Source organism: Ranitomeya variabilis, chromosome 5 (genome assembly GCF_051348905.1).
Source record: "Ranitomeya variabilis isolate aRanVar5 chromosome 5, aRanVar5.hap1, whole genome shotgun sequence".
NCBI classification, from domain to species: domain Eukaryota; kingdom Metazoa; phylum Chordata; class Amphibia; order Anura; family Dendrobatidae; genus Ranitomeya; species Ranitomeya variabilis.
Window position 1 is genome coordinate 228,136,210 of NC_135236.1, and position 72,089 is coordinate 228,208,298.

General features: G+C 43.6%; 1 protein-coding gene across 2 annotated transcripts; it reads left to right on the forward strand.

Moving 5' to 3' along the window:
- Positions 1-28,571: 28,571 nt before the first annotated feature.
- LOC143773559 (bone morphogenetic protein 7-like) lies at positions 28,572-49,158 on the forward strand. 2 transcript variants are annotated; one of them, XM_077260967.1, is made up of 3 exons: positions 28,820-28,957; positions 29,985-30,047; positions 47,708-49,120. In XM_077260967.1, exon 3 carries the CDS (start codon positions 47,723-47,725, stop codon positions 48,983-48,985), a length of 1,263 nt encoding a protein of 420 aa, XP_077117082.1. In that variant the 5' UTR covers positions 28,820-28,957; positions 29,985-30,047; positions 47,708-47,722; the 3' UTR covers positions 48,986-49,120. The 2 variants fall into 2 exon arrangements, with proteins under 2 accessions (XP_077117080.1, XP_077117082.1); XM_077260965.1 differs by lacking the exon at positions 29,985-30,047 and having other exon boundaries at positions 28,572-28,957; positions 47,708-49,158.
- Positions 49,159-72,089: the final 22,931 nt, after the last annotated feature.

Below are 72,089 nucleotides of genomic sequence, written 5' to 3' on the forward strand. Positions count from 1 at the left end.
AAGTGCCTTGTTTTTGGTTCTCTGTAGCACGCATGCAGTGTGCTTTTATGTGCAGTGCAATCTATTGTGTTTTTGTCCAGCTTGACTTGTTTGGATTTTTCGGTCATGCTGGTTTCTCTGGAGATGCAGATATACATCCTATGTCTTTAGTTAGATGTAGTATATAGTATTTTCTGCTGTGGAATTTTCTAGTGTTTTAATACTGACCGCTTAGAACTCTGTCCTATCCTTTCTATCTAGCTAGAAGGGCCTCTTTTGCTAAACTCTGTTTTTTCTGCCTGTGTACGTATTTCCTCTTAAACTCACAGTCAATATTTGTGGGGGACCGCCTATAGTTTGGGGCTCCGCTCTGAGGCAAGATAGGATTTCCCATTTCCATCTTTAGGGGTATTTCGTTCTCCAGCTGTGTCGAGGTGTCTAGGCCTGGATAGGTACATCCCACGGCTACTTCTAGTCGCGGTGTCAGTATTAGGATTGCGGTCAGTACAGTTACCACCTACTCTAGAGATAGTCTCATGCGGCTCCAGGGTCACCGGATCATAACAGTACAACTGGCCAACAATGAGTTAAATGCATCTCAGAAGAAGGGAAGAAAAGTCCTGAGCCATTTTTTTTTCTGCAGTCTGTTTTGTCTTTCCTTTCCTCTTTTTCTCTGGGTGACTGAGGAGCTGTGTGCTAGCATGGATGTTCAGGGATTAGCTTCTCGTGTAGACCAACTAGCTGCTAGGATTCAGGGTATTTCCGATTATATTGTTCAGACTCCGGTTTTAGAGCCTAGGATTCCTACTCCAGAGTTATTTTTTGGGGACAGGTCTAAATTTTTGAGTTTTAAAAATAACGGTAAACTGTTTTTTGCTCTGAAACCTCGTTCTTCTGGTGATCCCATTCAGCAGGTTAAGATTATCATTTCCCTGCTGCGTGGCGATCCTCAGGATTGGGCATTTTCCCTGGAATCTGGGAATCCTGCCTTGCTTAATGTAGAAGCCTTTTTTTCAAGCTCTAGGGTTATTATCTGATGAACCAAATTCTGTGGATCATGCTGAGAAGATCTTGTTGACCCTGTTTCAGGGTCAAGAAGCGGCAGAATTATATTGTCAGAAATTTAGAAAATGGTCTGTGCTGACTAAATGGAATGAGGATGCTTTGGCGGCAATTTTCAGAAAGGGTCTTTCTGAATCTGTTAAAGATGTTATGGTGGGGTTTCCCACGCCTATTGGTCTGAGCGATTCTATGTCTCTGGCCATTCAGATTGATCGGCGCCTGCGTGAGTGTAGAGCTGTGCGCGCTGTGGCATTGTCCTCAGAACAGATGCCTGAGCCTATGCAGTGCGATAGGATTCTGTCTGGAGCTGAACGACGGGGATTCAGACGTCAGAATGGGTTGTGTTTTTACTGTGGTGATGCTTCTCATGTCATTTCGGTCTGCCCTAAGCGTATTAAGAGAATCGCTAGTTCAGTTACCATTGGTACCGTACAACCTAAATTTCTGTTATCTGTGACATTGATCTGCTCATTGTCGTCATTCTCTGTCATGGCGTTTGTAGATTCTGGCGCCGCTTTGAATTTAATGGACTTTGAATTCGCTAGACATTGTGGTTTCCCCTTGCAGTCTTTGGAGAACCCTATTCCTTTAAGGGGCATTGATGCTACACCTTTGGCTAAAAATAAACCCCAGTTTTGGGCGCAGGTGACCATGTGCATGGCGCCAGCCTATCGGGAGGATTGTCGCTTTTTGGTGTTGCATAATTTGCATGATGTTATTGTGCTGGGTTTTCCATGGTTGCAGGTACATAATCCGGTGTTGGATTGGAAATCTATGTCCGTGACTAGTTGGGGTTGTCAGGGAGTCCATGGTGATGTTCCTTTGATGTCAATCTCCTCTTCTCCCCCTTCTGAAATTCCAGAGTTCTTGTCTGATTTTCAGGATGTGTTCAATGAGCCCAAGTCCAGTTCCCTTCCACCGCATAGGGACTGTGATTGTGCTATTGACTTGATTCCAGGTTGTAAGTTTCCTAAGGGCCGACTTTTCAACCTGTCTGTGCCTGAACATACCGCTATGCGGACTTATATTAAGGAGTCATTGGAGAAAGGGCATATTCGGCCATCGTCTTCACCATTGGGAGCAGGATTTTTTTTTGTTGCCAAGAAGGATGGCTCCTTGAGACCTTGTATTGATTATCGTCTCTTGAATAAGATCACGGTCAAATTTCAATACCCTTTGCCTTTGCTTTCCAATTTGTTTGCTAGGATTAAGGGGGCTAGTTGTTTTACTAAGATTGACCTTCGAGGGGCATATAATCTTATTCGTATTAAGCAGGGTGACGAATGGAAAACTGCGTTTAATACGCCCGAGGGTCATTTTGAATACCTTGTGATGCCCTTCGGCCTCTCTAATGCTCCGTCTGTTTTTCAGTCCTTCATGCATGATATCTTCCGGAATTATCTTGATAAATTCATGATTGTATATTTGGATGACATTTTGATTTTTTCTGATGATTGGGAGTCTCATGTGAAACAGGTCAGGATGGTTTTTCAGATCCTTCGTGACAATGCTTTGTTTGTGAAGGGGTCTAAGTGTCTTTTTGGAGTACAGAAGGTTTCTTTTTTGGGCTTTATTTTTTCTCCCTCATCTATAGAGATGGATCCGGTTAAGGTTCAGGCCATTCACAATTGGATTCAGCCCACGTCCGTGAAGAGTCTTCAGAAATTTTTGGGCTTTGCTAATTATTATCGCCGTTTCATTGCTAACTTCTCCAGTGTGGTTAAACCCCTGACCGATTTGACGAAAAAGGGCGCTGATGTGACGAATTGGTCCTCTGCGGCTGTCTCTGCCTTTCAGGAGCTTAAGCGTCGTTTTATTTCGGCTCCGGTGTTGTGTCAGCCAGATGTTTCTCTTCTGTTTCAGGTGGAGGTTGATGTGTCTGAGATTGGGGCAGGGGCCATTTTATCTCAGAGGAATTCTGATGGTTCCTTGATGAAACCATGTGCCTTCTTTTCCCGAAAGTTTTCGCCTGCTGAACGTAATTATGATGTCGGCAACCGGGAATTGTTGGCTATGAAGTGGGCGTTCGAAGAATGGCGACATTGGCTTGAGGGAGCCAAGCATCGTATTGTGGTCTTGACCGATCATAAAAATCTGATTTACCTCGAGTCTGCTAAGCGGCTGAATCCTAGACAGGCTCGATGGTGTTTGTTTTTCTCCCGTTTTGAATTCGTGGTCTCGTATCTCTTCCGGGCTCTAAGAATATTAAAGCTGATGCCCTCTCTAGGAGCTTTTTGCCTGATTCTCCGGAGGTCCTTGAACCGGTCGGCATTCTAAAGGAAGGGGTGGTTCTTTCTGCCATCTCTCCTGATCTGCGACGGGTTCTTCAGGAATTTCAGGCTGACAAACCTGACCACTGTCCAGTGGGGAAACTGTTCGTTCCTGATAAATGGACTAGTAGGGTGATTTCGGAGGTTCATTGTTCTGTGTTGGCTGGTCATCCTGGTATTTTTGGTACCAGAGATTTGGTTGGTAGATCTTTTTGGTGGCCTTCTTTGTCGTGGGATGTGCGTTCTTTTGTGCAGTCCTGTGGGACTTGTGCGCGGGCTAAGCCTTGTTGTTCCCGCGCTAGTGGGTTGCTTTTGCCTTTGCCGGTCCCTGAGAGGCCTTGGACGCATATTTCTATGGATTTTATTTCAGACCTTCCTGTTTCCCAGAGGATGTCGGTTATCTGGGTGGTTTGTGACCGGTTTTCTAAGATGGTTCATTTGGTGCCTTTGCCTAAGTTGCCTTCTTCTTCTGATTTGGTTCCTTTGTTTTTTCAGCATGTGGTTCGTTTGCATGGTATTCTGGAGAATATTGTGTCCGACAGAGGTTCCCAGTTTGTTTGTAGGTTTTGGCGTGCCTTTTGTGCCAAACTGGGCATTGATTTGTCTTTTTCTTCCGCATTTCATCCTCAGACAAATGGACAAACCGAGCGAACTAATCAGACTTTGGAAACTTATTTGAGATGCTTTGTGTCTGCTGATCAGGATGATTGGGTGGCTTTCTTGCCATTGGCCGAGTTTGCCCTTAATAATCGGGCTAGTTTGGCTACCTTGGTTTCGCCTTTCTTTTGTAATTTTGGTTTTCATCCTCGTTTTTCTTCGGGGCAGGTTGAGCCTTCTGATTGTCCTGGTGTGGATTCTGTGGTTGACAGGTTGCAGCAAATTTGGGCTCATGTGGTGGACAATTTGGTGTTGTCTCAGGAGGAGGCGCAGCGCTTTGTTAATCATCGTCGGTGTGTTGGTTCCCGGCTTCGGGTTGGGGATTTGGTCTGGTTGTCTTCCCGTCATGTTCCTACAAAGGTTTCTTCCCCTAAGTTTAAGCCTCGGTTTATTGGTCCTTATAGGATTTCTGAGATTATCAATCCGGTGTCTTTTCGTTTGGCCCTTCCGGCATCTTTTGCTATCCATAATGTTTTCCATAGATCTTTATTGCGGAAATATGTGGTGCCCGTTCTTCCCTCTGTTGATCCTCCGGCTCCTGTGTTGGTTGATGGGGAGTTGGAGTATGTTGTTGAGAAGATTTTGGATTCTCGTTTCTCGAGACGGAAGCTCCATTACCTTGTCAAATGGAAAGGTTACGGCCAGGAGGATAATTCTTGGGTTTTTACCTCTGATGTCCATGCTGCTGATTTGGTTCGGGCCTTTCATCTGGCTCGTCCTGATCGGCCTAGGGGCTCTGGTGAGGGTTCGGTGACCCCTCTTCAAGGGGGGGTACTGTTGTGAATTCTGCTCTTGGGCTCCCTCCGGTGGTTGTTAGTGGTAGTGCTGTGGTCTCTGGATTATTGGCCGGGCAGTTGTTTCTGCTTATTGCAGCTCTATTCGGTATTTAGGTTTGTAGGATCCTTCAATCCCTGCCAGTTGTCCATTGTATCTTGGAGGGATTGCATCTCTGTCTGGCTCCACTGCCCTGCTGTCATTTCAGCTCAGATAAGTGCCTTGTTTTTGGTTCTCTGTAGCACACATGCAGTGTGCTTTTATGTGCAGTGCAATCTATTGTGTTTTTGTTCAGCTTGACTTGTTTGGATTTTTCGGTCATGCTGGTTTCTCTGGAGATGCAGATATACATCCTATGTCTTTAGTTAGATGTAGTATATAGTATTTTATGCTATGGAATTTTCTAGTGTTTTAATACTGACCGCTTAGAACTCTGTCCTATCCTTTCTATCTAGCTAGAAGGGCCTCTTTTGCTAAACTCTGTTTTTTCTGCCTGTGTACGTATTTCCTCTTAAACTCACAGTCAATATTTGTGGGGGGCTGCCTATCCTTTGGGGCTCCGCTCTGAGGCAAGATAGGATTTCCCATTTCCATCTTTAGGGGTATTTAGTTCTCCGGCTGTGTCGAGGTGTCTAGGCCTGGATAGGTACATCCCACGGCTACTTCTAGTTGCGGTGTCAGTATTAGGATTGCGGTCAGTACAGTTACCACCTACTCCAGAGATAGTCTCATGCGGCTCCAGGGTCACTGGATCATAACAGCTTTCCCGTAACCAGTCTGGCACGCATGGCTGACTTTATGTTGTGCTGCCTTTCCCATGACCCTAGTATTGCAAAAACTTTCAATCTCTTGTTCCAGAGGCAGACAGGTGTACTAAAAAAGTGCAGTACCAGAGGGCCATTGTTGCATATGGTGCAGCCCCCAAATGCAGGGCAGCGGGGTACTCGGTACCGGGTCCCTCAGTCTTGGCTCTAGGGGTGTCACAGTGGCCCGACCCGGTCCATGGCCCTGCTAAGGGGCGCCCAAATAAAGGTGTAGGTGAAAGTTTGTCACATGTTTGTGACGCCACCTGTCAGGGTGACCGACGCTGCTAAGGGTCCGCTGGGGTGATGGAATGGCAGCTAGACGTTGTAACTTCCCACAGGTGTAGTATGTCCCCAGGGCTTCCCTTGATGAGTAGATGGTAATGGTGTAGGTTGCAGTAAATGACGAGGACACAGGGTTGCAGTCTCTTTACCTCTTCACTGAAGGCTTCGGCATCTGCAATCCAGAGCACTGCTAACAGGGCTGGCTGAGACCAGCCGGTCCGAAGGCACATCCAGAGTTCCCTTTGCAGGTGGAAATCAGTAGCCTTCCTACTAGCGCCTGTGTGTTGTAGTACCTCCCTGATGAGCACCACGGGATAGTCCTCACAACTGTCGTGTATGTTTCTGTTCTTTCTCTCCGTTCCCCAGATGGTTTGGATAGGACGCACCCGTATGATGGGGTAGGCCTGGAGTTATTTTATAGGGACCCTAGAGACGCCCCTCTCCCACAATTGCCTCCGTTGTCTTCATTAGGTGTAAAGGTGAGACAGCCAACCTAGAGTTAACTGCCCTGCCATAGTTCAAAGTAATGCGTAGAGCCTATTACTTCCTCGGCGCTCCGGCCGCCGGCTACGCGCCTCAGAAGGATGTTGCCAATCTTGGGGTACAACTCCTCCTGGTTCTATCTCCTTTGTGATGTGATCTCGTTTCTCACTTCTCCACAATATACTTCGCTTTGTGTCCTTTCTTAGGATGCCACCGCAATGAGGTTCAGGCACGGCTCCGTAACGATCTGTCTCATGCTAGGCCACTGTCAGGATCCCACCCCTGACAGGGACCTCCCTGAATCTTCCCAAGCAACTCTCTCTCTCACTAGATGTTACCTGGGCAAAACCCAGTCAGCTTCTCTCTAACTTCCTATCCGACTCCCAGTTTTACCAGAGTGTGAGGAGTGGCCTAATACATAGAAAGTTTTGCTCCCCCTGGTGGCTGGAGTGTGAAGTGTAGTGTGTGACTGTGATACCTGGTCAGGTGAACTCCTTTAGTGCCATCAGACGTACCATCACTCCCCCTTGTGGCAGAGCGACAATACTGCAATGACCAGGACTCTGGGGCACTGCACTCCCCCCCATTAAATCCAGTACTCCCAGACTGGGAAAAGAAGAACAACAATACATGTTAGCAAAAGACATACAAAATTTTGGAATGCTGTGAACAAGTAAATTTAACAGTGCTTCCCTTTATGGGAGGTGAGGACACTTGAACGTTGCAAACAGAAACATATTTACATTGTGCCTAAGATTTTAAATAACACTTATAATTAACTAACTATAAATATCTATCATTACCCAGCAGAGCATACTATCTACTTTCTACTAAGTGCAAACTTTTCTTGAACAATAATTTAACTTTTCCTTTAAGGGCGTAAGGGCAAGTACCCACTAAAGGTATATTATCTAACGCTACAGTACAATTTAACTCTTCTTTATTTTCCTAAGTGCAAGATTTATCAACCATTTATCTATGGCTCTCTAGAGGACTCACTAACCCCCACGGGTTCACTTTCATTGAAATTCGGCTTTCAACTTTTCTTCTGTCCTCAATTTCTATTTCTCAACATCATCAAACATTTCATATTATTGGCTTACTAACTACATACTACTACTATGTATCAACATTATTACTATCTAACGTCTTTAAGGCATATTATAGTTTAGGCTAAGTGCAACAATTAGACATTCCCTTTAAGAGGAAACCAAGTCTCTTCTGAGGTAGTGCAAATTATTTGCAAGTCAGTTTAAAGCAAGAACTTCTGCGCTGTACTCAGGAACAGTCTCTTCAAAAAGCTCTTCTTTCTGTAAAACCAGTAGGAGGCACCCTTAAGAAGGTGCAAACTATGTACAGCAACAGTTTGTGAATCATTCACCATCCATGATTTGGCAGTCTTTTAGAACAATGATGAACTCGTGCAAACTTAGAAACAATAGGGATCCCGGGTCAACTAAGGGATCCCTTTAAGGAGAATAAACCTGGACGGGTTTTAGCAGCAGAAAAGGAATGAAAAGTTAACTATTTACAAGCTGTGGTTTCGAGGTTTACTCTCTTTGTAGGTTGCAAGGCATCAGTCGGTAATGAACACTTCCTGACTGGGGAAGCTTTGGTTCCATGTCCTCGTCTGATGCGGTGTCAATGTCATTGGTTTGCTTTTCAAATGCGGTCAAGTCACTAGAAGTCTGGGTTCGAATGTCAGTTTAGTGGCAGGTTCAGTAGTAGAAATGATGCACACAGTGGTGGTAGTGTTGGGATTTGTCAGTTCAGAGTTAGTCTTAGTCAGGACAGCAGGTGGTGCTGCGACGGGGCCTATCAGCAGTCCCTCTGTCTCTGGGGCAGGGTCGGCATTCTTACCTGCCACAGCGGTGTCCTCGATGCCGGCTGACTCTGCTGGCAGCGGCGTCCACGACGGTGTTGGCACAGGCTCCTGCAGTGATGTAGGGAGTGGTGGCGGTGTTGAGGAATCCTCCGCAGGTGTCGTCCGGTATGCGGCCCTGGTGGTTACTCGCATCTGCAGGAGCTGGTCAATCAACTCCTCCATTCCGGCCTGCAGGGAGTCGGTCTCAGCAGTGGAGGCCTGGTTCCGGTGCCCTTCTGGGTAGCTGGGGGAGTCCTCTGCTCCGACCCCACGCTCTGGTCCTGGGCAGCTCGCCATGGCGTCCTCCACGTAATTCGCCTCTTCCTGGTCCTTTTCCCGCTCTCTCCTTCGTGGGCGGTTTTGCTTTCTTTGTCTACGCCCTCCATTGAGAATCAGGAGGCGGATCTCGGCTGCTGATGGACACGTCCTCAAGGTACAGAAATACTTCGACTGGGCGGCCATTGTTCTTCGCGCTCTTCAGTTCGTTCACGCCCACAAATCCACGCCCTTCTTCTTCTCCTGCGCTCCTCGTGGCGCTGTGATGGCGGCGGTTTTGGCGGGAATTTTTGGCGGCAAATAGCAATACACAGTCTTTGCTATAAATCACAGTTCACGCACAATTCAGACACATAACCTGATTCTCAGGCTTAAGTAGATCCTGCTCGTGATGCAAAGTTTGGAGCGGCCCCCAAACGCAGGGCAGCGGGGTACTCGGTACCGGGTCCCTCGGTCTCGGCTCTAGGGGTGTCACGGTGGCCCGACCCGGTCCGTGGCCCTGCTAAGGGGTGCCCAGATAAAGGTGTAGTAAATATAAGAAAACTGACTGAACAGCAATATAGTCTGAACTGGTGCATAACCAGAAAAGTCATATAGTAAATAGATCAATGGCTGCACTCAAAATTTACTGTGCTAAGGCAAGGAAATGTGTGATACATGAAATGTGAATAGCATAATGGCTTGTGAAATTTATGAAAAAACACATGAGATTCTTAGCACAAGATTTGGCCAAAAGTTGTTAGCCCATCCACCAAACGTCAAGGTAATCTCAAAACGGATGGGTACCTGAGCTGACGGCCTAGTGTGAACACTTACCTATGGCTAATAACATGGTAAAGCCTGCTTTTATAGGAAGCTCAGGACCAACTGTGTTTGGATGTAATTAAAATCACAGCATAGTGAAGGGCGGGGCGTTCAAGTCAGAAAAAATAGTACATAGTAAATATAAGAAAACTGACTGAACAGCAATATAGTCTGAACTGGTGCATAACCAGAAAAGTCATATAGTAAATAGATCAATGGCTGCACTCAAAATTTACTGTGCTAAGGCAAGGAAATGTGTGATACATGAAATGTGAATAGCATAATGGCTTGTGAAATTTATGAAAAAACACATGAGATTCTTAGCACAAGATTTGGCCAAAAGTTGTTAGCCCATCCACCAAACGTCAAGGTAATCTCAAAATGGATGGGTACCTGAGCTGACTGCCTAGTGTGAACACTTACCTATGGCTAATAACATGGTAAAGCCTGCTTTTATAGGAAGCTCAGAACCAACTGTGTTTGGATGTAATTAAAATCACAGCATGGTGAAGGGCGGGGCGTTCAAGTCAGAAAAAATAGTACATAGTAAATAAAGGTGTAGGTGAAAGTTTGTCAAGTGTTCGTGACGCCACCTGTGGTATTCGGTCAGGGTGACCGACGCTGCTAGGGGTCCGCTGGGGTGATGGAATGGCAGCTAGATGTTGTAACTTCCCACAGGTGAAGTATGTCCCCAGGGCTTCCCTTGATGAGTAGATGGTAATGGTGTAGGTCACAGTAAATGATGAGGACACAGGGTTGCAGTCTCTTTACCTCTTTACTGAAGGCTTCGGCATCCGCAATCCAGAGCACTGCTAACAGGGCTGGCTGAGACCGGCCGGTCCAAAGGCACATCCAGAGTTCCCTTTGCAGGTGGAAATCAGTAGTCTTCCTACTAGCGCCTGTGTGTTGTAGTACCTCCCTGCTGAGCACCACGGGATAGTCCTCACAACTGTCGTGTATGTTTCTGGTCTTTCTCTCCGTTCCCCAGATGGTTTGGATAGGACACACCCATATGACGGGGTAGGCCTGGAGTTATTTTATAGGGACCCTAGAGACGCCCCTCTCCCACAATTGCCTCCGTTGTCTTCATTAGGTGTAAAGATGAGACAGCCAACCTAGAGTTAACTGCCCTGCCGTAGTTCAAAGTAATGCGTAGAGCCTATTACTTCCTCGGCGTTCTGGCCGCCGGCTACGTGCCTCAGAAGGATGTTGCCGATCTTGGGGCACAACTCCTACTGGTTCTATCTCCTTTGTGCTCTGATCTCGTTTCTCACTTCTCCACAATATACTTCACTTCATGTCCTTTCTTAGGATGCCGCCGCAATGAGGTGCAGGCACGGCTCCGTAACGATCTGTCTCGTGCTAGGCCACTGTCAGGATCCCACCCCTGACAGTGACCTCCCTGAATCTTCCCAAGCAACTCTCTCTCTCACTAGATGTTACCTGGGCAAAACCCAGTCAGCTTCTCTCTAACTTCCTATCCAACTTCCAGTTTTACCAGAGTGTGAGGAGTGGCCTAATACATAGATCCTTTTGCTCCCCCTGGTGGCCGGAGTCTGAAGTGTAGTGTGTGACTGTGATACCTGGTCAGGTGAACTCCTTTAGTGCCATCAGACGTACCATCACTCCCCCTTGTGGCAGAGCGACAATACTGCAATGACCAGGACATGGGTATACGCTTCTTGGTTTTGGCTATTTCCTGTCCTCCTCCTCATCCTCGTCATCCACCACCACTAGAACACCAGGGTGAACATGTTCTATAATGCTACAGCCTGTCTATTTTTTGGAAAGGGTATCTATGAGACCCATTAAAAAATTAAAAAAAATGTACCCCCCATGGGGAAATGTTTGTCAGACCATGCACTTAGTGTATGGGCATTCCAAGTATAGGAAAACTTTTCCTTTAAATTGTGAACAGATTCATAGGAGGACATCCTCCACGTCTCTTCAGACACCACTACTAGAACACCAGGTTGAACGTATTTCATGATGCTACAGCCACTCTCATTTTTTGCAAGGGTGTATGATGCCTGTAAACATTTTTTTTTTAAATGTACCCCCCATGAGGAAAGGTTTGTCAGCCCATGCACTTAGTGTATGGGCATTTCAAGTATAAGAGACCAGCTCCTTTAAATTGTGAAAAGATTCATAGGAGGACATTTTCCATGTTTCCTCAGACACCACCACTAGAACACAAAGGTGAACTTTTTCCGTGATGCAACAGCTACATTATTGTTTGCAAAGGGGTGTTTGAGGTCTCCTCAGAGTTCACCTATCATTTCTTGTCTCTCCCACCACCCAATGAGCAGTTAAAAAAAAAATCAATTAAAAAAAATTATAGAATTCGACAGGAAGAGCAAATAGATAGTCGTGGTATGGCACTGCGCCCTGCCAACAGTAGAGTATTTTTTTTTTAATTACCAGCATTACATAACAAATTTTACATGCACATGAAGTGGATATGAAGCCACAATCTCTGTCCTCACAGTATTCCTCTCTACACATCTCAGTATTTAGATCACTGTTAGGCTGCCATCACATTAGCAGTATTTGGTCAGTATTTCACATCAGTATTTGTAAGCCAAAACCAGGAGTGGAACAAATAGAGGAAAAGTATAATAGAAACATATGCACCACTTCTGCATTTATCACACACTCCTGGTTTTGGCTTACAAATACTGATGTAAAATACTGACCAAATACTGCTAGTGTGACGGCAGCCTTACCGTGATCTCTTTCCCTTCTGCATTTCTCTGTCTTCATAACACAGATATCACAAAATGGTTCAGCCGCAGGGCAAAAAGTATTTCCTTATGATTGAACGGTTCTGGATTACATTTGTACAGTGTGAAACATTAATTAGGCCTAAAAAAATGTTTTTGTCTAAAACAGTCGGTGGATACTTAGTAATTTCCCCCCCATTTAAAGGAATATGAAGGTCTTGAGGTCCATTTGTAGGAATTCCAATTTTAAAAGTATCAAACTACAAAAAATTATCTTTTCAGTTGAAAAAGATAATTGAAGAAATGAAAACAAATTATTCAACATTTATTTAGCTTCCCTTTACAGCACAGTAGAACCATAATTGTGCTGTATCACAATACTAGAGCAAGGGGAAAGCAGAAATTCTTGATGCAATAACGCAATTTCCCCACAACAAAGGTGAACTGTACTACCATGCTGGGAACAGAATAAATTGTCCAATGTCTGATGCTGCACTCCTTAAAACATCAACTACCTCCTGGTGATCATCACCAACGTTAAATAAAAGCAAAAAAGAAAAATTATTTTTTTTAACCCTGCTGTTCTGTTCGGGTCATAGTGACCCGAACAGACTTTTTGCGGCCCTGTATATTTTTTTCTGTAAGTCTCTAAAACTTGAGACTCCTTGACTTTTCCTCATTTGGGGGGACCTACATATGAGTATATATATATATTTTTTTTTTCGTTTACTTTTTGCTACACGAAAAAAGTTACACTAGTTCTGTTCGGGTCATAGTGACCCGGCATCGTTTTTTACAGCTGTGAGGCCATATTTTCAGTGAAATAAAGGACTTATAACCTCAGTTGGGTCTATTTATTGCATCTACTATTGTATATCAATTGATTTTTTTCCTAAATTATTTCAATGGGGTCGTACGCGCGCTCTACCGGGGGTATGCATTGAGATCTGCGCACCATAAAAATGGCTTTATATTGATTATTTTTGGTGCGCAGTCTATTCTAAAATGTAGAGTGCATCCGGAGAGATTACTAGGTGTGCACTACACGTGTATATTTTGCGCAGAACGGACTGCTCAGAACGCGCTGTCTAAGACGGTTTTTGTTTGTAAATCTGAGCTGTAAAGTCTTGCAAATAATTTTTTTGGCTAAGTAAGTCTGTCTTCCTGGCTTATCTGCTTGTTTTCAGAAGTTTTCAAAATGTTTGATTTGATTGTTTTGATTTTTTTTTTTTTTTACAAAAATGTGTATTTTTCTATTTTCGTTTTGCTCATTGATCTGTTTTTTCAGAATAAAAACAAAAAAAAAAGATTTCTGTTTCATTTTTCTTTTTTTTACTACCAAACATGTTCACAAACAGTCTAGTAAGCAAAAAGTTATAAAAAAAAATGAGTTAGAGTGTCTAAAATCAAGGTTTAATAAGCCGGGTCATAGTGACCCGAACAGAACTAGTGTATAGTAAATGCGAACAGAACAGCAGGGTTAAATGAGCCTCTTGGCCCATATGTGAATTGTGAATCTCTCTTATTACATTCTCCAAGTTGTGTTTGTGTCATAAGAGCTTAATCTTAAATGCAGGTGGTTGGATGACTGCTGATGATGACCCTGAGGATTTAAAGAGTGATTTTAAGATTTTATCAGGATCAACTTCAGCTGGAGGATTTTAAGCAACACTGGAGGAGGAGGAGATTGTGTTTCTTTGACAATAACCTTCCTTCTTTGATGTGGTGTCACTTAATCTAAAGGTACCGTTACACTAAACGACTTACCAACGATCACGACCAGCGATACAACCTGGCCGTGATCGTTGGTAAGTCGTTGTGTGGTCGCTGGGGAGCTGTCACACAGACAGCTCTCTCCAGCGACCAACGATCAGAGGAACGACTTCGGCATCGTTGAAACTGTCTTCAACGATGCCGAAGTCCCCCTGCAGCACCCGGGTAACCAGGGTAAACATCGGGTTACTAAGTGCAGGGCCGCGCTTAGTAACCCGATATTTACCCTGGTTACCATTGTAAAAGTAAAAAAAAAAACAGTACATACTCACATTCTGATGTCTGTCACGTCCCCCGGCGTCCACAGGGTTACGCGCTGCTGCTCAGAGCTTCCTGCACTGACTGTGTCAGCGGCGGCAGTAAAGCAGAGCACAGTGGTGACGTCACCGCTGTGCTCTGCTTTACGGCCGGCGCTGACACAGTCAGTGCAGGAAGCTCTGAGCAGCAGCGCGTAACCCTGTGGACGCCGGGAGACGTGACAGACATCAGATGAATGTGAGTATGTACTGTTTTTTTTTTTTTACTTTTACAATGGTAACCAGCGTAAATATCAGGTTACTAAGCGCGGCCCTGCGCTTAGTAACCCGATATTTACCCTGGTTACAAGTGAACACATCACTGGATCGGCGTCACACACGCCGATCCAGCGATGACAGCGGGTGATCAGCGACAAAATAAAGTTCTGGACTTCTAGCTCAGACCAGCAATATCACAGCGGGATCCAGATCGCTACTGCATGTCAAACACAGCGAGATCGCTATCCAGGACACTGCAACGTCACGGATCGTCGTCGTTCTCACTGCAAAGTCGCTTAGTGTGAAGGTACCTTTAGAATTATGGGCTGGTCTGATGTTATCACACTACCATTCAAAGGAAGATTGCATTTCATTGGTTGTCCATCTAGGTATCTGTTGTTGTATTTTTTGTACGCACCAACTGCATCTTCTTTTCTTACAAACACAACCTCTGCAACTCCTGAACTAAACAAGCAGGTGCACTTCAAGGCAACGCGTACACAGAAAAGCTCCACAATATCTTACTCTGTGACTCTTGGATGCAAATTATTAATGGTCATTTTGGGGCGTTCTAAAGAGCTAAAGACAGACTCTTTATGAGTGTGCCCTACTGATGAACTGGCCTCCTTTGTGACAAGTGTCCCTGACATGTTGGCTAGAGCCTTTGTGTGCAATAAAGGTGGCTAAGTGTTGAGTTGAGTAGACATGGGAGCTGTGTATGCATCATTCTGTACCCCTTTAGTAAGACATAAAGTTTGCCCAAGAGAAAATTAATTTCCAGACATTCACGGCCTTTTTTGCACATTGTTTGCAGCTGTGATCTTCATCTTCTTGGTGGGGATGTGGTAAAGTTCCAAGTCGTCATCAATACCATCCAGGGTAGTGGTTATCTACATTTAGTGGCATTCCTTTATCAGTGTTTGTTACACTAGAACAAATAATTTTCGGCTGTGACATTTTGATATTATTGGTAATATGTATGGGTGAAGAGGAAGAACTTTGTGACACAGGTGTGTTGATAGATACGGACGGTGCACTCCTCTTTAAACTTAGTTTTTCAAGAGCATCCATCAGTTTGTTTGGTTTTCCTCCAACACTGATCTGCTTTCTCTAATTCCGCATCTCACGAACATGTTGCACTTTGCCCATTATACAGACACGTGCGCCATTGGCAACATATTTTTTACGGCATTTTTTATGCCGAGCTTCACACGCGCATCTGTTACACCGATCTTCTGAAGGGCTTGAAACACATTCTGGTAATTGGTGGTGGATAAATGACTAATCATTGTAGGTTGTATCCTGGATATCATACCTCCCATAGTCACCGCTGTTATTAATCCTGTATGTTCCTCATTCCTGCCGTCACCATGCCCCTTTTCCTATTCACTTCATCCAACGATTTGTCCGCCATATTTTTACTAAAAACCTGCACCTTCCCAGTAGCAACTGTGTAGGAAACCATGTTACTGTTTTCCAAGGTGTTTATGATGCCCCTAAAAAAAATGTTTACACACTATATTGATGTGTACCCCCCAGGGGAAATGTTTGTCAGCCCATACACTTAAGGTACCGTCACATTAAGCGACGCTGCAGCGATATCGACAACGATGCCGATCGCTGCAGCATCGCTGTGTGGTCGCTGGAGAGCTGTCACACAGACAGCTCTCCAGCGATCAACGATGCCGAAGTCCCCGGGTAACCAGGGTAAACATCGGGTTACTAAGCGCAGGGCCGCGCTTAGTAACCCGATGTTTACCCTGGTTACCAGTGTAAATGTAAAAAAAAACAAACACTACATACTTACATTTTTCTGTCACGTCCCTCGCCTTCAGCTTCCCTGCACTGTGTAAGCGCCAGCCCTAAGCACAGCGGTGACGTCACCGCTGTGCTTTGCTTTACGGCCGGCACTCACACATTCAGTGCAGAAAGCTCTGAGCCGCAGCGCGGATGCCGGGGGACGTGACAGACATCAGAGGGTGAGTATGTATGGTTTATTTTTTTACTTTTACAATGGTAACCAGAGTAAATAAGCGCGGCCCTGTGCTTAGTAACCTGATATTTACCCTGGTTACCATTGTAAAACATTGCTGGCATCGTTGCTTTTGCTGACAAAAACGACGATACACGCCGATCTGACAACCAAATAAAGTTCTGGACTTTCAGCAACGACCAGCGATATCACAGCGGGATCCTGATCGCTGCTGCGTGTCAAACACAACGATATCGCTATCCAGGACGCTGCAACGTCACGGATCGTTGTCGTTCTCGTTGCAAAGTCATTTAGTGTGAAGGTACCTTTAGTGTATGGCTATTCCAAGTATAGTTGAAGTGCTCCTTTTTAACGGCCAGGCCTTGCATTCACTTCATGGACAAAATTTATGGTAATAAAAAAAAAATAATAATGGGAAATATTGTTTCATTTGGCCATCCAGTACGTGGTTTCAAAGGGTTATTGGAGTGCATGTAACATTAGTGCAAGGCAGGCCTTGCATTCACTGCACAAGCAAACAGTATGGGTGACACACTTTCTTCTAATGGGAACAATTTTGTCCTGAGGCTCTCATGTACGTCTGCTGAAACAGTTATTGGGGTGCATGTAACATTGATGCAGGGCAGAACTTGCATTCAATGCATAAGAAAACAGTATGGGAGACACAATTTCTTCCAATGAGAACAATTTTGTCCTCAAGTCCTCAAGTGCGTCTGCTGAAAGGGTTTTTGTGGTACATGTACCTTTGGTGCAGGACCAGCCTTGCATTCAGTGCATAAGCAAACAGTATGGGAGACACACTTTCTTCTAATGGGAAAAATGTTGTCATGAGGCCATAAAGTACATCTGCTGAAAGGGTTATTGGGGTGCATGTAACATTGATGCAGGCCAGGCCTTGCATTCAGTGCATAAGAAAACAGTATGGGAGACACATGTTCTTCTAATGAGAACAATTTTTTCATGTGGCACTCAAGTACGTCTGCTGAAACAGTTATTGGGGTGCATGTAACATTGGTGCAGGGCAGGCCTTGCATTCAATGCATAAGAAAACAGTATGGGAGACACACTTTCTTCTAATGGGAACAATTTTGTCATGAGTCAGTAAAGTACGTCTGCTGAAAGGGTTTTTGGGGTGCATGTAACATTTCCGCAGGGCAGGCCTTGCATTCCGTGCATAAGCAAACAGTATTGGAGACACACTTTCTTCTAAAGGGAACGATTTTCTCATGAGGCCCTCAAGTACGTCAGCTGAAAAGTTATTGGGGTGCATGTAACATTGGTGCAGGGCTGGCCTTGCATTCAATGCATAAGAAAACAGTATGGGAGACACACTTTCTTCTAATGGGAACAATTTTATCATAAGGTCCTCAAGTACGTCTTAAAGGGTATCAAAAACGCTGCGTGTGAATATAGGCCAAGTGGTGGAGGAATAATTTTGCTTGGGGTTAGTTATTTTGCCTTATATACAAGTCATTACCCTGGAAAGGCTGTTCCTTAACATATTTCCCAGCAAAATCCATTTTGGTTTCATTTTTGTATGTTTTTTGATGCGCCTGTATAAATGGCGTGAAACTATGACAACATTGTTTACAACTGTGACCTAGGAGTCAGAAATTCTCAATAATTTCGATGTGCCACATGACCCTCTTCCCATTGGAAAAAATAAAGTTGGATCCAAAATGGCTGACTTCAAAATTGCCACCATGGTCATCATCCATGTTGAAAAGTTTTCCCCCTCTTATATACTAATGTGTCACAAACAGGAAGTTGATATCACCAACCATTCTCATTTTATTTAGGTGTATCCATATACGTGGCCCACCCTGTATATAAGGGGACAATACAAATATCTCTCCAAGGATCTGTTCATACCAAGGAGTGTGACAGTCACAAGGGGGCATTCTGTGCGTCTGTAGGAGAGAAGATTTTTTCACAAACATAGAAGAGGATTCTTTACTGTTAGGGCAGTGAGAATCTGGAATTCCTTGCCTGAGGAAGTGGTGATGGCGAACTCAGTTGAGGGGTTCAAGAGAGGCCTGGATGTCTTCCTGGAGCATAACCATATTGTATCTTACAGTTATTAGGTTCTTTAGAAGGACGTAGATCTGGGGATTTATTCTGACGGAATATAGGCTGAACTGGATGGACAAATGTCTTTTTTCGGCCTTGCTAACTATGTTACTATGCTACTATGTAAAATTCACACAGATTATTTATAATCTATGAATCTGTTTACATGCCCATGCATTTTTGCAGACCGAGTGGTTGGCACAAAATCAAGGAGTCATATTCCCTTTTAATCCAAGTTTTGGAATAAAGTCGCCAATGCAAATCTAGGAGTCCTTGAAAAACTCAGACAGCAATCAGATCCCATCCATTTGCTGCTTGTTTTTCACGAACTGTTTAGCATGAGAAGCTTGAAAAATTGTTGAAACTCTGAAGAAATACTGACATACTGACCAAACTCTCAGAAGCATTGATGAAAATTGAACCATATTTGTGTACTAAAAAATCACTGCATGAGCCCTTAGGCCGGGATCACACATGCGAGAAATACGCCCGAGTCTCGCATGGTAATACCTGGCATTGCCACTGTCTGTCTGGAGCGGCGCGTGCAGCCGCATGTAATGCTATGCAGCCGCACTCTCCGCTCCTGAGTGATGGCGGCAATGCCGGGTATCACCATGCGAGACTCGGACATATTTCTCGCATGTGTGATCCCGGCCTTAGTATAACTATACACAGGGTGGTTTTGTCAGCAGCAAATTGACTGTAGATTTATTATTATTTATTCAATTAATTTTTATTTATTATTATTTATTTAAATTAGTTTACTTGCTGGTTTTTTATTGCAATTTAGTGCACTTTTTTAGGCTGGTTTCACACTTGAGTTTTGATCTGCAGCGTTTAAAAAAAAAACGCAGGTGGTAAAAAAACGCATGTAAACGCGTGCAAATGCTGCATTTTTTAGACGCATGCGTTTCTGCTTGCAGAAAAAAAAGCGCCGTTTTGCCGCGTTTACATGCGTTTTTTTCCTGCGTTTGCGTTTTTGAAACGCATGCTGAGAAGTGTGTGACAGCTGCCAATCATCAAAATCAACTAGAAAACTCACTATAAATAGAAATAGCTAGGGTTAGGGTTAGGGTTAGGGTTTGGATCCCTAAGGTTAGGGTTAGGGTTAGGGTTAGGGGTAGGGTTAGGGTTTGGATCCCTAGGGTTAGGGTTAGGGTTAGGGGTAGCTTTTTATTAGAAGAATGTCCTGGTCACCAGGTCACTGATAAGCCACCCCCCACCATCAAGGTGATAAAGGGATCCAAACCCTAACCCTACCCCTAACCCTAACCCTAACCCTAGGGATCCAAACCCTAACCCTAACCCTAACCCTAGGGATCCAAACCCTACCCCTAACCCTAGGGATCCAAACCCTAACCCTAACCCTAGGGATCAAAACCCTAACCCTAACCCTACCCCTACGGATCCTAGGGATCCATAGGGATTGGCTATTATGTTGACCTGGTGACCAGGACATTCTTCTAATAAAAAGCTTTGTTCAATGTGGACACCCCAAGATATACGGTATTGCTATAGAGTACTAAAAATATTAACTTGTAGAGTATTCACTGTCATATTGTTATTGTTAGGGTTAGGGTTAGGGGTAGGGTTAGGGTTAGAGTTTGGATCCCTAGGGTTAGGTTTAGGGTTAGGGGTAGGGTTAGGGTTAGGGTTAAGATCCCTTTATCACCTTGATGGTGGGGGGTGGCTTATCAGGGTGTATTATTGTTTTTTTCTATAAAAATGCATGCATTTTTAACGCAAGCAAACGCATGTGCCTAAAAACGCATGCGTTTACATAGACAACAATACATTTTTTTGCCGCAAAAAAACGCCTCTAGAAATTACCACATGTTGCATTTCTGCGACAGAATGCATGCAGCAAAAAACGGTAATTAGTCTTACCGATAATTGTATTTCCAGGAATCCATCCTGACAGCACCATGGAGGACGTCCTTCTCATCCATTGTGGGACAGGAAACCACGAGAGTTCAAAAGGACCCTCCCCCTTCCACCCTTCAGTGATTTTTCAAAGTAACACGTCTGGATGGATGCAAACAGAAAAATTTATTTTGAACATAACAAGTTTAGTACAAATGTTACTTCACATAAGTATATCACATATTTACATTAGGGAGGGAACTATCCGTGCTGTCAGGATGGATTCCTGGAAATACAATTATCGGTAAGACTAATTACCGTTTTCCAGGTCACCACCTGACAGCACCATGGAGAAGTACCAAAGGAACCTTCCTGTTTTAGGGTGGGACTACCGCCTGAAGCACCTTCCTGCCAAAAGCTAATTGGGAAGAGACTACGTCTAATTTGTAGTGTTTTGAAAAGGTGCTAATATTAGACCAAGATGCTGCTCTGCAAATTTTATCTTCCGAGGCCCCCCCTTTTTCTGCCCAAGATGCGGACATAGCCCTAGATAGTGAGCTTTTAGGCCCTCTGGGGGATCCTTTCCCTGTGCCTGATAGGCTACGCTAATAGCAGATCTAATCCATCTGGCTATGGTGGATTTTGAGGCTTTTTTCCCCCTATTAGGGCCCCCGTAAAGGATAAGGGCTGATATCTGGACCCTTAAGGTACTTGGTTTAAGCCCTTTCCTGAATCCCTGCTGTAAGAAATCAAGAATTTTAGGTATGTTAGGGCAATCAACGTCGATTGTTGTATCTCCACAAAAGCTGCAGAATTTTTTCCAGATCTTAAGATATATCATTGAAGTCACTGGTTTTCTACTTACTAGTAGGATAGAAATTACTCCCTCTGACAGGCCTCTAGCTTTTAGGATCTGCCGCTCAGGATCCACATGGTCAACTGCAGATTCTCTGGGTTCTGATGAAGGACCGGACCCTGAGACAGTAAGTTCTTTAATTCTGGAAGATGGTAAGGATTGTCTACTGCCAGCTTCCTTAGGAGAGGGAACCAGCTTCTTCCGGGCCAGAAGGGAACCACTAAGATCACTCGAGCTCTGTCCTCGCATATCTTCCTGAGGACTCTCGGCACCAAAGCCAGAGGGGGAAAGGCGTACAGCAGGCCCCTGCTCCACGACTGAGAGAGGGCATCTACCCCTGCCGGGTTCTCCTGAGGGTTCAGGGAATAAAACGCTGTTACCTTTGCATTCCTTCTGGTTGCAAATAGGTCCACCATCGGAGTTCCCCAGCGTCGACACAGGGTATCGAAAATCTTGCTGTTCAATTCCCACTCTGTGGGCGATAATTTTTCTCTGCTCAGGAAGTTCGCAATCTGGTTTCTTGAGCCTTCTAAGTGGACCGCTGAAATCGAAAGTACCGATCTCTCTGCCCAGGCGAAGATCTGATTTGCCAGGTGTTGCAGCTTCGGATGCCTTGGTCCTCCCTGATGATGAAGAAAGGCCACCGTCGTCACGTTGTCCAATAGGATCTTTAGGTGTTTGTTTTTTAACAGGATCCGGGCTGCACGCAAAATCTTCCAAACCGCATGCAGCTCTCTGTGGTTTGAGGAATTGCTGCCGTCTTCCAGATTCCATTGTCCCTGGTAGAATCTTCCGAGTACCTGGCCACCCCAGCCCTGCTGACCCGCATCCGTTGTTACCGTGACTGCTGGAGTCTGGATCCAAGGGACACCCATCTGGAGGTTTTCCGACACCGTCCACCATCGAAGGGATTGTCTGACCCGATGAGACAGAAGAAACTCCTTGTCCAACGAAGACTGTCTTCTGTCCCATGATGTTAGAACCGCCTTTTGCAACTGACGGGAGTAAAATTGACTCCAGCTGACACATGGTATACAAGCTGTCATAATGCCTAAGATCTTCATTGCATCTCTTATTGTCACTCGATTTCTTGCGAACTGTCGAACCTTCTTTATCAGATTGGACCGTCTTCCGTCCGGAAGGAATGATTTCCTGATCTTCGAATCCAGTACTACACCTAAGAACTGTCTTCTTGATTTTGGAGTTAGGTGTGACTTTCCCCAGTTCAACACCCATCCTAACTTCTGCAGTGTGGAGATCACCAACTGAGAATCGACCTTGAGTTGCCCCACAGAGTCTGCTACCAACAGGAAATAGTCGAGATATGGTATTATCGTGATATCTCATTTCCTGAGATAAGACACGATCTCTATGATGAGTTTTGTGAAAACTCTTGGAGCCGACGCCAATCCAAATGGAAGGTAACAAAACTGATAATGGAAGAGCTCTCCTTCCTTCTCTACTGCAAATCTCAGATATCTCTGATGATGTGGAAAAATTGGCACGTGGTAATATGCACTTTTTAAGTCTAAGGTGCACATTACCACGTCTTTTCCTAATAGGGGAATTGTGGAGCGGATGGACTCCATCTTGAACCTTTTGTACTTTAGCCATCTGTTTAGAGGCTTGAGATTTATAATGGTTCGGGATTCTCCTGAAGGTTTCTTTATAGAAAAGAGACCCGAGTAGTGACCTGTTCCTATTTGGTGAGGAGGAACAGGAGATATCGCCCCCATCCGGAGGAGATCCTGTACGTCTGACCACATTGGAGAGACTGAAGACAGACGGGCGTTGGATACAAAATATCTTTCTGGGGGAAGGGAGTTGAATTCTATCCTGTACCCCTGAGATATAACCTGAAGGACCCATGGACTTGTGGTAATTTTCTCCCACTCCTCTAGGTAGTTTAGTAACCGTCCCCCTATCCTGGTGGCGTCATTTTCTTCGGAACTCAGACCTAGGGTTCGAGGGGCCAGAATCTCTATTTCGGTTCCTATTTTCTCCCCCTTTCTGGTAGCTCCATCTCCCCTGTTTACCCTTACCCCTATAGTCTGATCTTTGACTGTAATAGGGCCTACGAAAGGGCTGGAATTTTTTCTTTTTCTCTTCTGGAAACCCCTTCTTTTCATCAGAAGCTTTTTCCAGAATGTCGTCTAATATAGGTCCAAAGACCCTGCCCCCTGAAAAGGGAATGGAACATAATTTGTTCTTTGAATGGACATCCCCCGACCAGCTCTTCAACCATATAGCCCTTCGGGCTGCATTTGATAATGATTGGCCTCTAGCCGTTAATCTCACAGATTCTGCCGTATCATCTGCGAGAAACCCCGTTGCTAGTTTTAGTAAAGAGATAGCATTTACAATAGATTCCCTAGAGGCCTTTGCTGACAATTAGTTTTTTAAGTCGTCAACCCATAGATGCATTGCTCTCGCCACAGATGTTGCCGCTATATTTGTGCGGATCACTGCGGCTGAACTCTCCCAAGCTCTTTTAAGGAGACCATCTGCCTTCCTGTCCATAGGCTCCTTCAAGTTCGAGGAGTCTTCAAATGGTATGGCAGTCCTCTTAGACACTTTCGCTAGAGGGATGTCAATCTTCGGTATATCTTCCCAATCCTTGACCTCCTCATGGTCAAGAGGAAGACGTAGCCTAAAATCTCTTGGAATGGATATCCTCTTCTCTGCCTCTTCCCACTCTTCTAAAATCATTGAACAGCGGGAAGAGGTGATGAAGAGGTTAACGGCTGCTAACTGAGGCAAGGTTAGAGACTAGCCGGCTCGGACTCACCGAATGTAGGCATTAACCGGGAAGACCTTTGATGTCTGTGAACGTAGGCCCCCGAACATCTCATCCTGGACAGACTGAGTGGTCGAAGGCTCCTCGACCTGCATAGTCTGTCTCACCGCCCCCAGAAGCTCTTCGATATCGTTAGAAGAGAACAAGTATTTCTTTCCCTTATGAGGAGGGTCTCTGCACACTTCCTCTTCCTCCATCTCAGAGTCTAAGGAACTGTCCTCAGATGACAGGTCAGACTCCCTCTGTCTCTTTCTGGACCTGGGAAGATCCTGGCGATCAGACTGGGTCGACAGGGGAGCAGAAAGGTTAGATATTGAAGCCTGCACTTCTTCTCTAACCATGGCCCTCATACTTGTTATTAGGGAGGCCTGCTCCTCCCCCACAATACGGGCAGTGCAGGGCTCACAGAGAGGTTTCTGCCAGGAGACGCCAAGCTTCGCAGCACATAAAGGACATTTCCTATTCCTTTTATTTTCTCCAGATGAAGAACGCCCCTAAAATAAATAAGAATACCGCTAATGGGATATCTTATAGGGGCCGAAATAAACCGCATCACAAGGTGGAACTCACATGTGCCTGGGAACCCGGGCCCTCTGCGCTGACCGCAGTTACAGGATTTGAATCCTCCATAGCAGTCGCCGCCGCCGCTGCGCATTACCTACCTTTTATACTTTCAGTCCCCACTCCTCACCAGGAGCGAAGAGGATGCCGCCCACTGTTCCCGGCCGTGACCCGGAAGTGACGCATGGCACGGTGAACCGGAAGTTACTGGCCGCCATGTCTGCAGCGCCCAGCCAGCGTCCCGAGATGTCAGCATACCACCTGGCTCCGGAATCGCTTGCAAAGGGTGCGCCCTTGCAGGAGCGATAAACAGGTACATTGTGGGACATCCTCCGAGGTCGAGAGCCCCCCCAGGGGGAAGCGACCTCTTACCAGGAGCAGCGCTGCACTGGTACTGCTGAGGGACCCGATCACTTGGGTGTCAGCTGAACAGAGTACATACAGCGGGAAGGAAGAGGCCGAGCCCCCCCAATCCACACTCTCTGTAGGGGACAGCGAATCTCTCGTCGTTCCCATCCACAGTGGGACAGGAAAAAACACTGAAGGGTGGAAGGGGGAGGGTCCTTTTGAACTCTCGTGGTTTCCTGTCCCACAATGGATGAGAAGGACGTCCTCCATGGTGCTGTCAGGTGGTGACCTGGAAAAATGCATGCGTCGTTAAACGCGGCCAAACGCGTACAAAAAAAAGCATGCATTTTTAATGTTAAACATAGGGAAAAAAAACGCATGCTTTTTTCTGTAAAAACGCTGCAGATCAAAACGCAAGTGTGAAACCAGCCTTACACGTGATTTTATTGCATTTTTGTCGCTGTATTATAGTCTCTTTTTGGTTTGTCATTCATTAAATAAAGCTGCCTTGTAGTTGATACTTTCTGGTATTTGGCTTTGACAAAACTTTATTGATATACTTATGTGTGATTTACATGCGTTTTCAAGCATTTTTGCTGTGGCAATGCACTAATAACGCATCTGTGTTTTTTACTCCCAGATTTTCTGCATAAGGCTGCCTTCACACTAGTAGTATTTGGTCAGTATTTTACCTCAGTATTTGTAAGCCAAAACCAGGAGTGGAACAAATAGAGGAAAAGTATAATAGAAACATATGCACCACTTCTGCATTTATCACCCACTCCTGGTTTTGGCTTACAAATACTGATGTAAAATACTGACCAAATACTGCTAGTGTGATGGCAGCCTAAAAGATGTAAGTCTATGTGGAAAATCTGCACAGAATGATCTGCACACCCGCAAGAGAAATTGACATGCTACGGATTTGAAGTACGCACCGCTGGTCAGTTTATGCCGAACAAAAAAAAAAACACAATGGGCATGAGATCTCTATAAATCCCATCCACTTTGCTGAAGCTGTAAGAGGCTGTGTTTTTGATGCAACAAAATATGCAACGTCAGCAGTGCACCGAGAGCTCATTATGGGAATGTACCATAGATTATATTCCCACGATAAGTTTTTGGTGAGACTTTTGTCCTCCGTATATTCAAAAAAATAACCTATTTTACTTAATGGGTGCCGAAAAGGTACAGAAAATCTGCAGCTTCAAAAGCTCACCAAAAGCTAATTGTGGGAACGCAGCCTTAGAATGGGGTCACACGACCATCAATTCTCTCATGTGAGAGAATAGCACCAATTATGTTAAAGAGAGAGTTTGGTGTGAATGTCATGTAAGGCCGGGATCACACATGCAAGAAATACGGTCGAGTATCCCATGTTAGTACCCGGCATTGCCGCCGTCACTCAGGAGCGGAGCGTACGGCTGCAAGTCTTGCTAAGCGCCACATGCTCCACTCCTGAGTGACGGCGGCAATGTCGGGTATTAACATGCGAGGCTCGGCCGTATTTCTCGCATGTGTGATCCCGGCCTTACTGTGATCCGACTTTCTCACATGAGAGAATCACAGCACAAGTATGCAAAAAATGAAGAACTTAATTTCTCAATCTTCTCCATACTCTGTGTCTGTAGATGTCGGACTGCATTCTGATAACATCCAAGTGCAGTCTGATGTTTCACACGCAGCCATAAACTTGTATGGAGTGTGATTCGATCATCAGATGCAACTGCAGCATGCTGGAATTGCTTTCTCATGCTGAATTGGCATGAGAAAAAAAAATCGTACATCTGCACTTCCCCATGGTATAACATTGAACAGACTGCTATCCCATAAAGCATTGCAAACCACTCAGCCATGTTATATGCCAGTGTGAGCGAGCTCTAAGGGTATGTTCCCACGGTCAATAACCGGCAGCGCTTTGCATGCAGCACATGTCCGCTCCGTACAAAGAGCTGCCAGCTTTTGAACGCAGGCGATTCTGCACGTGTTCATTGAACCACACGGAATCACTGCGCCCAATACATTGTACGGGTGATAGTTATCTCGCGGAGACTGAGCTTTTCGGCAAGATAAATAGACATGCTGCGGTCAGGAAAGACGCACCGCATGTCCATCTCCAGAGGGATGCCGGAGGCATCCGTGCACGCATAGTGGAGATGGGATTTCTTGAAATCCCATCCACTATGCTGTAACATCTGGCTGCTGCGAGTTGGACGCTGGAGATGTGCGCATCGCTACTGACCGTGGGAACATACCCTTAGAGGTGTATTAATAGGGGCCATGTGCTTGCGGTCTTATGTACTGCATATGGTATCTAAACTTATTTTTTTTACTTATTTGTTATCATTTGACTGTTTCTACTATAAGGCCGGGGTCACACTTGCGAGTGCAATGCAAGAAACTCGCACGAGTCTCTCGCATCAATACCCAGCACTGCCGCCAGCACTTGGGACTGGAGTGTGCGGCTGCATGTATTTCTGCATAGCACTCGCAAGTGTGACCCCGGCCTAAACTATATGCTTATACATATATGTTTGCAATTAGGCAAACTCAGATCAAAAAACTGAGAAAAAAAATTCTAATAAAAAAAGCATTCTTCAGGGGAAAAAAATTCCTCCAAAAAACTACTTTAAAAAAATGAACGTTTCCTGAACGTGTTTCAACTTGAAAAACTTGTCATTTTTTGAATACTTCAAAAAAACTCAGTATAAACATATCCTTATTGAGAATACAATTCATGTGCTTTCTTAACTAGTTTAACAATAGGGGTATGTTTCCACGTACAGTTGTAGAGTCCAATCCGCAGCGTCCAGATGTTGCAGCATAGTGGATGGGATTTTAGGAAATCCCATCTCCACTATGCGTACAAAGATGCAGGGGGCAGACCTGCATATACGCACATGCGACACATCTTAAATAGACCGCAGCATGTCCATTTATCTTGCGGAAACGCTCAGTCTCCGCAAGATAAATTACACAGTCTATGTATAAGATGCGGTGATTCTGCATGTGTTCAATGAACACATGCAGAATCACCGAGCTTACAAAAGCCGGCAGCGGTTTGGACAGGGTGGGTGTCTGCTGCATCCAAAGCGCTCGGAATACGCCATCTGGAAACATACCCTAAGAGCTCACTCACACTTGCATATAAAATATCAGACCCACTTTCATCCAGGAGGGTGGGACAATTTTTTCTCATTTGTCATCTGTGTGCTGTCCATATTCAATCTATTTTTTACTCAACAGCTATCATTTTTTTACAGAACTATTTACAGTTTCCTATGCTATAGAATTATAATGTATCTGTAAAAACAGATGCCATAATGATGTATGAAATGCATTTTTTTTTCTCACACCTATCCGATTTTGGAGTGAAATCACAGCGTGCTACAATTTTTTCCTCTGCCCGATTCACAGGTGAGAAAAAACTTGCAGATGAACACTGATTAAATGAATAAGATTGTTGCGAGAGCAATGAGATTTTTTCACACATTGCACTCACCGATTTTATACAAAGATGTAAGAGCAGCCTTAAATTTGTGTTGCCTAATGTGCAAAAAATGTACTTGTACAGAAACTAAAAACATAAGTTGAAAACCAAATAACAGCACAATAAGTTACACTGGTGATACTATTGAAAATTTCCCCCATAGTGATATTTAATGAGAATTTCCCCAAATCATTTGAAATTCAAAGACTACTGTTTTGTGTAACTTCCTTAAATCCTTTGGCCACACTGTGGCTTCTTTCACATGTTAATGATACATAGGTGTGTCCAACCTGCACCTCATCCTACCTTGACACTTAGACCACATGCCACAAACCCTTTCTGAACATGGTTTATAAATTAGGATTTTACACTGATCATTTCTTAGATGTAAAATATACGACCACATATCGGGGTTCTTTATATTCCATGTTATGGCGGAGCATTATATCATTTCATCCTTTACTGGCATTCTATCACTTTTCTAACATTCTCATGCTAATAAGTCTTTAGAATATTCAGGTGTGAAGACTCAGGAGAGAGCCACCTTAGTTCACTCCAATTGTGTTTTAATTCAAAGGATTTGCTTTTGAAGGAGTTGAAACAAACTGGCTTGTTCCTTTAGACTACTTGCAGTCACAATACTTATTTTCTGAAGGCTTGGCTTTTTTGGGAGCTTGTAACCCTCGGCACTAAAGCAGCTTGAATAAAACTGTAAGTATATCTCACTTGTATTTTTCATCCAACTTTCTGAATACTCTTCACGTATAAATTCTATGCCTTTGAAGGCTTAAAAAATAAATAAATGGAACATTAACATTATTTTTTTCATAGAGGTCTATACTATGGTCAGATGCAAGACTATTAAAAAAAAATTGTATGGTGTAACTTGCTCACCTTTTGGTCAGACCTGTTACTATTTTTGAAGTCAAGGAGTCCAACAAGGGGAGTGTAGCACAACTTCTTCAATTTTATTATTATACACAGTGTTGTTTTTTTTCTCTTGATAGCCAGCACATCGTCCCATAGTTTAATTGATCTATATACATGTTCATTTTAAAGATGGCTTTGTGTTTCCAATCTGTGAGGCGCAATAAATGTCCTATACTATCCCCGTAGACTCTGTCAGTATAGTCTATTGAGATCCATCAATACAATAGCCTCATAGGCATATGGTCAGTTGAACCATGGTTCACAATCCCCAATACGAACGTGTAAAACTTAAGGCTCTGTACACACCCAGATCCTGACGTATCAAGACAGGCGATGATTGCGCCGTTCTTGCTGAGGGGTCATGCTGGAGTCACTCTACTTGTCGTTAAAAGGTGAATGCTGCCTCTTATTTAATTAGGAGTGTCTGACAAACCACATACACCTCCATGTGCTTCTTACCATAAGCCTTACTGCAGTTGGGAACTGGAGTCAGATTTGTGGCATAAGAAACACCTTTGCTCATTGAAAATGGTTTGAATCAGGACTTTGGTGTTTTCAGACCAGAAAATGAATGGAAACTCAAAGTTGTAGAGGTTTGAAGAGTTGCTGCTCCAAAAATGCTGTGTGCGCATAGCTATAGGCTGCGTGACAACGAGTTTTTGATGCTGTAAAAAAAAAAAATGCAGCTTCTTATGGTTCCAGCAAAGTGTATGAGATTTATAGATATCCTTAAGTCCACGGTCTGTTTTTGTATAAACTCTCCTGTAAACTGGACTGTGGTAAAGCCTCATGTCAATTTCTCTTGCAGGTAAGCAGAATTTGATGCACAAATCTTTACTACAGACTTGCACTAGATATAGAAAATCCGCAGGTAACAAAAAACACACATGAATTTTTAGTGTTTCTACTGCAGAAACGCATCAAAAACACATGTGATCCACACATGACTGTATCAATAAAGTTTAGTCAAAGCCAAATTCCAGGACTTATCAAAAACAAAGCACCTTTTGTTTAAAACATGACCTACTAATAAGTCTAAAAAACTGCAATGGAAAAACGAAGAAGTAATGCAACTTTAGAAAATGTGCAACATCAAAAGTTCAATGTGGGAACTTAAAATAAGGGCTCATACTCACCTGTGAGAAACTCGGATGAGTCTCGTACGTCAATGCCCGGCACTCAGGAATGGAGTGTGCAGCTGCATGTATTGCTATGCGGCCGCACGCTCTGCTCCTGAGTGCCGAGCATTGAAGTGCGAAACTCATCCGAGTTTCTCGCAGGTGAGTATGAGCCCTTAGGGTGCAGTCAAATGGCTGCATAAATATTAGACATCAGACTAGCTGGCACCTTTCCCAACTCTAGCATAACTGCTGCATTGAAATACATTAGGCTGTCATGCCTTGGTCGGGAGAGCCACCGGCCAGTTTTGTCACAGGGTGTTTTTTTTTTGTTTGTTTTTTTTGTGGTGGTACTGCAGCAACCAAAAAATCATAATTTTGGCATTCTTTAATTTTTTTTTTTTCGGTTTATGATGTTTACCGACTGGATTAATTTTCATATTTTGCTCTGACTTTTCTGAACATGGCAATGACATGTTTTTGTTGTTTTTTTTGTTTTTTTATTGGGGGGAAAACATGTAATCGGGCTTCTGCAATATTCAGGAATACCTTTTAGGATTGCTGCATATCGTGAAAATCATGGTCCCCTTTAAAGCCTGGCAACAGGCAAGGTTTCAAGCAAGTTCTGTAATAAGCATGGAGGTCTTCAACAGACCCCTGGCTGTCATAGCAAACCATCAAAGAACCGCAATCCTGTCACAATGTTGTTATTGCCGCTGGTGTGATTGTTAGAGGCAGTTCCTGGCTGTAATACACAGCCAATACCTGCCAGGTATGGGGCAAGCTCACCCCGTGAGCCCCCTCCATACACCCACTACCAACTTACACTGTACATGGATGATAGATGTTGGTGAGGGGGTGAACTGCTTACTTCAGAATTCTGACATAAAACACTTCAATAAGTAACACCATTTTGGTCAGCTAAACAAAAATAGGAGGAGCATGGGTTGGGCATAACAAATGTTGCAATTTTTATCCCTGTAAAAAGCCAGTTTCACCAAAATAGGCCAGCTAATCCATCAAAATTTACAGCACTTTAATGGTATAACTGTTTGCCAGAAGCATACTCCAGTTCATTTCTGGTGAAGGTACCATTGCAAGATGTGCCTAATTCATTAAGTGGCAGTCCTTACTGCAGAGGTCCTGTTCAGTAAGACTAAAGTACAACATGCCAAAGAGGAAAAAAAAAATCGGACTTGTTGTGGCATGTTTTTTAAGACTGTTTAGTTGTCAAGCACTGTAAAACTAGACAGTCCTAAAATAAACCTGACAGATCATGCATGCTGCCGATACTGTGGTCAGCATTTATCAGCCACTGGCTGTGTGATCACAGCCATTTATTTTCCTCTGAAAGAAATACACAGCCATATGTTTCTCTCTGAAACGCTGCAGTGTTTCAGAGACTAAGAATTATGACTGACTGTACGGCCAGTGGTCGATGCATGCAGCCCCTGTTTGACAAACATGTATCACCTGTCAGGTTCCCTTTAAGATTTGTTGGTCTGTATACAACCCCTCTTAGTGACAGAAATTGGTTTCAAAGGTGTTTTTTTTTTAAACACATATGGGATGCTATTTATTATTGAATGTGTTTTTTATTTTTCTTGTTTTCTGACTTTTATGATTAATTTAACTTGCACTTTTTTTCTTGTGTACTGAGTAGTGTTGAGCATTCCGATACCGCAAGTATCGGGTATCGGCCGATACTTGCGGGTATCGGAATTTCCGATACCGAGATCCGATACTTTTGTGGTATCGGGAATCGGTATCGGGATTAATATCAATGTGTAAAATAAAGAATTAAAATAAAAAAAAAGGATATACTCACCTCTCCGGCGACTCCTGGACTTTACCGCCGTAACCGGGAGCCGTTGTACCTAAGAATGCGCGCTTGAAGGGCCTTAGATGAGGTCACTGCGCTCTGATTGGTCCGTAGTGGTCGCGTGACCGCTACGCGACCAATCACAAAGCAGTGACGTCACCTAAGGTCTTTCAAGCGATTGAAATACCTTAGAAGACGTCCGCAGCTTCTGATTGGTTGCATAGCGGTCGCGTGACCGCTACGCGACCAATCACAAAGCAGTGACGCGCATTCTTAGGTACAACGGCTCCCGGTTACGGCGGTGAAGTCCAGGCTGCGTCGGAGGGTGAGTATATCCCTATTTTTTATTTTAATTCTTTCTTTTACACATTGATATGGATCCCAGGGCCTGAAGGAGAGTTTCCTCTCCTTCAGACCCTGGGAACCATACAGGATACCGTCCGATACTTGGTGTCCCATTGACTTGTATTGGTATCGGGTATCGGTATCGGATTAGATCCGATACTTTGCCGGTATCGGCCGATACTTTCCGATACCGATACTTTCAAGTATCGGACGGTATCGCTCAACACTAGTACTGAGTAACATAGTAACATAGTTATTAACCCCTTCCTGACATCCGACGTACTATCCCGTCGAGGTGGGGTGGGCCCCCATGACCGCCGACGGGATAGTATGTCATAGCCGATCGGCCGCGCTCACGGGGGGAGCGCGGCCGATCGCGGCCGGGTGTCGGCTGCATATCGCAGCTGACATCCGGCACTATGTGCCAGGAGCGGTCACGGACCGCCCCCGGCACATTAACCCCCGGCACACCGCGATCAAACATGATCGCGATGTGCCGGCGGTGCAGGGAAGCATCGCGCAGGGAGGGGGCTCCCTGCGGGCTTCCCTGAGCCCCCCGCAGCAACGCGATGTGATCGCGTTGCTGCGAGGGTCTTACCTCCCTCCCTGCCTGCTCCAGACCCGGATCCAAGATGGCCGCGGATCCGGGTCCTGCAGGGAGGGAGGTGGCTTCACAGACGCCTGCTCAGAGCAGGCACTGTGAAGCAGCCTGCACTTCTCTCAGATCGGTGATCTGTCAGAGTGCTATGCAAACTGACAGATCACCGATCTGTATTGTCCCCCCCTGGGGCAAAGTAAAAAAGTAAAAAAAAAAATTTCCAAATGTGTAAAAAAAAATAAAAAAAAATATTCCAAAATAATGAAAACAAAAAAAAATATATTATTCCCATAAATACATTTCTTTATCTAAATAAAAAAAAAAAAACAATAAAAGTACACATGTTTAGTATCGCCGCGTCCGTAACGACCCCACCTATAAAACTGCCCCACTAGTTAACCCCTTCAGTAAACACCGTAAGAAAAAAAAAAAAAAAACGAGGCAAAAAACAACGCTTTATTACCATACCGCCGAACAAAAAGTGGAATAACACGCGATCAAAAAGACATATATAAATAACCATGGTACCACTGAAAACGTCATCTTGTCCTGCAAAAAACAAGCCGCCACACAGCATCATCAGCAAAAAAATAAAAAAGTTATAGTCCTGAGAATAAAGCGATACCAAAATAATTATTTTTTCTATAAAATAGTTTTTATCGTATAAAAGCGCCAAAACATAAAAAAATGATATAAATGAGATATCGCTGTAATCGTACTGACCCAAAGAATAAAACTGCTTTATCAATTTTACCAAACGCGGAACGGTATAAACGCCTCCCCCAAAAGAAATTCAGGAATTGCTGGTTTTTGGTCATTCTGCCTCACAAAAATTGGAATAAAAAGCGATCAAAAATGGTCACGTGTCCGAAAATGTTACCAATAAAAACGTCAACTCGTCCCGCAAAAAACAAGACCTCACATGACTCTGTGGAGCAAAATGTGGAAAAATTATAGCTCTCAAAATGTGGAGACGCAAAAACTTTTTTGCTATAAAAAGCGTCGCTGGTTTCACACTTGCGTTTTTGTCTGCAGCGTTTTTTGCACAAAAAAACGCATGCGTTTTTTCCCTATATTTAACATTGAAAACGCATGCGTTTTTTTTGTACACGTTTGGTCGCGTTTTCAAACGCATGCGGTTTTTTTCTGCATGCGTTAATTTTCAGAAATACAACCTGCAGTATTTTCTTGCGTTTTTAAGCACATGCGTTTGTTTGCGTTAAAAACGCATGCATTTTTATCGAAAAAAAAACAGAAAACACACTGAAAAGCCACCCACCACCATCATTGTGATAAAGGGATCCAAACCCTAACCCTAACTCTACCCCTAACCTCACCCCTAACCGTTTAATGAACATTTTCTGACAGTCATAGTGCCACGTATTTCAGTGCCACGTATTTCAGTGCCACGTATTTCAGTGCCACGTATTTCAGTGCCACGTATTTCAGTGCCACGTATTTCAGTGCCATGTATTTCAGGGCAACGTATCACATATTTCAGTGCCACGTGTTTCAGTGCCACGTATTTCAGTGCCACGTATTTCAGTGCCACGTATCACGTATTTCAGTGCCACATATTTTAGTACCACGTATTTCAGTTGCACGTGTTTCAGTGCCACGTATTTCAGTGCCACGTATTTCAGTGCCACGTATTTCAGTGCCACGTATTTCAGTGCCATGTATCACGTATTTCAGTGCCACGTGTTTCAGTGCCACGTATTTAAGTGCCACGTATCACGTATTTCAGTGCCACGTATTTCAGTGCCACGTATTTCAGTGCCACGTATTTCAGTGCCACGTATTTCAGTGCCACGTATCACATATTTCAGTGCCACGTATTTCAGTGCCACGTATTTCAGTGCCACGTATTTCAGTGCCACGTATTTCAGTGCCACGTATTTAAGTGCCACGTATCACATATTTCAGTGCCACGTATTTCAGTGCCACGTATTTCAGTGCCACGTATTTCAGTGCCACGTATCACGTATTTCAGTGCCACGTGTTTCAGTGCCACGTGTTTCAGTGCCACGTATTTAAGTGCCACGTATCACATATTTCAGTGCCACGTATTTCAGTGCCACGTATTTCAGTGCCACGTATTTCAGTGCCACGTGTTTCAGTGCCACGTATTTAAGTGCCACGTATCACATATTTCAGTGCCACGTATTTAAGTGCCACGTATTTAAGTGCCACGTATTTAAGTGCCACGTATTTAAGTGCCACGTATTTAAGTGCCACGTATTTAAGTGCCACGTATTTAAGTGCCACGTATTTAAGTGCCACGTATTTAAGTGCCACGTATTTAAGTGCCACGTATTTAAGTGCCACGTATTTAAGTGCCACGTATTTAAGTGCCACGTATTTAAGTGCCACGTATTTAAGTGCCACGTATTTAAGTGCCACGTATTTAAGTGCCACGTATTTCAGTGCCACGTATTTCAGTGCCACGTATTTCAGTGCCACGTATTTCGGTCACGTTTAGGGTTAGGGGTAGGGGTAGGGTTAGGGTTAGGGCTAGGGTTGGAGGTAAAGTTAGGGTTGGGGCTAAAGTTAGGGTTGGGGCTAAAGTTAAGGTTGGGGCTAAAGTTAGGGTTAGGGTTTGGATTACATTTACGTTTGGATTAGGGTTGGGATTAGAATTATGGGTGTGTCAGGGCTAGGGGTGTGGTTAGGGTTACCGTTGGGATTAGGGTTAGGGGTGTGTTTGGGTTAGGGTTTCAGGTAGAATTGGGGAGTTTCCACTGTCCAGGCACATCAGGGGCTCTCCAAGCGCGACATGGCGTCCAATCTCAATTCCAGCCAATTCTGCGTTGAAAAAGTAAAACAGTGCTCCTTCCCTTCCGAGCTCTCCCGTGCGCCCAAAAAGGGGTTTACCCCAACATATGTGTTATCAGCGTACTCGGGACAAATTGAACAACAACTTCTGGGGTCCAAGCTCTCTTGTTATCCTTAGGAAAATAAAAATTTGGGGGGCTAAAAATCATTTTTGTGGGAAAAAAAAGATGTTTTATTTTCACGGCTCTGCGTTATAAACTGTAGTGAAACACTTGGGGGTTCAAAGTTCTCACAACACATCTAGATAAGTTCCTTGGGAGGTCTAGTTTCCAATATGGGGTCACTTGTGGGGGGTTTGTACTGTTTGGGTACATCAGGGGCTCTGCAAATGCAACGTGACGCCTGCAGACCAATCCATTTAAGGCTGCATTCCAAATGGTGCTCCTTCCCTTCCGAGCTCTGTCATGCACCCAAACAGTGGTTCCCCCCCACATATGGGGTATCAGCGTACTCAGGACAAATTGGACAACAACTTTTGGGGTCCAATTTATCCTGTTACCCTTGTGAAAATACAAAACTGGGGGCTAAAAAATCATTTTTGTGAAAAAAAAAAAGAATTTTTATTTTCACGGATTTGCGCTATAAACTTTAGTGAAACACTTGGGGGTTCAAAGTTCTCAAAACACATCTAGATAAGTTCCTTGGGAGGTCTAGTTTCCAATATGGGGTCACTTGTGGGGGGTTTGTACTGTTTGGGTACATCAGGGGCTCTGCAAATGCAACGTGACGGCTGCTGACCAATCCATTTAAGTCTGCATTCCAAATGGCGCTCCTTCCCTTCCGAGCTCTGTCATGCGCCCAAACAGTGGTTCCCCCCCACATATGGGGTATCAGCGTACTCAGGACAAATTGGAAAACAAATTTTGGGGTCCAATTTATTCTGTTACCCTTGTAAAAATACAAAGCTGGGGGCTAAAAAATCATTTTTGAGAAAAAAAAAAAAAATTATTTTCACGGCTCTGCGTTATAATCTGTAGTGAAACACTTGTGGGTTCAAATCTCTCAAAACACATCTAGATAAGTTCCTTAGGGGGTCTACTTTCCAAAATGGTGTCACTTGTAGGGAGTTTCAATGTTTAGGCACATCAGGGGCTCTCCAAACGCAACATGGCGTCCCATCTCAATTCCAGTCAATTTTGCATTGAAAAGTCAAATGGCGCTCCTTCCCTTCCAAGCTCTGCCATGCGCCAAAACAATGGTTTACACCCACATATGGGGTATCAGCGTACTCAGGACAAATTGCACAACATTTTTTGGGGTCCAATTTCTTCTCTTACCCTTGGGAAAATAAAAAATTGGGGGCGAAAAGATCATTTGTGTGAAAAAATATGATTTTTTATTTTTACGGCTCTGCATTATAAACTTCTGTGAAGCACTTGGTGGGTCAAAGTGCTCACCACACATCTAGATAAGTTCCTTAGGGGGTCTACTTTCCAAAATGGTGTCACTTGTAGGGAGTTTCAATGTTTAGGCACATCAGGGGCTCTCCAAACGCAACATGGCGTCCCATCTCAATTCCAGTCAATTTTGCATTGAAAAGTCAAATGGCGCTCCTTCCCTTCCAAGCTCTGCCATGCGCCCAAACAATGGTTTACACCCACATATGGGGTATCAGCGTACTCAGGACAAATTGCACAACATTTTTTGCGGTCCAATTTCTTCTCTTACCCTTGGGAAAATAAAAAATTGGGGGCGAAAAGATCATTTTTGTGAAAAAATATGATTTTTTATTTTTACGGCTCTGCATTATAAACTTCTGTGAAGCACTTGGTGGGTCAAAGTGCTCACCACACATCTAGATAAGTTCCTTAGGGGGTCTACTTTCCAAAATGGTGTCACTTGTAGGGAGTTTCAATGTTTAGGCACATCAGGGGCTCTCCAAACGCAACATGGCGTCCCATCTCAATTCCAGTCAATTTTGCATTGAAAAGTCAAATGGCGCTCCTTCCCTTCCAAGCTCTGCCATGCGCCCAAACAATGGTTTACCCCCACATATGGGGTATCAGCGTACTCAGGACAAATTATACAACAACTTTGGGGGTCCATTTTCTCCTGTTACCCTTGGTAAAATAAAACAAATTGGAGCTGAAATAAATTTTGTGTGAAAAAAAGTTAAATGTTCATTTTTATTTAAACATTCCAAAAATTCCTGTGAAACACCTGAAGGGTTAATAAACTTCTTGAATGTGGTTTTGAGCACCTTGAGGGGTGCAGTTTTTAGAATGGTGTCACACTTGGGTATTTTCTATCATATAGACCCCTCAAAATGACTTCAAATGAGATGTGGTCCCTAAAAAAAAATGGTGTTGTAAAAATGAGAAATTGCTGGTCAACTTTTAACCCTTATAACTCCGTCACAAAAAAAAATTTTGGTTCCAAAATTGTACTGATGTAAAGTAGACATGTGGGAAATGTTACTTATTAAGTATTTTGCGTGACATATGTCTGTGATTTAAGGGCATAAAAATTCAAAGTTGGAAAATTGCAAAATTTTCATAATTTTCGCCAAATTTCCATTTTTTTCACAAATAAACGCAAGTTATATCGAATAAATTTTACCACTAACATGAAGTACAATATGTCACGAGAAAACAATGTCAGAATCGCCAAGATCCGTCAAAGCGTTCCAGAGTTATAGCCTCATAAAGGGACAGTGGTCAGAATTGTAAAAATTGGCCCGGTCATTAACGTGCAAACCACCCTTGGGGGTGAAGGGGTTAAGGTTGAAGGAATACTTTAAGTCCATCTAGTTCAACCCATAGGGCATGTTAGGTTAGGCTAACATGTTGATCCAGAGGAAGGCAAAAAAACCCATGTGGCAAAGAGTAAGCTCCACATTGGGGAAAAAAATTCCTTCCCGACTTCACATACGGCAATCAGACTAGTTCCTTGGATCAACGCCCTATCAAGGAATCTAGTATATATAACCTGTAGCATTATACTTTTCAATAAAGGCAGCCAGTCCCCTCTTAAATTTAAGTAATGAATCACTCATTACAACATCATACAGCAGAGAGTTCCATAGTCTCACTGCTCCTACAGTAAAGAAGCTTGCATTGCTTCCATTATTTTGGGAGACTTATAACAAACCCTATCAGTAATTTATTATTTTTTCACCTTCCCCTTATCTCCACCCACAGGCACTCTACATTTTCATTAGATTCACCTATATTATCACGCAGGATGGGTTTTAAGGATGATTTTACATATAGACACACACCTCCCCCTCGCTTATCAGTTCGGTCATTTCTGAACAGACTATAGCCCTGCAAGTTAACAGCCCAGTCATGGTTCTCTTCCAGCCATGTTTCAGATATCCCCACCATGTCATAATTATGCTCCAAGAACATTTAATTCTAATTCGTCCATTTTGTTGGCGAGGCTTCTGGCATTAGTATACATGCACTTTATGTATCTCTCTATACCTCTATTCTTTTTTAAATTATTAATTGTTCTACCCCACCCCCCCATTCCACCGCCACCCCAACTTCCTTACTTGTGCCCAGGTCTCTATCTGCACTATCTTCCCCTTCTATAAAATGAATACCCTCCCCCGAAATCCCTAGTTTAAATACTCCTCCAACCTCCTAGCCATTCTCTCCCCCAGCACAGCTGCACCTTCCCCATTGAGGTGCAGCCCGTCCCTAGTGTAGAACCTGTAGCCAACTGAGAAGTCGGCCCAGTTCTGCAGGAAGCCAAACCCCTCGAGTAACGAGTATATTCGCTCATCACTAATTGCTGTCTGTATTTTATTAATACTTTGCATTTATTTTTTATTTAACTTTTCTGAAAGCCGGAGTAGTGACTGCTACAGTAAGGGCTCCTTTCCACTTACATCTCGTGTCTCGCATGTGGACACCAAGCTGTGGCGCCAGCACTCCAGAGCGGAGCATGCGGCCGCATAGGAACACATGGAGCTGCACGCTCCGCTCCAAAGTGCCGGCACCACAGCTTGGTTTCCACATGCGAGACACGGATGTGTTTTTCTCGCAAGTGGAAATGAGCCCTAAGGAGGGAAATAGGAGAGCAGTGCAGGCCAGACAGATGCTGGTAGTGGGGGACTCCATTATTAGGGGACCAGATAGGGCAATCTGTCACAAAGACAGGGATCGTCGAACGATGTGCTGCCTACCTGGCGCTCGAGTCCGACACATTGCTGATTGGGTTGACAGATTACTTGGAGGGGCTGGTGAGGACCCAGCGGTCATGGTGCACATTGGCACAAATGACAAAGTTAGAGGTAGGTGGAAGGTCCTGAAGATGATTTCAGGGAATTAGGCTGCAAGCTGAATGCAAGGACCTCCAGCGTGGTATTTTCTGAAATACTGCTGTACCACGTGCCATGCCAGAGAGGCAACGGGAGATTAGGGAGGTTAATTAGTGGCTCAAGAATTGGTGTACATGTGGGGATGCCCTAGCAACCAGGCAACCCCCACATGTACTTGTGTTGGCTAACAGATGTAAATCATTCAGCTGGGGCAAGAAAAACTAAATCTCCGAGCACTAAAAAAATACTCGGAGGACACCCCAGCATGCTCGAGAAATCTCGAGTAATAAACATATTCGCTCATCACTAACAGCAATTCAGTAATTCCTCCATTGGAAACTCCCTGAATCCAAAGTCACTGAATCTCAAGTCACACACTTACCGCCATTCGCACTTACGCTCAGGTCACACTTAGCTCGTTCACACTCGCTAAGCTGAAGATTTAAAGAGATAATTTTTTTTTTCTTTTTCCCCTCAGCAGCAATCCACCTTGCTTGTTCAATGCACTTCCAAAAAAAAGTGCAAAACATCAGTGCTATCTGTTTACAAAAAAAAAAAAAAAATTGACTTGCTGGTGAAGAACGGTCTGTGTTTTGTACAAGAAAAATAATTAGTGTCTAACTGAGGCCGGTTTCACACATCCTGATATTTCCAGTACCGGAGATATCCGTGTCCATGTGTGTACTACATGCGGCACACATGTGGCAGCCGTGTGCTGCCTGTTGGCCGCATCAGTACCACACGGATGGCTGCCGGGAAAGAAGCGCTACAGTAAGCACTGTTCCCCTGCGTGTGGTGTTGAAGCCGACTTTCATCCCTTCTTCCCTTGCTTGGCCGGTGAGCAGGGGAGAATGAATGAAAGAAAAACAGATGTGGGGTCCCCCCTATATTTTTAAACCAACCCGGCAAAACTCACAGGTGCGGGCTGCTATTCTCAGGCTGGTAAGGGGCCATGGATATGGCCCCCAGCCTAAAAACAGCAGCCCGCAGCTGCCCAGAAAAAGCACATCTATTAGATGGTTCTTCCCACTTGCCCTGTAGAGGTGGCAAGTGGGGTAATGGGGGTTTAATGTCACCTTCCTATTGTAAGGTGACATTAAGCCAGCTTAGTAATGGAGAGGTGTCAATAAGACATCTCTCCATTACTAATCCTATAGTTGTCAGAGGGTTAATTAAGAACCACACAGTAAGAATAAAGTCTTTTTAATGAAACAAAACAATATACACTGTTTTGCCATCTTTATTAGTCTGCCAGTCCAAGCGAAGCCCTCGAACTCCTGTTAAAAACTTGAAAATAAAAAAACAACAATATACCCATACCTATCCGGCACACAGTCAGTTCCACTCTGTAATCCATGTCTGGGGATTGTACAGTAGAACCAGGAGCGGAGCTAATGCAACTGCCACTGGCTGTAACTACTGGGGAATGAATGAGACGCTGCGGGGGCATTTTTTTTCTTTCTTTCTTTCTTCCCTTCCCCCCCTCCTGCTCATTGGCTGAGCACTGGAAAATGCATGGCAGCCGACTTCAGCACCACACACAGGGGAACAGCGGCTTACAGTAGTGCTGCTTCCCCCGCGGCCATCTGTGCACACGGAGGACAGTGTACACTGTTCTCCGTGTGCATGTCTGGCAATTTTGCGGCCTGTGTGTCCAGGTAAAAATGGACATGTCTGCGTGTTTTGCACACAGATACACGGTCCGTCAAAACATGCTGACATGTGCATAGACCCACTCATTTGAATGGGTATATGTGTCAGTGTCTCTGGTATGTGAGAAAACTGTCACAACACATATGGGAGGCACTGACGTGTGAAACCAACCTGAAGCCTTTTAACCACTTGTTTTCTTTTTTATTTTCTTTAAACCAATGTGATCTTAGTTTTTCTTTTCCACATGTTTGTGACAGATTCATGAATTGAATCTTTTTAAAAAGTTGCAATTATTTTGTGCAAATGTACATCAGTCCCTTATTGTAGAAATTTTAGCACTGGTCAAGATTAAAGGGAATCTGTCATCCCAAAATTCGCCTATAAGCTAAGGCCATTGGCATCAGGGGCTTATCTACAGCATTCTGTAATGCTGTAGATAAGCCCCCGATGTAACCTGAAAGAGAAGAAAAACTAGTTGGATTATACTCACCCAGGGGCGGTCCCCGTCCAGTCCGATGGATGTCGTGGTCCGGGTCCAGCACCTCCCATCTTCATGGGATGACATCCCCTTCTTTGCTTCTTGCCGCGGCTCCTGTGCAGGTGCATTTTATCTGCCCTGTTGAGGGCAGAGCAAAGTACTGCAGTGTGCAGGCACCAGGCCTCCCTGACCTTTCCCGGTGCCTGCACAGTGCAGTACTTTGCTCTGCCCTCAACAAGGCAGACAAAGTATGCCTGCGCAGGAGCAGTGGCAGGATGAAAAGAGGACGTCATCCTATGAAGATGGGAGGTGCTGGACCCGGACCGCGACGGCCATCGGATCGGACCGCATCGGAACCGCCCCTGGATGAGTATAATCTAACTTGTTTTTCTTCTCTTTCAGGTTACATCGGGGGCTTATCTACAGCATTACAGATTGCTGTAGATAAGTTCCTGATGCCAGTGGCCTTAGTTTATAGGTGTATTTTGGGGTGACAGATTCCCGTTAATAGAAGATTGTTTGCCTATGTTCAAGTAAGAATTAAGGTGAGATGTGATAATACAATATATATATATATATATAATCTTTATTCGGTAACTGTGTTGGTAAAAGTCCTATCCTAATATAAAATTATTAGGCACGTACAACAATCATTAGTAAGAAACACATTCAGATGTCCCTGTATCTGTTAGCCAGCATAAGTACATGTGTGGGTTGCCTGGTTGCTAGGAAATCCCCACATGTACTTATGCTGACTAACAGATGTAAATCATTCAGCTGCGGCAAGAAAAACTAAATCTCCGAGCACTTAAAAATACTCGGAGGACACCCGAGCATGCTCGAGAAATCTCGAGTAACGAGTATATTCGCTCATCACTACTCGTTATCTGTGTGCAATACATTCTTTTAAATCATTTATCATTTGCTATACTGTATCCGTATGGCATCATATACTGAATATATTTACTTTTTAACACACCCACTTGAATGGGTGAGTCTCGCTCTATTTCTGGGTGAAACTAGTGCATGCTATAATTTCCCACACACACACCCCTCCCATGTCAGACCTGGTTAGGATTGGGGCAAGGAAACATGTCTGCTTTCCCTTTTATATTTTTCCACAACTGACCACTAAAATACATTTAAAATTGTGTTTTTTGGAATGTTGATAAAGGGGGGTGGAGACACCACCATATCTGTTTTACCCCTGTAACTGAGCTGGGATGTTGCAAATTGAGGCTTCTGGCTGCACAGTTGTGCTGATCACTTGGTGGTTTGGTGTGGAGGACCTTAGCGCTTCCTATACTATATAGCCAGTAACTGTTCAGCACCGTGTACAGGGCTCAGGATGGCAGTGATAGTTTATAACATTCTTCTCTGTGGGGTAGTGTGGGCTATGTCTGACAGTGAGCTCCTTCATAGGCAGGATCTTGTGCAGCTTACTTTAGAATGTGTTTGCAAAGTATGCCGACCACCTAGATGGCTTGTCTTTGGGGGAGTCTGCAAGTAGATTGAAAGCAAACATGCATCGGGAGTTTGTATTTAAACTGCCTTATACATTGTCCCACCAACAGGATTTGTCAGGGGAGAATTAGAAGGTTCCCCATACACATCAGACGGTAATCATGCCCTGCCAAAAACTGAAGGTTTGGTCAAATTGAAATGGTTCCATTTTTTTTTTTTTTTGTGTGCATTTCCTCCAATCTGTAAATTCCACCCTACTTCCCATCAGTCCTGAGTGGAGTTCAAATGTGATGCTGGGGTCACCTACCCAAATTCATAACACTAGAAGATTCTGCTGGAAAGCTCCATTACCAGAGATTTATACACTGTCTGCCAAAAATGTTACCACCTGGAGAGGTTCATAAATGGAGATTCATACAACTTTATTATGCAATAATAAATATAAAGTACAGTGTAAAACCTACGGAGGAGTGCTGCTCCTCTGGTAAAAATGTATTCAAACTTTATGAATTACCTGATTGCTTAAAATCATTACGAACATTAATTATTGAGTGGTGGTGACTCTCATATCATGTTTTGTGATTTGAAGGATCACAATTATAAACTGCTATCCACTGAGCATGCAGTAGGACTGTGTCCACAATAATACAAAGCTTGATGCATTATTTATTAATTAATTGACATTACAATAATTTATTTACCATCTGGTTGCACCCCCAGCTGTCCGCAGCTTCTGATTGGTCGCGTAGCCGCTACGCGACCAATCTCAAAGCAGTGACTTCTTCTAAGGTATTTCAAGCGCTTGAAAGACCTTAGGTGACGTCACTGCTTTGTGATTGGTCGCGTAGCAGTCACGCGACCGCTACAGACCAATCAGAGCGCCGTGACGTCATCTAAGGCCCTTCAAGCACGCATTTTTAGGTACAACGGCTCCCGGTTACGGCGGTAAAGTCCAGGCTGCGTCGGAGAGGTGAGTATATCCCTATTTTTTATTTTAATTCTTTCTTTTACACATTGATATTAATCCCGATACCGATTCCCGATACCACAAAAGTATCGGATCTCGGTATCGGAATTCCGATACCCGCAAGTATCGGCCGATACTTGCGGTATCGGAATGCTCAACACTAAATATGATTATTCAACTGCATTTCTGGAAATGTTTCAATATTTTGTGATGGCATGGCAAATAGTTGGTGTCAGACCTCTTTGATCTCCATGCTTCAAGTAGTGATTGTATAACTTGGTGCCCTTTCATAACATTGGAAGTTGGAAGAAAACCTTTAAAATCTCATTCACATAGCTGATTTGTTTCAAAAATGCATTCAGTACACCTGCTGTTTGTGAATATTACCCTCGGGGCATGTGCCAACTGCAGGAAAGTCCTTAGATGTATTTGGTTGTGCAAATGGTCCTGATTTGCTCACTTTTTACCTTTTGAATTGCAAATGTGGATTTAAAATCCCCATGGTTCATCATAGTGGTATCCCCCTCAGCATGTGAAAGGAATTTCTCAATCTCATTTACCTTACTGCTATTCTAGTACAAGCCAATTTTCTATATGGAAAATCTGTGTGGAATAGTCACATCATGTGCTCACATACCCTTAAAATATCCCCCCCAAAATATATTTATTCCAATGTTTGCCATACATGCCTAATTTGACAATTCGGCCAACACTCTCATGTATATGGCCATTGTCTGAGCAAGCGCTCTTGTGTAGGGGAGAATTAGATTAGATAGCTGTGAGCAGATCAATTGTGTGGCGGAAAGTTATCTAAAATGTTTGAATGTGCCTCATTCAAAAAAAAAAAAAAAATTAAAGTAGCTTTTTTTTTTTTGCCCAAAAGCACAGTTACCAGACGGACGTTTTTAGCAAAATCTCTGTAAGGAAATATAGAATATGCTTCATTAATTCCCAAAGCCATAGAATTAAAAAGTTTCCAAAGCTACAGTTGGGGGGAGGGGGGACTTTTTTATAGAATAAAAAAAAGCCTTAAAAGTTTGCATGAAAAAAGCCATTTATTTATTTCTTTTTGTATCCAATCTTGGCTTTGGAGCCCCCAAATGCACCAGAAATTGTGTGAATGCAGTATAATTATCAGATCTAGCAGTAGTATCTAGAGAACAGCAAGCTGTTGAATATATATTTTCCACTTATCTGAATGTGAATGTTGAGTTTTGCAAACTGATTCTCCAATCTCAGTAGTGAATCCTTGACATACAGATGTGAAGGAACCATATTTTATTAAGTTGATCTTAAATGCTATGAAGTAATGAATAGATATTATAGACTGAATTAATTTATAAAATGTTTTAGACTTTTGTACTATAGATCAAGGAGATTGGTAAAGCATAAAATAAAGCAAAGACTTATTTTAAGAGTATAGATTAATAGAAACTGAAGCAGAAAAAAAAGCACCAAAGTGATCCATCCCATCCAAACTGTAGGAAAGTTTATTTTAATGAGATGCAATGTTTAAATACTTGTGCTGAATGCGGGACAATTCCAGGCTCGCAGATTAGCAGTTTGATAAGGCTTTCCCCCTAATATTGTGTGAAGAGATGTTTATGTTTTCAACTTTGTCATAAAGGCGGTATTGTGGCTACGAACTCACATTTGCAGTTCAAGACAACAGATGCTTATGTAAAAATGCACAGGCACAAAAAGTGCTGAAGCCCGGATAATGTTCTTGGGGCTCACTCTCCCAACAATTTCAACAATTCACTTTTTCTGACAAAGCTTTGTGAGGAGTGCATCACCTGGAGGAACAGCTAGTGTCAATGTTGAGAAACTACTCTCAGAATTAGCAATTGAAAGCAAAAGAATTCTTAGTATATTTCATGCAAGCATATGCTGCACAGAGAGGATAATCATTTCCACTACAAAGAAATTGTTGGGAAACTTTTCAACCAACACATTTTGTTCCTTACTCACATTGTATGCACAAAAATATTATTCCAGCTTTCTTTTTTCTTAACCCACTTAGAATTTTATACAATAACAAAAAAAAAATCTCTTTGCCATTCAGCTTAAAACACTTTTAAGGTTCCTTGCAGTCTCTGTGCCTCCTGTGCCAACATGGACATGTGAACACTGCAGCCAATCGCTGCTTGTAGTAGGTCTTGACCATGTCTCTAGGTAATGTACACTAAATATTGGGTGTAGAATGTTTCGTTTACTCACTTTTCTTTTTTTAAAAAGAGACATTAATTCCACAGTGTTTGAGACATTATCGGCACTGTCCCCATAGGGGTTCACAATCTAGACTCACTCAGTATGTCTTTGGAGTGTGGAAGGAAACTGGAGAATCCAGAGGAAACCCACACAAACATGGGGAGAACATACAAATGCCTTCTATCTAGTGTTGAAGTTAATATTGTATAGCACAGCTATCTTGGCTTATACAGGGTAATGTAGTCAGTTGGCAAATTTGTTACTTGAGGTACAAAGCATGGATGCTCAGAAGCACCATATATATATTTCTTTATTTTAATGTACTGTTGAGATTGACCCCAGAATGATTAACCTACCAGTTTGATCAACATCAATAATAGCAGGCATAGGCAAAACAGGGTATTGGGACAGACACACAAGTGAAAAACAATTTCATTTCCTCCTCCTCATGCAATCCTCAAAGTGTTAAGATGCCAATGTGTTCTGGTGGTACATTTGCAGAGACACTGTTAAACTCTGGATGGTGATGATGCACAGATCATATACTAATAAACTGGAACTAAAGGGACCCCTTTTTAAATATAGCACTAAGTATTCTAATATCCTCACAAATTGGATATGACCGTAGTTGTAGCAACTTTCTTTTAATATCTATTCTATTTGTTTTGTCTTTTCATTCATTGTCTCAAATGGTCTTTTCATTCATTGTCTCAAATGTTGTAGTGTGTGTATATATAACTTTATTAAATATAATATTTTTCCATGTCTTGCAGTAAGGCTCTGTGGAAATGACATTCACAACATTCAACAGAAGAATATTAATATTGGATATACTTTTTGTCTTAATTTTGTTAAAGCTAGTAACGGCAGATCCAATACTGGAACATGGTATTCATTCCAGTTTTGCTCAAAGAAAGTTGAGAGGCCGTGAACGCCGAGAGATCCAAAAAGAAATTTTATCTGTTTTGGGATTGTCGCATCGACCAAGACCTCACTTGCATGAGAAAGATACATCTGCTCCAATGTTTATGATTGATTTGTACAATTCGATGAATGTCCAAGATGAACAAATGTTTTCTTTCTTTAAACATGTTCATATGGATGGTGAACCTTCACTTGTTGGTCACCAGGAAACTCACCTTCTTGCTGATGCTGATCTAGTCATGAGCTTTGCCAATTTGTTTGAGAATGATACTGAAGTTTGTCATCAATGCTACAGTAAAGAACTAAGATTTGACCTTGTAGACATACCGGTTGGGGACCAGCTGACAGCAGCTGAGCTAAGGATATATAAAGATCAAATCCCCTATAATGAAACATACCAGCTAAGTGTCTATCAGGTGATGCAAGCACACACAAATAAGTTGCTTAAGCTTGACACTCATATCATCTGTGGATCGGACTTTGGGTGGTTGACTCTTGATGTCACTGAAACCAGTAATGCTTGGGTTGTAAATTCAAAGTACAATCTTGCCCTTCAGTTGATGGTTGAGACTATGGATAACAAAAGCATACAGCCAAGATTTGTAGGTTTAGTTGGCCAAAGTGGTCCTCAAGAGAAGCAGCCATTTATAGTGGCATTCTTTAAATCTAAAACTATTCACCTCCGTAGTGCAAGGTCTACCAGCGGACATTGGAATCAAGAAGACCAAGCCATGGAAATTAAAGACTACCCATTAAGTAATATTACAGAGATTTCCATGAGTAGTTCTCTTGATGAGCAGCATTTCTTAAAACAGCCGTGCCAGAAGCATGAGCTATATGTAAGTTTCCGGGATCTTGGTTGGCAAGATTGGATCATTGCTCCAGAAGGTTATGCTGCTTTTTACTGTGATGGTGAATGTGCTTTTCCACTGAACTCTTACATGAATGCCACTAATCATGCAATTGTCCAAACTCTAGTTCACTTTATTTACCCAGAAATAGTTCCAAAACCATGTTGTACCCCTACAGAACTTCAAGGAATACCAGTCTTGTATTTTGATGACAATTCCAATGTTCTATTAAAGAAATATAGAAACATGGTTGTTAAAGCTTGTGGCTGTCACTAGCCCCCACAATCCCCCAAAAAAAACTTTCTGGGGAGTTTTATTGTGCATTTTATTTCATACAAACTTTTAAATCAATTTTGCTTTGTATTCTATTAAAAATTTATCTCATTGACTATTTCTGTTTTTAGGCCATTTCATGATTCTTTTTCCTGTCTTGTGCAAAGATGCAATAATAAATATATATATATATATATATATATATATATATATATATATATATATATATATATATATATATATATACAGAGAAAAAATGTGGACTTTATTGCCCAATGGCGTGGCAACATTTCGGATATGGTATCCTTTCTCAGGTTTGAGAAAGGGATACCATATTCGAAAAGTCACCATGTCATTGGGCAATAAAGTCCACTTTTTTCTGTGCTGTTTTTCTTTTTTACTCTATTGTGAGAAATCATTGGATTGTTGGTTCGAAAAGCTATGCACATTAACTGAGGTACATATAACTGTGCGCATATAAAATTATAAAGAGGGGAGAATGTTTTCACTCTTAGGCCATGAGATGATCCTGTTTTTGATGTAAAGGTTTTTTCTTTTCTGGAGAATGGATCTCTAGAACATAAATTAACCATATATATTGCTATGCATCTACAATTAAATAGTGACATTTATAGTAGTACCTTGAATGCATTCTAATTAGTTGACAAGTTTTGGTGTTTTTAAAATTAACTTTACAAAGGGTTTTTCCCCTGTCAAGAAACTGTATTTGACAGCTTGCATAGATTCCCCCCCCCCCCCCAGTGACTTTCATGCCAATTGAGGAGTAGAACAGTCAACTTAAAGAATGTGAATAGATTTTTTTTGTTTTTGTTTTTGTTTTTGTTTTTTTCTTTACAAGCTTAATTCACCCTACCTTCTAGAGGCCTGTTCTATAAGAGACCAGGAATTGCTGTATGAAGGGATAACCCCTTTTAAGGCCTGACGAATCGCTCAGAGATTTTGATGTTTTCATATTTGTATGCCATAAAAAAATAATAAAATCAGGCTTTCCCTTATACTTTTCTGACTTTGTGATTCCAAACTAGGTTTTACCTCAACTGTACTATATTAAATTAACATAATATTAAAAAAAGTGTTCTGAATGGATTCATTACCACCTACAGATTAGTGTCTTCTGTTCTACAAAAGAGGAAACGCTATATATATACACTCCATAAAGCAAAGCTTTATGCCACCAAAATGTCAATAAAATATTAAATCTGTTTTTTTTTTATAAAATTGGTTTAATAAATATTAAAAGGTAGAACAAAATATCACAGGTACAGAACTATTTCTAGGTGGGTATACCCAGAAATACTAATGGTCATCATAAAATATAGTATATATTACTGATTTGAGATGGAGGTTACAATCCTCAATGTACCACGAAGTAGTAATGGGAAGAGCATGCCACAATAACACATACCCTGCTGCATGTAAATATACAGTGTGACTTATGCAATACAACATCAAGGGCTTCTAAATGTCCAGTGCATGTGTAAGGGGGAGAAACTAACCAGGTTTGCTTCATCTGTAATGGGCCTGGAACCGTCGGGTGTGTGACCTAGGAAACGGGGAGAGCTTGGGGTGTCAGTGTTCCCTGTGCTTGAGAGATGGGGGCGTGGCTAAACAGACAATTAATTTGCGTGCAGAAATTCAAACAGTTCAGGTAGGAATGGCACGCGTGAGGGAGTCCTGTCAGAAAAAATCGGCTGTGAGGCGAAGGGGCAGTGCTGACTGGAGCCGGGGATGAGAGTAGGCACTGACAGGAGCAAATAGATGGGATCCCTCTGACACGCTGGAGATACCGCTGTCCACACTAACACCGCTGTCCCCACTTATGTCACGGACATTTACGATACTGTTGACGTGACCGACTATGCAAACAAATCCATCCTGGCCAGCAGCACTGACCGTGAGAGGTAAGGTCTGTGTATGGGATACAGGTGCTGAACAGTACAGCAGAGCGGATCGGTCTGGCCATTATAAACAGGGTTGGGACAGTGTCCTAGGCCCCGCTATTGTAAGGACTCTCACCTCTGAGAAAAGAGATTATTCCCCTTCCTTCGTCTGTTGAGGCCAATGCCCATGTTGGAGCTGCAGACTATCGCTGCCATTGTCAGGATTGGGGGAGAAGCCTCCATCGCCGGGACCACAACAGGACAACTCCTTTGTCAGGACCACCAGAGAACACCGACATAGTCAGGACCTTCGGAGGATACCATCAATGTCAGGGAAGTTTTCTCCCATTCTCCCCAGAACTGTGATAAATCCCCTTTGGACATAATCTAACGGTCCCAGTCACGGGCAGGAGCACATCCGTGACAGGAGCCCAAAGTGTTGAGTGCATAGTTTGTATTTTTTTTCCTTTTTAGTATATTCTGTGTTAGGAAATTAGTTCATACCCTTGTTTATACATCTCAAAAAAATAACAGGAACACTAAAATCCCACATCCAAGATATCACTAAATGAAATATTCCAGTTGTAAATCTTTATTCATTATATAGCGGAATATGTTGACAACAATAAACCTAAAAATGATCAACGTAAATCACAACTAATATCCCACAGAGGTCTGGAGTTGGAATGATGCTCAAAATCAAAGTGGAAAATGAAGCTACAGGCTGATCCAACTTCAGTAGAAATGCCTGAAGACAAGGAAAGATGCTCAGTAGTGTGTGTGTGTGTGGCATCTATGTAACTGTATCACCTCTCTACAATGCCTGGGCATGCTCCTGATGAGGCGGCAGATGGTCGTCTGAGGGATCTCCTCCCAGACCTGGACTAAAGCATCCGCCAACTTCTGGACAATCTGTGGTACAACGTGACGTTGGTGGATGGTGCAAGACATGATGTTCTAGATGTGTTCAATTGGATTCAGGTCTGGGGAATGGGCGGGCCAGTCCATAGCTTCAATGCCTTCATCTTGCAGGAACTGCTGACCCACTCCAGCCACATGAGTCCTGGAATTGTCCTGCATTAGGAGGAACCCAGGGCCAACCGCACCAGCATATGGTCTCACAAGAGGTCTGAGGATCTGATCTCGGTACCTAATGGCAGTCAGGCTACCTCTGTGGTGAGCACATGGAGGGCTTTGTGGCACTTCAAAGAAATGCCACCTCACACCATTACTGACCCATTGCCAAACCAGTCATGCTGCAGACAGCAGATCGCTCTCCATGGCATCTCCACAATCTGTCACATGTGCTAAGTGTGAACCTGCTTTCATCTGTGAAGAGCACAGGGCGCCAGTGGCGAAATTGGCAATCCTGGTGTTCTGTGGCAAATGCCAAGCGTCTTGCATGGTGTTGGGCTGTGAGCACAACCCCCATCTGTGGATGTCGGGCACTCAGACCATCCTCATGTAGTCTGTTTCTAACCATTATTGCAGACACATGCACATTTGTGGCCTGCTGGAGGTCATTTTGTAGGGTTCTGGCAGTGCTCCTCCTGTTCCTCCTTGCACAAAGGCAGAGGTAGCGGTCCTGCTGCTGGGTTGTTGCCCTTCTATGGCCCCTTTCCACATCTCCTCGTGTACTGGCCTGTCTCCTGGTAGCACCTCTGGACTCTTCGCTGACAGACACAGCAAACCTTCTTGCCACAGTTCACATTGATGTGCCATCCTGTATGAGCTGCACTACCTGAGCCACTTGTGTGGGTTGTAGAGTCCATCTCATGCTACCACGAGTGTGAAAGCAAAAACCAACATTAAAACGTGACCAAAACATCAGCCAGAAAGCATTGGTACTGAGATTGATAATTGCCAATAATTTCCATCTGTTGTCTATTCCATTTGCACAACAGCATGTGAAATTGATTGTCAAACAGTGTTGCTTCCTAAGTGGACAGTTTGATTCCACAGAAGTTTGATTTACTTGGAGTTATAGTCTGCTGTTTGTGTTCCCTTTAGTTTTTTGAGCAGTGTATATATCTCTCTGTGAGGAGTTACTGTTTGTTAAATAAATCCCTTTGTTGACCTTGATCTGCCTTTTTGTCCAGAATGCATCCCATGACCTGCTTTCACTTGGTGTAGTCAGCACACATGCGCATATGGCAGACCAAGCGACTGGGGAGGGCCCTAGATTTAGTATCTCCATGGGGGCAATGTTAAATAACCTCTCGAAGTTTAATGGGAACAACACCATGTTGTGGAGCTGGACTGAGCTCATAAAGGGGATGATGAGAATGCACCTTACGGTTCCTGCTTTGTGGGCAGATTTCACTGTAATGGCCTTAGACGGGGAGGTGAGAGATTTTTATGTTGTGGCCCCCCATGAATGAGACACCCTTGACAAAGTATTGCAGATACTGGAGGAGATTAGACCCATTGGAACCCCACAGATGTAGGGGAATTACGCATGCAGCTGTTCTGTTGGGGTCAAAGAGAGGGGGAGACAGTGACCCAGTATATGAATGCGTTGCAAGAGATTCATACGGTCATTTTAAAGAAAAGACGGCTTGGGAGTAGGGCCGACTGATGTGGTGTTGCGCAACCAATTAGTGACTGGGATGAGAAACCCATTGCTTAAGCAGGCACTACGAGAGCGCTTGCATGTGTACCCATGTATGACCTTTGCAGAGGTGGGAAGCGAGGCGAAGCGAACAGGAACAGGGGGTGACAGTCCCGGCATCAAAGGTCCGGAGCTGGGAGGCAGCCGTGAAGACAACTGCTGAACCACGATGGGTGGAAGATTTACGAAAAGAGATCCAATTGATGAGGGAGGATCTGACAGAGACTAAAAGAAAAGTGACTTTGATAAGTACACCGGAAGCAAAACCCTCTCAGTGCCACATCGGGATGAAAGAGGGTCTTGCCGGAAAGAACCCCTAACATGTTATCTCTGTGGAGAATTAGGACATATGGCCCAGGTCTGCCCTCAACGCGAACGGCCTCTAAGACATCACCCATTAAACTAAAGGGCTCCAAGGCTGGGGGATGCCGTGCCGAGCCAGAACATCCCAAAAGGAATATCGATAGTCCCACCAATATAGTGTCAGTGAGTCCCTTGGTATGGGCTGAAATAGATGGACCGACCATATGTTGCCTTGTAGATACAGACTCTCAAGTAACCACAATGCCTGAGACATATTTTAAGAGACACTTTCCAGAAGCCTTGAGGCCAGATTGGGGGCCAGTGAGCAAGTTGACAGCCGCCAATCACCTGCCCATTCCAGTTGCAGGGGTGGCGTGGATGCAAATTAAAGTCTGCAGCAAAGACCTGGGCCGTAAGGGAGTGGTGTTGACCGCAGATGACCCTGTGCAGGGACATACTGTTACACTTGGAATGAAAGCATTCAGAGAGTTTGGAAATCTTCTGATTAGCGAATTTCCAAACGCATTCCTGAAACAATGGAGCCTGCATACCCCACAAAGGAAGGTGTTGCAGCAATTAATTTGGATGGCCCAGGCACAAGAGGTTTCCGGTGATGGAAAGGTGTTAGGGAAGGTGATTATACCGGCCAACACCAATTTTGACTTACCTCCGGATCAAAGTGTGATTTCACTACCTGTTCGAGTGTGCACCCTGTTGGAAGGGGTTGAAGTTCAACTGGATCCACCAACTGTGGAAAGTTTACCATCAGCGCTCTTAATAGCCAGGACATTAGCTACCATGTATGATGGAAAGATACCCATGTGGTGTGTAAACCTAAGAGATGATAATATGACACTTACCCCCAGAAGTGAAATCGGGAAAATTGTAGGCATGCTAGAAGAACTTATACCAACACAGGCCATTAAATTAAAGGCAAACAAGGAAGATCCTTGGACTGTAGCTGTAGAGACAACCCCTGTATTCGAACCTCAATTGCAAAAGAGGGGACGTCACATCCTAGAACAAACCCGGGCTGAGTTGGCAGCGTTCACACCACAACAGGTGAAACAAGTGGAGACTGTTGAGGACATTATCAAGAAGTATTCACTAGACACGAGGATGACTTTGGTTGTACGACTGCTATCATCCATGAGATCCCAATGGGTAATGCTGCACCTGTGAGAGAACGCTACAGACAGATTCCCCCGCAAATATACCAGGAGGTAAAAGGCTTGTTAGCACAAATGTTACATAATGGAGTCATCCGAGAGATTCAGAGCCCGTGGGCTGCACCCACTGTCCTAGTTCGTAAAAATATGGTACCCTACGGTTCTGTATGGACTATCGCAAGTTAAACGCCTGTACAGTGCGAGATTTGTACCCACTGCCCCAGATTGAAGAATCGTCTGCTCTGGGGAACACAAAATACTTCTCCACTTTAGAACTGGCTAGTAGGTACTGGCAAGTGCCAATGTAAGAACACGACCGAGCAAAGACTGCCTTTATACTACTCATGGGCCTGTATGAGTTCAACAGAATGCCGTTTGGATTGGCTAATGCTCCCGGTACTTTTCAGCGACTCATGGAGAGGTGTTTGGGGGATCTGAAATTTGAAGCCACCCTCATCTATCTGGATGATATAATTGTATTTCCCCCCACTTTCAAAGAACACTTACAGCATCTGGAGCAGGTACTCAGCTGGCTACAGAACCATGGGCTTCAAGTAAAACCATCTAAATGTCATCTGTTCTGCACCCAGATTGAGTACCTGGAGCATGTGGTCTCTGCAGAAGGTATACGTCAGTCTCATGAAAAGATTGCAGTGGTGCGAGACTGGTCGACCCTGAGAACCATAAAAACATGTCTGAGCCTTCTTAGGACTGACTGGGTATTACCGAAGGTTCGTCAAAAAATTCACCCAGATTGCGAATCCATTATTGGAGCTGTTGAAAGGAGTACAAGCAGGAGCGAAAAAACAAAAGATTCAGTGGGGAGAGCACCAGGAGAAAACGTTCCAAATCTTAAAATTGGCTCTGACAGAGGCCCCGGTCCTGGCCTATGCCGATTCTCTCAACCCTTCATTCTTCATACAGATGGAAGCTTACATGGGCTTGGAGCAGTGCTTTCGCAGATCCAAGATGGAAAAGAGAGGATGATTGCCTATGCGAGTGGATCCCTTCATGACCCTGAATGGAACACAGACAATTACAGCTCATTCAAGCTAGGACTGTTAGCACTAGCCTGGGCCATGACAGAAAAGTTTGAGAAGTACCTATCTGGATCAGAAGTACAGGTGCACATGGATGACAACCCTCTGGCTCATTTAGAAAATGCAAAATTAGGGGCCTTTGAACAACGCTGGGTCACTCGCATGGCCATATACTGGTACAGAATAGCCTGCAAATGTGGGGCTGAAAATATCCATGCAGACACATTATCCAGAGTCCCCTATGGGCAACCCAGCCCTAACTGGAGAGCTGGAGGCTGATGAAGTGCCGAAGTTTCACAGATCTGTCAGGACATTGGTGGCTATGAGGGAACCAGAATGGGCAGAAATTCCGGGAGGAGTATTGAAGCAGCCTTATGTTGAGTGGGTACAGATTCAGCAGGAAGATGAAGAGCTCGCCTGAATTCAACAATGGGTGGCCCACAAACAACTGCCTACATGGGAGGAGAGAGAGAACCTTTCCTGTTGTGAATTTACTTTTTGGCTCCCTCTAGTGGTTACTAGGGATTTGACTCTGGGTATGTCTGTCATTCCTTTTATGCTCACCTGGGTCGTTAGGTCAGGGGTGTAGCTATATAAGCTCCCTGGACCTTCAGTTCAATGCCTGGCAACGTTGATATCAGAGCTAATCTGTAGTGCTCTTGTCCACTGATCCTGGTTCCTGCTTCATTAAGCTAAGTCTTTTTTTTTGCTTTTTGCAATTTGTTATTGTTTGCTATTTTTGTCCAGCTTGTATATAATCTGTATCCTGACCTTGCTGGAAGCTCTAGGGCGGCTGGTGTTCTCCCCCCGGGCCGTTAGACGGTTCGGGGGTTCTTGAATCTCCAGCGTGGATTTTTTGATAGGGTTTTTGTTGACCATATAAGTTATCTTTCTATATTCTGCTATTAGTAAGTGGGCCTCTCTGTGCTAAACCTAGTTCATCTCTGTGTTTGTCATTTCCTCTTACCTCACCGTTATTATTTGTGGGGGGCTCGTATCCTACTTTTGGGGTCCTTTCTCTGGAGGCAAGAGAGGTCTTTGTTTTCCTCTTCTAGGGGTAGTTAGCTCTCCGGCTGGCGCGAGACATCTAGCGACCAACGTAGGCATGTTCCCCGGCTACTTCTAGGGTTTGCGTTAGGAGTAGATATATGGTCAACCCAGTTATCACTGCCCTATGAGCTGGATTTTTGTACTTCGCAGACTTGCTGATATCTCTGAGACCCTCGCCATTGGGGTCATAACAGTTTGCCAGGCCAGTATTAAATGTTAAATGCATTGCAGAAGTGGGATTATAAGAAAGAAAGCTCTGAGTTTTTTTTTTCTCTCTCTCATTTTTTTTTCTTTTCCCCTTTACCTCTGAGTGGCTTGTGATTGCTGCAGACATGAATGTCCAGACCTTGATTACAAGTGTGGACCAGCTTGCTGCTCGTGTGCAGGGCATACAAGATTATGTTACCAGAAATCCTATGTTAGAACCTAAGATACCGATTCCTGAACTGTTTTCCGGAGATCGATTTAAGTTTAGAAATTTCATGAATAATTGTAAATTGTTTTTGTCCCTGAGACCCTGTTCCTCTGGAGACTCCGCTCAGCAAGTGAAAATTGTTATTTCTTTTTTACGGGGCGACCCTCAGGATTGGGCTTTCTCGCTGGCGCCAGGAGATCCGGCATTGGCTGATATTGATGCATTTTTTCTGGCGCTCGGTTTGCTTTATGAGGAGCCCAATCTTGAGATTCAGGCAGAAAAAGCCTTGCTGGCTATGTCTCAGGGCCAGGACGAGGCTGAGGTGTATTGCCAAAAATTTCGGAAATGGTCCGTGCTGACCCAGTGGAACGAGTGTGCATTGGCTGCAAATTTTAGAAATGGCCTTTCTGAAGCCATTAAGAATGTGATGGTGGGTTTTCCCATTCCCACAGGTCTGAATGATTCCATGGCCCTGGCAATTCAAATTGACCGGCGGTTGCGGGAGCGCAAAACCGCAAATTCCCTCATGGTGTTATCTGAACAGGCACCTGATTTAATGCAATGTGATAGAATCCTGACTAGAAATGAGCGGAAAATTCATAGACGCCAGAATGGCTTGTGTTACTACTGTGGTGATTCTGCACATGTTATCTCAGCATGCTCTAAGCCTCTTACTAAGGTTGTTAGTCCTGTCGCTATTGGTAATTTGCAACCTAAGTTCATTCTATCTGTAACTTTGATTTGCTCACTGTCATCGTATCCTGTCATGGCGTTTGTAGATTCAGGTGCTGCCCTGAGTCTTATGGATCTGTCATTTGCCAAGCGCTGCGGTTTTGTTCTTGAGCCATTAGAAAATACTATCCCTCTTAGGGGTATTGACGCTACGCCATTGGCAGAAAATAAACCGCAGTTTTGGACACAGGTTACCATGTGCATGACTCCTGAACATCGGGAGGTGATACGTTTTCTTGTTCTGCATAAAATGCATGATTTGGTTGTTTTGGGGTTGCCATGGTTACAGACCCATAATCCAGTCTTGGACTGGAAGGCAATGTCAGTGTCAAGTTGGGGCTGTCATGGAATTCATGGAGATTCCCTGCCCGTGTCTATTGCTACTTCTACGCCTTCGGAAGTTCCGGCGTATTTGTCTGATTATCAGGATGTCTTCAGCGAGTCTAGGTCAAGTGCATTGCCTCCTCATAGGGAATGTGACTGTGCAATAGATTTGATTCCAGGCAGTAAGTTTCCTAAGGGAAGACTGTTTAATCTGTCGGTACCTGAACATACCGCGATGCGTTCATATATCAAGGAGTCTCTGGAGAAGGGGCATATCCGTCCTTCTTCTTCCCCTCTTGGTGCGGGATTCTTTTTTGTGGCTAAAAAAGACGGATCTTTGAGGCCTTGTATTGACTATCGGCTTTTAAATAAGATCACTGTCAAATTTCAGTATCCTTTGCCGTTGTTGTCAGACTTGTTTGCCCGGATTAAAGGTGCCAAGTGGTTCACCAAGATAGACCTTCGCGGTGCGTACAACCTTGTGCGCATTAAGCAAGGAGATGAATGGAAAACCGCATTCAATACGCCCGAAGGTCATTTTGAGTACTTGGTGATGCCATTTGGGCTCTCTAATGCACCTTCAGTTTTTCAGTCCTTTATGCATGACATTTTCCGGAAGTATTTGGATAAATTTTTGATCGTTTATCTGGATGATATTCTGGTTTTTTCTGATGATTGGGACTCGCATGTGGAGCAGGTCAGGATGGTTTTCAAGATTTTGCGTGAAAATTCTTTGTTTGTTAAAGGCTCAAAGTGTCTCTTTGGTGTACAGAAGGTTCCCTTTTTAGGGTTCATTTTTTCCCCTTCTGCTGTGGAGATGGACCCAGTCAAGGTTCGAGCTATTCATGATAGGACTCAACCCTCGTCAGTTAAGAGTCTTCAGAAGTTCTTGGGTTTTGCTAACTTCTACCGTCGTTTTATCGCTAATTTTTCTAGCGTTGTTAAACCGTTGACGGATATGACCAAGAAAGGCTCTGATGTGGCTAACTGGGCTCCTGCTGCCGTGGAGGCTTTCCAGGAGTTGAAGCGCCGGTTTACTTCAGCGCCTGTTTTGTGCCAGCCTGATGTCTCACTTCCCTTTCAGGTTGAAGTGGATGCTTCGGAGATTGGGGCAGGGGCCGTTTTGTCGCAGAGAAGCCCTGGTTGTGCTACTATGAGACCTTGTGCCTTTTTCTCTAGGAAGTTTTCGCCGGCTGAGCGAAATTATGATGTGGGCAATCGGGAGTTGTTGGCCATGAAGTGGGCATTTGAGGAGTGGCGTCATTGGCTCGAGGGTGCTAAGCATCGTGTGGTGGTCTTGACTGATCACAAAAATCTGATGTACCTCGAGTCTGCTAAACGCCTGAATCCTAGACAGGCCCGCTGGTCATTGTTTTTCTCCCGTTTTGACTTTGTGGTTTCATATTTACCAGGTTCTAAGAATGTGAAGGCCGATGCTCTGTCTAGGAGCTTTGTGCCTGATGCTCCTGGAGTCGCTGAACCTGTGGGTATCCTTAAGGAAGGAGTTATCCTGTCAGCTATTTCTCCAGATCTGCGACGTGTGTTGCAGCGATTTCAGGCTGGTAGGCCTGACTCTTGTCCACCTGACAGATTGTTTGTGCCTGCTAAATGGACCAGCAGAGTCATTTCCGAGGTTCATTCCTCTGTGTTGGCAGGGCACCCGGGAATTTTTGGCACTAGAGATCTGGTGGCCAGGTCCTTTTGGTGGCCTTCCTTGTCAAGAGATGTGCGGTCATTTGTGCAGTCCTGTGGTACTTGTGCTCGAGCTAAGCCTTGCTGTTCTCGTGCCAGCGGGTTGCTCTTGCCCTTGCCTGTCCCGAAGAGACCTTGGACACACATCTCTATGGATTTCATTTCGGATCTTCCGGTGTCTCAGGGCATGTCTGTCATCTGGGTGATATGTGATCGTTTCTCCAAGATGGTCCATCTGGTTCCTTTGCCCAAACTGCCTTCCTCTTCTGATCTGGTTCCTGTGTTCTTCCAGAACGTGGTTCGTTTGCACGGCATTCCTGAGAATATTGTGTCGGACAGAGGATCCCAGTTTGTTTCCAGGTTCTGGCGATCCTTTTGTGGTAGGATGGGCATAGATTTGTCGTTTTCGTCCGCTTTTCATCCACAGACTAACGGTCAAACGGAACGAACTAATCAGACTCTGGAGGCGTATTTGAGGTGTTTTGTCTCTTCTGATCAGGATGATTGGGTGACCTTCTTGCCGTTGGCTGAATTTGCCCTTAATAATCGGGCTAGTTCTGCCACCTTGGTTTCGCCATTTTTCTGCAACTCTGGTTTCCACCCTCGTTTTTCCTCGGGACATGTGGAGCCTTCTGACTGTCCTGGGGTGGATTCTGTGGTGGATAGGTTGCAGCGGATCTGGAATCATGTGGTTGACAACTTGAAGTTGTCACAGGAGAAGGCTCAGCGTTTTGCCAACCGCCGCCGCGGTGTGGGTCCCCGACTTCGCGTTGGGGATTTGGTATGGCTGTCTTCTCGATTTGTTCCTATGAAGGTCTCCTCTCCCAAATTTAAGCCTCGATTTATTGGTCCTTACAAGATATTGGAGATCCTTAATCTTGTATCTTTTTGCCTGGATCTTCCGGTGTCGTTTGCCATTCACAACGTATTTCATAGGTCCTTGTTGCGGCGGTACGTTGTGCCTGTGGTTCCTTCTGCTGAGCCTCCTGCTCCGGTGTTGGTTGAGGGCGAGTTGGAGTACGTGGTGGAGAAGATCTTGGACTCTCGTCTCTCCAGGCGGAGGCTTCAGTACCTGGTCAAGTGGAAGGGCTATGGTCAGGAGGATAATTCCTGGGTGGTCGCCTCTGATGTGCATGCGGCCGATTTAGTTCGTGCCTTTCACGCCGCTCATCCTGATCACCCTGGTGGTCTTGGTGAGGGTTCGGTGACCCCTCACTAAGGGGGGGGTACTGTTGTGAATTTACTTTTTGGCTCCCTCTAGTGGTTACTAGGGATTTGACTCTGGGTATGTCTGTCATTCCTTTTATGCTCACCTGGGTCGTTAGGTCAGGGGTGTTGCTATATAAGCTCCCTGGACCTTCAGTTCAATGCCTGGCAACGTTGATATCAGAGCTAATCTGTAGTGCTCTTGTCCACTGATCCTGGTTCCTGCTTCATTAAGCTAAGTCTTTTTTTTTGCTTTTTGCAATTTGTTATTGTTTGCTATTTTTGTCCAGCTTGTATATAATCTGTATCCTGACCTTGCTGGAAGCTCTAGGGCGGCTGGTGTTCTCCCCCCGGGCCGTTAGACGGTTCGGGGGTTCTTGAATCTCCAGCGTGGATTTTTTGATAGGGTTTTTGTTGACCATATAAGTTATCTTTCTATATTCTGCTATTAGTAAGTGGGCCTCTCTGTGCTAAACCTAGTTCATCTCTGTGTTTGTCATTTCCTCTTACCTCACCGTTATTATTTGTGGGGGGCTCATATCCTACTTTTGGGGTCCTTTCTCTGGAGGCAAGAGAGGTCTTTGTTTTCCTCTTCTAGGGGTAGTTAGCTCTCCGGCTGGCGCGAGACATCTAGCGACCAACGTAGGCATGTTCCCCGGCTACTTCTAGGGTTGGCGTTAGGAGTAGATATATGGTCAACCCAGTTATCACTGCCCTATGAGCTGGATTTTTGTACTTCGCAGACTTGCTGATATCTCTGAGACCCTCGCCATTGGGGTCATAACACTTTCCCCTGTATTAAAACAGATTCTCCGGCAATGGGAGAGACTCCACCTAAAAGAAGGACTGTTGAAGAGAAAAGTACAGTTACAAAGGGCCCTATCTGACACCTGGTAAGTGGTGATTTCTGAAAATCTATTACATCAAGTGGCTACAGAGGCACATGACAAAGGGGCTTACTTTGGTCCAGAAAAAAACCTTTCATTGGCTGCAAAGACTAGTGTATCATCCAAGCTAAAAACAAAGGTGGAAGAAGTCTGCCGACTCTGTAGGAACTGTGAGCTGGTCAAACCTCCAGAGCAGAGGGCCCCCACACAAACCATCATAAACTCCGCTCCGTTGGAAGTATTAATGATCGATTATTAAGAATAGGCCTAGCCCATCAAGGGTATAAACATTGTTTAGTAATGGTCGTTCACGTTACTAAGTTCGCGGTAGTGACCCCGACTCGGGACCAAACTGCAGAGACTGCAGCTTACGCCATCTGTAAAAACTTCATTAAAGTGTATGGTTCCCGAAGAGAATTCACTCAGACCAAGGCGAGTTATGGAAGAACTACATCAATTGCATGGAATTGAGAAATCTTGGAAAACCCCTTATCATCCTCAGGGCAATGGAGCATGTGAATGGTTCAATCGAACCCTCATACAAATGTTGAGGACCATAGAAGAGGATCATAAGGCCTGTTGGCCGGACTATGTAGCACAACTAGTGTGGGTGTATAACAATCAGGTACATTGCAAGACCGGATGCACGCCCAATACTCTGCTTTTTGGCCGGCAAAGAAAAGAGATCACTGAGTTAAAGCTGAACCCTGAGAGGACTACCCAAGGATGGGGGTGTCAAGCTGGGTCCAAGAGCATCATCATAGACTACAGACTCTACATCGTCTGGTGCAGACCCGTTTTCGAGAGGTGGAACATCCAGAGACGGCTCCTCTACGGGGGACAGCTCTACAGGCCGGCCACCAGGTGTTAATCAGAGAGAAGCATCCTCAAAACAAATTAGATCATCGATGGAAAAAGACACCATACAGGGTACGGCAACTAGTAAATTGTAAAGGACCTGTTAATGAAGTCCAGCCCAACGGTGACCATGATACTTCTACTCATGTAGTACACTGAAACATGTTACACCCCTGTGTGTCTAGAGATCCCATGTGAATAGAGAAAGAAAGGCACGATGCCCTTGAGGATTCTCTACCCATTGCAAGTGATGAAGAAGATGACAAGTGCGCTATACCAACAGGGAAAGAATCCGAAAAAAAAACAGAAATCTGAGACTCCAGAAATTACTACAAGGGCTGTTTCTCCAGGGCAGAGCGAACCTACACCTTTGTCTATACAGCCTGATTCAAGTACTCAAGCAGAACCAACTGAAATTCCCAGTTTACGACATTCTGAACATTCAACAGCAGGAAAACCCCTAACTGATTTGACCAGGAAAATTTTGTTTGGCAACAAGTTGTTCGAAACATAAAATAATGTCAATGCCTCTTGCAAGGAACTCTTGCCCATGAAAGGGCGAGCACAAAGAGAGGGGGAATGTAAGGGGGAAAAACTAACATGGTTTGCCTCATTCATAATGAGTTCGGAATACTCGGGTCTGTCACCTAGGAAACAGTGGGGAGAGCTTGGGGTGTCAGAGTATTCCCTGTGCTTGAGAGAAGGAGGCATGGCTCAGCAGACAATTAATGCGCATGCAGATGTTCAAACAGTTCAGGCAGGAATGGCGCGCGAGGGAGTCCTGTCAGAAAAGATCAGCTGTGATGCAATGGGACGGTGCTGACTGAAGCCAGGGACGAGAGGAAGCACAGACAGGAGCCGACAGACGGGGTCCCACTGACACACCAGAGATACCGCTGTCAAAGCTAACACCGCAGTCCCCACTTACATCACGGACATTTATGAGACTACTGACATGGCTGACTACGTTAATAAATCCATCCTGGCTGGCAGCACTGACTGTGAAAGGCAAGGTCTGTGTACGGGATACAGGCACTGAACAATACAGTGCAGCGGACCGGGCTGGCCATTATAAACAGTGTTGGAACAGTATCATAGGCCCTGCTAGTGTAAGGACTCTCACCGTTGAGAGAAGAGATTATTTCTCTTCCTTCATCTGTTGAGGCCAGTGCCCGTGCTGGAGCCACAGAATTGGGGGAGAACACCGCCATCGCCGAGACCACACCAGGACAACACCTTCATCGGGACCACCAGAGAGCACCGACATCGTCAGGACCACTGGAGGACACCATCAACATCAGGGAAGTTTTCTCCTATTCTCCCCAGAATTGTGATAAATTCCCTCTGGCATAATCTAATGGTCCCAGTCGTGGACAGGAGCACATCCGTGACAGGAGCCCAAAGTGTTAAATGCATAGTTTACATTTTCTTTCCTTTTTAGTATATTCTGTGTTAGGAATTAACTTCATCCCCTTGTTTATATATTTCTTCCTGTGAGGAGTTACTGTTTGTTAAATAAATCCCTTTGTTGACCCTTTATTTGCCTTTTTGTCTGTACTGCATCCCATAATCTGCTTTCACTATACTAATGGTCATCATAAAATAAAGTACAGATTCATATATTACTGATTCAAGATGGCAGTTACAATCCTCAGTGTACCACCGAGCAGTAATAGGAAGAGCATGCCACAATAACACACCCACTGCTGCATGTAAATATGCAGTGTGACTTGTGCAATACATCAAGGGCTTATAAATGTCCAGTGCATGTGACAATGTATAAAAAAGGGGGGTAAACAATCAGTTTGTGCAGCACATCATAGAATGCCTATAAATGTTCAATACATATGGCATCGCACCATGAATCCTTTTAGTAATGGCGGCATTAAGTGTCCATACATGTCCAATCCTATGTCATGATAAAGGTATCAATAATGATAGACCAAGGTCATAAGCAGGTAAAATTACCTGAAGTTTAACTCACCACACCCAATCGGTGTCTATCATAGATATTGGCGTGCACACTGAGATATTTCACTAACGGAGGTGCCACTTGAGGGGATTGGTGAGATCCCTCATAGACTTTGTAGAATAAATAAAGCATAGTGAAAGCAGATGAACAAAGTGATGGGGAAAAAATGCGCCAATGTTTAGCACAAAATGCAATGGAGAGGGGGGTGTACTCCCACAGGGACTAGGCGATAAGGAAATATGTCTGCTGCTGTGATCCACACAAAGAAGACACAGAAGAGCAGATGGCACAGCAGATGATATAAAGCTCCAGATGGGTCAGCACTACTGACCACCAATCACACCAAGTTAAACACAAATATCACTATACAATGGCTTTGCACTCTGCACATATTTTTTTTCTTAGAAACAAAGTGGTGAATTGTTACTTTACATGCAGCCTGCACCACATACGGCTCATATGGCCCACCAACTGTTCTCTTGTGGTCCACACTACAAGGAGCTGGTGGCTCCCTTTTTTCTATATTCCACTTAATTTATAGATCCTAAATAGTGATGACTCTGAGCGAATATTCTCGTTACTCAAGATTTCCCAAGCACACTCAGTTGTCCTCCGAGTATTTTTTAGTGCTCGGAGATTTAGTTTTCATCACCTCAGCTGATTGATTTACAGCTATTAGCCAGGCTAAGTACATGTGGGGGTTGCCTGGTTGCTAGGGAATCCCCACTTTTAATCAAGCTGGCTAACAGATGTAAATCATCCAGCTGCGGCAAAAAAAACTAAATCTCCGAGCACTAAAAAATACTCTGAGGACACCCAAGCGTGCTTGGGAAATCTCGAGTAACGACTATATTTGCTCATCACTAATCCTAAATGCTTCACGGGGGTGGAAACGCCACTTCATTTCTCCTCTACAAAAGGGTTTATTAACCTTTATTATGCCTAAGTTCTGAAAGGAAGTGTTACTTTGATGACACACAATTAACCCCTTAGTGACAGAGCCAATTTGCAGCTTAATGACCAGGCCAATTTTTACAATTCTGACCACGGTCATTTTATGAGGTTATAACTCTGGAACGCATTAACGGATCCCTCTGATTCTGAGATTGTTTGTTTTTTTGTGACATATTGTACTTCATGTTAGTGGTAACATTCATTGAATACTACTTGCGTTTATTTATGAAAAAATGGAAATATGGCAAATTTAAAAAAATTTCCAATTTTCAAACTTTAAACTTTTATGCCCCTTTTAGGGACATCTCACATTTAAAGTCACTTTGAGAGGTGTACATGACAGAAAATATCCAAAAGTGACACCATTCTAAAAATTACACCCATCAAGGTGCTCAAAACCATATTCAAGAAGTCTATTAACCCTTTACGTGCTTCACAGGAACTGAAACAATGTGGAAGGAAAAAATTAACATTTAACTTTTTTTTACAAACATTTTACTTCAGAACCAATTTTTATTTTCACAAGTCTAAAAAGAGAAAATGAACCACACAATTTGTTGTGCAATTTCTCCTGAATAAGCTGATACCCTATATGTGGGGGTAAACCACTGTTTGGGCGAACAGCAGAGCTTGGAAGAGAAGGAGCGCCGTTAGACTTTTTCAATGCAGAATTGGCTGGAATTGAGATGGGATGCCATGTCGCATTTGGAGAGCCCCTGATATGCCTAAAGAGTTAAAAAAAAAACACAAGTGACACCATTTTGGAAACAAGACCCCTTAAGGAACTTATCTAGATGTGTGGTGAGCACTTTGAACCCATACAGTACATGCTTCACAGAAGTTTATAACGCAGAGCTGTGGAAAAAAAAATCTTTTTTTTTCTCTCAAAAATGATTTTTAGCCCCAATTTTTTTATTTTCTCAATGGTAACAGGAGAAGTTGGATCCAAAAGTTGTTGTTCAGCTTGTCCTGAGTACACTGATACCCCATATGGGGGTACCACTGTTTGGGCACACATCGGGGCTCAGAAGGGAAGTAGTGACGTTTTAAAATGCAGACTTTCATGGAATGGTCTGCGGGCATCATGTTGCATTTGCAGACCCCCTGATGTACCTAAACAGTAGAAACCCCCCACAAGAGACCCCATTTTGGAAACTAGACCCCCAATCAACTTATCTAGATGTGTGGTGAGCACTATGAACCCCCAGGTGCTTCACAGAAGTTTATAACGTATAGCCGTGAAAATAAAAAATCTAAAAAATCATTTTTTTTCCAGAAAATGATATTTTCACCCCCAAATTTTTACTTTCACAAATGTTACAGGATAAATATGACCATAAAAATTGTTGTGCAATTTTTCCTGAGTATGCTGATACCCCTGTATGTGGGGGATGTGGGGGGTGCACTGTTTGGGTGCATGGCAGAGCTCGGAAGGGAAGTAGTGCCGTTTTGGAATGCAGACTTTGATAGAATGGTCGGCGGATATCATGTTGCATTTGCAGAGCCCCTGATGTGCCTAAACAGTAGAAACCGCCCCAAGTGACCCCATTTTGGAAACTAGACACAACCAAGGAGCATATCCAGATGTGTTGTGTGAACTTTGAACCCCCAAGTGCTTCACAGAAGCTTATAACGCAGAGCCGTGAAGATAAAAAAAATCATTTTATTTCCACATAAATGATTTTCTAGCCCGCAATATTTTATTTTCCCAAGGGTAACAGGAGTAATTGGACCCCAAAGTTGTTGTCCAATTTGTTCTTAGTATGCTGAAGCCCCATATGTGGGGGTAAACCATTTTTTGGTCACACGGCAGAGCTCAGAAGGGAGGGAGAACCATTTGATTTTTTGAATGCAAAATTGGCTGGAATCAATGGTGGCGCCATGTCGCTTTTGGAGACCCCAGATGTACCTAAACAGTGGAAACCCCCCCAATTCTAATGCCAACCCTAATCCCAACACACCGCTAACCCTAATCCCAACCTTAACATAACCCTAATCACAACCCTAACCCCAACATACCCCTATCCCTAATCACAACCCTAACTCCAACACACCCCTAAACCCAATCCCAACACTAACTATAACCCTAATCTCAAACCTAACCCTAATCTCAACCCTAACTCTAATCTCAACCCTAACCCTAATCCCAAATCTAACCCTAACTTTAGCCCATCTCACTTTAGCCCAACTCTAACCCTAATGGGAAAATGGAAATAAATACATTTTCTTTATTTTATCATTTTCCTTAATTAATAGGGTGATAAGGGGGGGGTATTTATTATTTGTTTTATTTTGATCACTGTGATAGGGTCTATCATGGTGACCAAAATGAACCAATAGGAAAAATCTTCCTATTGTTGCCAGGTGCTGGCTGGCAGATCTCGTCGGGCGCACTGCATTTTATTAACGGAAGAAGACACCAGTAGTCGTGGGAGGAAGCAGGAGGACACAGGGACACTGAGAGAAATTGGTAAGTATCAGGGGGAGATCGGGGACTCTATTTCTCTGTCATCTGATGTGCGATCACATTGGAGGACAGAGAAAACTGGCAAATTCCTTTTTTTTTGCGGTCACCGTTATATGGTTAACGGCTGTAAAAACTAACCTGAGTAATGTTCTCTGGGGTCTTGGCTACCCCTGATAGCCGAGACCCCAGAGAAAATCGAACTCTGGGGGTGCTTTACACTTTTTCCACAGCACAGTTAATTTACGGCGCTGTGGTTTAAGTACCCTTAACTACTGCCGTTAAAAGACGTATCTGCGGTCATTAAGGGGTTAAATGTTTAGCTGCCGAAGAGACATTGCACTAAGCATTTTTAGTGTTAGAAATATCATACAAATGTTCAGATATACAAACCTTTAGTATATCTTATGTAAGTTTTGCGACATGTTGTACATCATTACTACACCGGAGATACAAGAGTCAAAAACTGGCCAAAATAGTAACAACAAAATACGTTTATTCAAAAGTCAATTTTCACCTAAAACCATACATATCGTATATAGTAAAGAACAATTATTAAAAAATGTGACTACATCCAAGGATACAACCAGTGACCCAGGTGCAACATGACGGGACAAAAGTCAAATCGGCTGTCATGACAAAAAGAAGGTGATTATTGCCTACACATGAATGCTTATATACCTGATGCATAGCAATTAGACCAAGTGTTACAATTGCAAAGTGGCACTAACCATACTCATAAAATCGCCACACATCACAAGTAAACAAATCGCAACATGTGAAAGTATAGTAAACAAGTAAAGGGGCTAATTACCCATAAGTCACAAGATGTCCTGTCTGGCACCTGGTCACAGACCCCAACGCACGTTTCGCGTTTGTGTGTTGCCGCTTCTTCAGGGGGCATCAACTGGTCACTGGTTGTATCCTTGGATGTAGTCACATTTTTTATTAATTGTTCTTTACTATATACGATATGTATGGTTTTAGATGAAAATTGACTTTTCAATAAACGTATTTTGTTGTTACTATTTTGGCCAGTTTTTGACTCTTGTATCTCCGGTGTAGTATTGTTGTTAATGAGTCGCCCTATGTATGTAATTAACTGACGTTCATTTTTATACATGTTGTACATCATACTGCATGAATGACATTTTGAGAATTTCAATTGATAAAATGTTTGAAAACATTGGAATTATCTCAGTTGGTAAAAGATTTGTTGATTGCATGTGTACACAAATTTAACCATGTATCCTGGGGCTTATTGGATAAAAATATACTTGGAGAGAACATATTGCCCAATGTGGGCATTCATCTGGCTATAAAGTTGCATCCTGAATGTAACATTGTGCCTAAGATATGATCCTCACTAAGAAAAGGTAAGAATTTTTTAATTATAATTTTAATGTTCTTAAATTGAGCTCACTACTGGTGCTCTCTTCTGTACTGATACCTGCAGCTGTGTCATCTTGTCACGTCAGCATATGGATGGTCCGTATACCATCTGTTTTGTCTCGCAACCGTAGACTTGTATTGGCAATTTTTTTTTCTCATGCCAATTATAGGTGAGAAAAATATGCAGATCTGCACTGTATCATTGAATATCATTGGATTGGTTATTGGATTGCACTCGTCCAATTTATACTCTTGTGTGAACAATCCCTTAACCTTGAAAAGGCTTGCCAGGTGCCAATAGGTTGTCATAGAAGTCAGGGGGTTGGCTGAAGACCCCCATAGCTGCCATGCTGGTACTCCTGTGCATCTCAGCCACAAGCTGAGTTTCATGGGAGAATTTCATTTTACCTACATATTGCTATACTCTGATAATGCAATGTATAAAACAAGTGATCAAGGAATAGTAGGTTCAAGTCCCAAATTGGCTAAAAGAAAAAGGAAAAAATGTTTTTATTAATATAAAAATTTGAACTTTGCTTTCTCTTTTAAAAACAAGCTAAAAAAGCATATTTGGTATAGCAAGTCTGTAAAAGTTTAATCTATTCAAATTACAGTATATACAGGTCCTTCTCAAAAAATTAGCATATAGTGTTAAATTTCATTATTTACCATAATGTAATGATTACAATTAAACTTTCATATATTATAGATTCATTATCCACCAACTGAAATTTGTCAGGTCTTTTATTGTTTTAATACTGATGATTTTGGCCTACAACTCCTGATAACCCAAAAAACCTGTCTCAATAAATTAGCATATTTCAACCGTCCAATCAAATAAAAGTGTTTTTTAATAACAAACAAAAAAACCATCAAATAATAATGTTCAGTTATGTACTCAATACTTGGTCGGGAATCCTTTGGCAGAAATGACTGCTTCAATGCGGCGTGGCATGGAGGCAATCAGCCTGTGACACTGCTGAGATGTTATGGAGGCCCAGGATGCTTCAATAGCGGCCTTAAGCTCATCCAGAGTGTTGGGTCTTGCGTCTCTCAACTTTCTCTTCACAATATCCCACAGATTCTCTATGGGGTTCAGGTCAGGAGAGTTGGCAGGCCAATTGAGCACAGTAATACCATGGTCAGTAAACCATTTACCAGTGGTTTTGGCACTGTGAGCAGGTGCCAGGAAGCATGAAGTGCTCCAAAATCTCCTGATAGCTAGCTGCATTGACCCTGCCCTTGATGAAACACAGTGGACCAACACCAGCAGCTGACATGGCACCCCACACCATCACTGACTGGGTACTTGACACTGGACTTCAGGCATTTTGGCATTTCCTTCTCCCCAGTCTTCCTCCAGACTCTGGCACCTTGATTTCCGAATGACATGCAAAATTTGCTTTCATCAGAAAAAAGTACTTGGGACCACTTAGCAACAGTCCAGTGCTGCTTCTCTGTAGCCCAGGTCAGGTGCTTCTGCCGCTGTTTATGGTTCAAAAGTGGCTTTACCTGGGGAATGCGGCACCTGTAGCCCATTTCCTGCACACGCCTGTGCACGGTGGCTCTGGATGTTTCCACACCAGACTCAGTCCACTGCTTCCTCAGGTTCCCCAAGGTCTGGAATCGGTCCTTCTCCACAATCTTCCTCAGGGTCCAGTCACCTCTTCTCGTTGTACAGCGTTTTCTGCCACATTGTTTCCTTCCAACAGACTTACCATTGAGGTGCCTTGATACAGCACTCTGGGAACAGCCTATTTGTTGAGAAATTTCTTTCTGGGTCTTACCCTCTTGCTTGAGGGTGTCAATGATGGCCTTCTTGACATCTGTCAGGTCGCTAGTCTTACACATGATGGGGGTTTTGAGTAATGAACCAGGCAGGGAGTTTTTAAAAGCCTCAGGTATCTTTTGCATGTGTTTAGAGTTAATTAGTTGATTCAGAAGATTAGGGTAATAGGTCGTTTAGAGAACCTTTTCTTGATATGCTAATTTATTGAGACAGGTTTTTTGGGTTATCAGGAGTTGTAGGCCAAAATCATCAGTATTAAAACAATAAAAGACCTGACAAATTTCAGTTGGTGGATAATGAATCTATAATATATGAAAGTTTAATTGTAATCATTACATTATGGTAAAT

What these genes read in the sequence shown, in the direction of transcription:
- LOC143773559 (XM_077260965.1), top strand. Translation starts at nt 47,723, where the DNA reads ATGACATTCACAACATTCAACAGAAGAATATTAATATTGGATATACTT.